Source organism: Lycium barbarum, chromosome 2, assembly GCF_019175385.1.
Source record: "Lycium barbarum isolate Lr01 chromosome 2, ASM1917538v2, whole genome shotgun sequence".
In the NCBI taxonomy this organism is placed as follows: domain Eukaryota; kingdom Viridiplantae; phylum Streptophyta; class Magnoliopsida; order Solanales; family Solanaceae; genus Lycium; species Lycium barbarum.
The window spans coordinates 17,694,379-17,755,326 of record NC_083338.1 but is presented as its reverse complement, the minus strand read 5'-3'; the positions used below and the strand labels follow the sequence as shown (position 1 = coordinate 17,755,326).

General features: G+C 38.2%; 1 protein-coding gene and 1 long non-coding RNA gene across 2 annotated transcripts; both read right to left on the bottom strand.

The window, feature by feature from the left end:
* Positions 1-6,706: 6,706 nt before the first annotated feature.
* LOC132628417 (uncharacterized) lies at positions 6,707-9,915 on the bottom strand. Its single transcript, XM_060344200.1, has 5 exons — positions 9,527-9,915; positions 9,302-9,422; positions 8,950-9,216; positions 8,735-8,854; positions 6,707-6,973 (listed from the first exon to the last, which is right to left on the bottom strand). The coding sequence occupies exons 1-5, from the start codon at positions 9,913-9,915 to the stop codon at positions 6,707-6,709; spliced, it is 1,164 nt and encodes a 387-aa protein (XP_060200183.1).
* A 46-nt stretch (positions 9,916-9,961) lies between these two features.
* LOC132629370 (uncharacterized) lies at positions 9,962-18,276 on the bottom strand. The gene is made up of 4 exons (XR_009578204.1): positions 18,112-18,276; positions 17,880-17,947; positions 13,600-13,687; positions 9,962-10,061 (listed from the first exon to the last, which is right to left on the bottom strand). It is a non-coding gene; the product is annotated as an uncharacterized LOC132629370 (long non-coding RNA).
* Positions 18,277-60,948: the final 42,672 nt, after the last annotated feature.

Below are 60,948 nucleotides of genomic sequence, written 5' to 3'. Positions count from 1 at the left end.
CTAGATCCTGTTTTTCTCAAGTCACGACTGCTTAAGTAAGTATACTATGTTGGGTCTTTTAAAGTCTAAACTTGTGATTTTCTATATGCTCTTTTGTTTGCTTGATTTTAAAAATGAAGGACCTGTTTTATTTTTATCTGGGATCTTGTTGGATTGGCTTAGTTATTAGTCTTTGATCTCTTATCTAAGAACCTAATAAAGAATGTTTTTTTTAAACTTTGAAGCTTGGTCTGTGACTTTGTTGAAGTTTATAAACCTGAGATGAGTTCTAATTTCCTAATGTTGTTGTAGTATGATGGTTTATCTAAACTGTTTGAGCTTGTTTTTCTGTTAAAAAGGATTTCAAATTAATAGAGATTTAGACGTTAGTCCATGATCCATTCCACTTGTCATTCTTTGTTTGGACACTGTTAGAATGATTATATTGGTTTTAGCTAAGGCAGCTTGGTTCTATTGTTTTAAAAAGAGAAAAATTTAGGTTCTTAATCTCATTTAGGCAATCTTGTTTGTCTTCATGAGTTGTTTGTACACTTATATTGTTTTACTCAGATTTTAAAGAGGAAGTTGGTCCTGTTTTGTATATGTCTGAATATCTTGTATCTTTAAGTCCTACCTGGTATTGTCCAAATCACTATTTTGCTACTTGAAACTGTCAATCATAGTTTGAGTTTCACATTTAATAATGAGAAAGCTTCACTGATCAAGTAGCAGTTTAGTCAAATCTTAAAAAAATAATAATCAATCCAGTACTTCTTTTGAATATGATCCAAGTTGAATACATGTACACTGTGTGGTCTGGTACTATATTCGAAGTAAAAATATATGGTTAACTATAAATGAACACTTTTTTCTTTTCTTGCTCTAGTTGTATCTTGAACAGCTAATTTCCTGTTAGTACAGGACTATATGGAACAAGTCACCTAGTATACACAGTCCTCTATTTTAAAAGAATCTACTTTGTCATGTTGAAAAGGTTTAGGTCAATTGGTCTTGACTAAAAGGATAGCTAATTACATTTTTTCTTTCACTGGAAATTCTAAATTTGTTCTTGTTTGGATTATTGTGCAAAAACTGAGTGTTAATTTCATGAAAACTTTACATTTATCTTATATGTGTTGTTTATGTTTGTGTCATGGGTTGAATGTATACAAAGTATACATGACTTGTGCACATTGAAAGTGTATACAAAGAAGTATATTTTGTATACTTTTGGATAAATATAAGACCTGCTTTTATTTGATTGGTCCATTTCTACCTCTTCTCTAAGTATAGCTATATGAGCTTGTATTAAAATCTACATTTTTGTTTATATTGGGCCTCATTTAATCATGGTCTATTTCTTTGTATTTTGGGCCATTGTTTACACTTATTATTACGGATTAAAATTTGGGTTCTGTCTGTATCATTTAGTTTAAATTAGGGACTGTTCGTTCTTTTATGCCTTGTTTGTTTGTACACACGAATTTTATATATTCAATTAGTTTTTGTACTTAGTATAAACAATCTCTAATCCTTATTATTTTTTATGACGCATGTAAAATGCCCTAAGCCATTTAGGCCTCTTTCTCCGCATTGAACCTTGTTGGCCTCACTCTTTCTTAATCGAGTCTGATGGTTGATAATGGAAGCTAATATATTGAAGGCCCCAGTCATAGGTAAAAATGGCATTAATGGGTTTGGGTAGACCCATTAGTTAAAATTTACTTTGTTTCTCCCTTCTCTTGCTTCATATATATTTTGCATGTGTATATTTGTATTGTATATGTAAACAAATATATAGCATATTGAAACCCTTATATGCTAGAACTTAGGAAAACGCATAGTATTTTAGGAAAGTCGCCTCAAAAAGTTTTCAAACTTGGTTCATTTTTAAAGTTGTATGAATCGGGTATTTAATGGTGTTAAAGCCAAAACTTAAAACTGGTTCAACTTTTCTTTTGCAAGTAAGATTAGGTGATTTTTTCAAATAATCAAGTAATAAATTTTGGACCTTTCGTCCTTATTAAAATCTAGTAAATGTTGTTAGGCCTTAAGCCCACAATAAAGAATAAACATTGCTTATTGTTTTTTCATTAAAATTGAATCTGGTTTGAAAATAAGTTGACTTCAAAATGTGTTTATATGATGGTAAAAGAACAACTTTCTAGACTTGGACCAATTGTTGAAATAAGAGGTTACCATATTTTCAGAGACTAAAAATTGATTCTGGACTTGTGAAATTTAAGAAAGTTGAGACTGATTGGGCCTAAAGCCAAGAAACCCGCGAGCTGAAATAAAGGAATACATTTGGGCCAGTTTGAGGAAAAATGGACTTTGGTTGGAATATAAAGTTGACTTATGAGCTTTAAAGTGTATAAAATGGGCTTGATAAAATACTTTCATTTTTCTTATGTATATACATATAAAAAAAGGGGAGATATACTCCATATTTTTGTATATTATATATAGTAAAACCCATAAGAACTAAACTCATTTTATTAGGACTAGAATAGTAGCGACTCTACTCGGGAGAAATCCCTGGCGTGTCCTAGTCCGGCAATAAAGTGAGTTGAACACTTACGCGGATTTTCAAACCCAAAAACTTCTTTTCTAAGGGGACTTTTTGCCAAATTTTTATTGAGTTTATGATAAAGAAATGAATGGCATTTTTCGGAAAGCTAAACATTTTTTAGCAAATAATACATTAATCACACATTTTCTCGTAAGTCAACCGTATTCTACAGATCTTTAATAATAGTGTGAGTAAAACCTTCCCTAAGGGATCACCAGAACCCTTACCTCGAACTTTGGTACCAAAGATTTCTCTCTTGCTTGAATAATCTTTTTACCCGGTTTTCCTAGTTTTTCCTAAATAAATTAGGTGGCGACTCTAAAATACTAAAATGCAATTAGAGCACCAACAACCTCTTAGTAGCTTTACGAGCCCGCGTAAGAGTGAACTGTAGCAATTGTAATATAATATTTGATAAGTTTCCATGATGGTTTGATAATTCATGCGAAAGTTGGATTGATTTATTGTACTTTTTGATCTCCATATTATATTCATTGGCACTGATTGCATTTGATTTCCTCATTATTGCATTCATACATTCATTCATGATGAACAAGTTTTGGAAATAGTTTGATGAGAAAATTATGGAAACGTTTTAAAAAGGAAAGAAAGAGAAAGATAAAAATTGTATCGTTAATGCTATCGATCTGAGGTATGTGCGGACGTATAGTGGCAGAGTCACGATCCGAGGTATGTGCAGAGTGGCTAGTACAAGGACGCCGGGGGTCCCCCATGGTCATGACTGTTGAAGCGACAAATGCTAACAGCATGTGTGTACAGGTTCGAGTTATTTGTCATTGCATTGCAATGCATTCATCTCATTGCATTGCATTCCTCATCATCACATCATACATTGACCCATTGGATTTATTGATTTGTACTCCTATTGTGGCTTATTTTGAGGAATTACAGAGGACTTGGCACACTTGCGGTATAGAAGCTTAAACTTAGGCTATGACTTGGTTTCGAGATATTTGTGACTCTTGATGGTTATTGTTTACTTATCTGTTTGACATGTTGATTTTGTGTTTCCATATGCGTGAACTAATCTTAGTTTGTTCATAGTGCTTAACGGTACGTGTGTGTATTGATACTACTCTTGTTATACTTTTTCTGAGTGCAAAGTTTGAGACGGGATCCACATCAAGGCCCCGATTCTAGCCTGGAGGCTATTTTGCTGAGATTCTGAGGGTAAGCCACCTGCCAGCCTGCAGCCCTAGATTCTTATCTTTTATTGTCCACTACTCTTTTTTCAGACTGATGTATTATTCCTAAAGTTGTTTTGGATTAGTTGTTCTTGTACTAGTGACTTCACGTCCTTGGGGAGACATATTTGACTTATTATCTGCACATTCCGTATTTATGATATGATTTAGACTTATTAATTATTGTTCGTATAATTGATGTTAATCTTTAAAGTGATTAAGTAATTTGATTAAGGGGATGGTTCGCCCACCGGAGGGTTGGTGTGGGTGCCATCATGATCCTTGATTTGGGTCGTGATACCCGTATAACCTGACCCCACCCATTTTTTTTTTCTTTTCATCATCTTCTTCTTCTCCTCTTTTGTGGCCGATAAAAATGGTATCTTCATTCTTATAAATTTTTATACTTCTTTTTGCAGTAGGTGACGTTAAAACAAGCCATACGAAATTAATATGATCAATTTCCAGAAACAAGTACGGAACTTAGCTTCATAACCATGGCTAAGATGCATGGAAATCTACCTGATATCTAAAAGAATGAACCCTAGACCAAAGTTCTTCACAAAGGTATCAAACGTCAAATAACTAGCTAGAAAAATGAATCAAAAATCAAATTCTAAACATCTCCAAACATAGCAGAGAAACAGATCAACTGATAAATGATAACAAAGAAAAAAGGGAAAACTCGAAATAACAAAGAAATCAAATGCAAATGAGAATGAAGCACAAGGTAGAGTAAAACAAAAACCTAGTCAATTGAAGAAGAAAAGAGCAGAATTTAGTCAAAGAAGAGTGTCAAATGAGTGTGTCCTTACTTTTATGGCAGCTGATGAGGACATGGAAAAGCAAGTATTCCAGCTAGGACTGACGTTCCAAATCAATCTTGAACTGCCACATTGAATAAAACACACATCTCTACCGCTATTTGGCTGTTTGAATTAGTTATGTATCTTTGTTTGTACATGAGATGAAACTACTAAATGCCAATACTACTTTGCTAGGTAAACAAAACACTGGTACTTACTCATTAAATTCATTTTTCCATTTCTTCATACTACAAATTCATTTCGCCTAGGAAGACTAACCCCAAGATTCTGAAAAGATAGATAAAGAAAATAGTTTTAAGCTATGTTGCTCGGACTCTTAAAAAGATCGGGAGATGTATGTCTGATCCCCTAAAAATTATGTATTTTTAGAAGGATCTAACACGAGAACGGCTATATTTTTGAAAGATGCGAGCAACATAGATTTTAAGAGAAAAATGGAAGATTAGGGTTATTCTTCATCTTCCTATCCAGTTAACTTCATGAACATATTTATATATAAAGTTATCATTGATGAACTCAGGATAATAACTTATAAACAAAAGAACCTTAATGAGTGGGTTACAAGTTTTAACTTTTTCATATTATTTATTCTGATGGAGTGTCTTTTTTTTTTTTCATTTTTTTTCTTCTAGCATCCTGAAGAAGATAGTCTCCTCAGAATAAATCAAGAAGCTATCTTGGACAATATAAAATGTTTATAGCTGATTTTCTTCAGAAAATAATGTTCCAATCATGGGAAAGATTTCTTTGTAGGTGGATTAGTTCTTCATTCAGAGCAAAATGAAATAGGGAGTCATTTTAGCTGTACTTCTACTCTATTACATGGCAAAACAAGTCATTGTTTGAACCATGACAATCGGGTGAGTTTCTTAAAAATATGGGTATTTAAAATTGGGAGTACGCCATTTGATTCTCAGTTTGATGAGAGTTACTCCATCAAAATTAAAGGAAAATTTGTGTCAAAGTATAATGGGAGGCGTATATTTCGACAAAAGTATGACGGAAGGAGTATATTTGGACCGAAACTCAAACAAGGGCTATCACTACTAAAAAAACAGGTTTTATCGACCTCAAAAAATGGCTATTTCCGACCTCATGAGGTCGGAAAAGAGTGGGTCGGTAATATAACCGACCTAACGAGGTCGCAAAAAAACGACCTCACGAGGTCGGTAAATTTTTTTACGTCGCATATTAATTATATAAATTACCGACCTCATTAGGTCGGTAATTATATTAATAATATAATGATATGGGTTTAACGACCTCATAAGGTCGGTAATTTATATGATTATGTAATATATGGTTTTAGATTTTCGTCATTGTGAGATCGGAATTTTACAATTTTTGCAAAATATTTACAGAAACCCGACCTCATGAGGTCGGTAATTTCTAATTTTTGGGAAAATTTTACAGAAAACCGACCTCATGTAATTTGTAGAGAATTTCGCATGATACCGACCTCATGAGATCGGTAATTTACAATTTTTGGGAAATTTTCCATAAAACCGACCTCATGAAGTCGTTAATTTTTAATTTTTTGAATTTTTGTTTTCAGAAACCCACCTTATGAGGTCGGTATTCTGGAAAAAAATTGGTAGAATCTAACTACCATTCCAGCTGCCCCCTGTCAAGATGAAAACAATGCAGTATTCAACTAAAACCAACTCAAATAGCAGCCAACAATTCATCAAACTACTACAAATACATAAAACATTAAGCTACTTCAACAAACACATATACTACAACCACCAATACATCAAATTGAATTCGAAACTACTTCAAAGTTGAATCAAAACGTCATTGAAACATTCAAAAGAGACATTAAACTACTTCAACCTTTACAAATATCCACAAAACATTAAACTAATCTACACTAAGTTAGTATACAACACTAGACTACTTCACCCGTCGCAAACATCCACAAAACACTTACACAATCCACAAATCCACCACAACATTAACATTCAAGCATGCCTTTGTGTGTTTGACACGTGAGTCCCATCATCATCCGCACCACTAGATTGAGTATGGGGGTTACGAGCATCATCGGCACATGAGGGAATCCCCCTCGAAGCAAGTAATGCGTCTAATTGGGCCCTCATACCGTCAAACTGCATATCCCTTCACCTCTCCCTTTCCTCTGAGGCCTGTAGTTGGCTAGATAGCTCAGCAATATTTTGCTCCATGGCCATGGCACTCACTCTATCAAACGACTCGATATTGGAAGAATGTAGGCCTTCCAGGGGAGACCGGTATTGACGAAATGCACGATGTGGCATTCCGTAAGCTGTGCCAAACCTAGTGGGACCACCAACATTCTCAAGCCTCCTTTCCTCCATTTGTTCTTCTGTCAGCTGTGTGTTGGGTGACTGAGTATGAAGAAACTCCGCCTTTGAATGTTGAAATTGATTATGAAATTAGAAAGTAAAATTAGCAACCAAGTTAAATCTCGAATTCAATAGAAAAAACTATCAAATGTTTAGTAAACAACCAAAATAGAACATGGTTGAAATCAATACTACTAACAATTCAACTAAAAGAATAGTTTAACCGAGTTCAATAAACTTAACCATCTAGCTTCAGGTGAGCTACAAATAGAATAGTTAGGGCTGTCATCCACATATGCAATTGGACCACTAGTAAAGAAGATCCCTTTTACTTGAGATGTTTGGCCAAATTTGGCCACATCACCAGTAGCATGTGACTTCTAATGTCCATCAGAGTGCATAAAAGGAACGTGGAGTTCTCTTTAGGCACCAAACTGTCATTCCCAATTTATGTCACAGGTTGATATATCACATAAGAATACCTACAAAGTACAACTTTTTCTCTATGGCTGAATGAAGTACATAAACAGACACAAGAAGATGAAGGCACCGAAAAAGAATACATGAACTACATGGTAAAACTAGACACAAACTGACAGTAGGAATAAAACAGAACTTCTAAGTCCAACTAGATGATATGACGGTGTTAATAGACATGCTGAAGCATAAAGTACCGTCACAAAAGGATCAACGGACGCTAAATTCATTTAGTTTTTATCCTAAAGAAAGACATTGATGATCCTATCAGTGTATCAGATTCCCAATGACCAAATTCATATGTTATTCTAGTGATCATTTCCTCTTTTTTACTTTTCTTTATCTTCTTACAGGTTTGTCTTTTCAAGTGATCTTGCTGCAAAGTTGCAGCAAAGCAAGAGAGGCAAAAGCTTCAGAAGCATTTAACCAATAATGCATCATCACTCACATAAGCTCATTTAACAGTACTACAGTAGTAATCCGAAAAGTAGTTTCAAGGAGAGACATAGCCTGCACAATCTTGGGTACAAGAAGCATTACATATTACCACCGATGATGAATTACTTTATAATGCTTCACAGGGTATCTTCAATTAACCTATCAACATGCACACATAAACTTAATAGTAATTAAAGTACCTTGTTCAGACATCAATTTTTTTATTCAAACGTGATAATAATTAAGGTAAGTTATCTAGCATGAGACCTAAAATTCTTCCTCTTAAATCTTGTGTGTCCTTCATTCCTCTCACTTGAGTCAATACATTCCCTACTTTCTGATAATCAGCATGAGGAAGGGAGTTATGCCTATCTTCTTAGCAATTAAATCCATTGGGGAATTCATGCTGGCAGCCAATCTCCTTATAGGACTCACTTCCACATTTCTTGACATCTTTCTCTACAGTACTAATTTAAAATAGAGCCAAACAGTTGGTGTCACATATTATCACAATTTTCTGCCACTAAAAACTCTCCAACCATTTTATTTTGTATAATATCAGCCTGAGATGAGCTCAAATTGAGCGACATGGACAACAAGAATCATATAGCTAGCCCCAACTTGTTTGACATTGAGACATATTAGCTGTTATAGAAAAAGGAATACGAAGGTAAGTTAATTTGATGTGGTATAATATATCAAGTTATATAAATGTTTATTGTGGCAGTGACTTTAAAAAAAAAAACAGGTTTAACTACTGATTTTACTCTTCACTTTGTTATCATGATTCCAGCCATTGTCAACACAAGCATATTTTCCTACTAAAATACTGTCAAGATGATGTGAACTAGTATTCAGTTTACTTCAATCCATATACAAACTAGATGAAGTAGATAAAAGGAAGCTTACGTAGGTCTGCTTAGCCCGTTCCTCACACCACTGGTCTGGATCATTAGTGTTTGCCTTCTTCTTCACGTGAGTGATCTTGAACGCCTCATCTTGAGGCACTGGCGTCCCCCGTTTTAGTTCCTGCAAAAGAATAAATTTATTAGACATAAAGAAAATAAAGTAAATTCACAATCCTACAAGTACACTTAAGGTAGACTTTCCAGCTTCCTCTTCACGGCCTCTTGGCTCATAGCCCCACTAGTGTGTAGGGAGCCACCTTTTGTCGAATTTCTAGCCTTCTTCCCTATGTCACTTAGTTGTAAGAATCTTTTATTAGTTGCCCAGTAATGAAGTAGCTTGGCATAGTTTTCAGGAAGGATCCACTTAGGCTTCGTATTAGATTCACGAACCTTTCCTAACATGTCACTTAGTAAGCGCTGAGCTTTCTTCTGGAAGTTTTGGGCTAGCTGCGTCTCATGTTTCGGGCACCAGACACATTTTTCCTGCAATGAAAAGTAAATGAGTTTATTAATAAGGAATCGATCAATATAACTGGATTGTACACTTAAAAATAATAAATGCATATACCTTAAATGCAAAATAGATCTGTCTTTGGCGATTTGGTGACATCTGGCCCCAAGTAGGTGAGTCTTTAAATAGTTTTTCTATCTCATTCGTAAGGAGTCTTAAAGCTTTGTCTGGTGACGAACTACCAAAAATATAAAAATTAACCACTTAGAATTGATTTAGTGCATAATCTTTTTATAAAGGCAACTGGTGATAGGAGCGCTTCTAGCAGAAGGAAACTCATACCCGTATCCTGCAGGCTCGATGATCAGTCGCCCTGATGAATCATAAGATTCCAGTTGTGAAGCACTTAAACCTCTACGTAAGTCATTCGCGGTAGGAGTGTGAGGCGCAGTACTACTTTCTGGAAGATCTGGACCCGTAATATTGTGCTGTTCAATAGATGATGAAGAATGATGTGATGCAGTCGGACTGGGAGTGGCCATCGGAGTACCACTAGACGTAGCCTGCTGAGATCCGGAAGTATACCGAGTGAAGCCCTGTGGGGTAGGATAACCTGGTGTGGACATCATCGAGGGGCTCTGGGGAGGCGCCTCAGTAAAGCTCTCGCGTGGAGCCATATAGGGACGACCAAAGCTATATGGAGGTGGAAGACTATATGCAATGCCGTTCATGAGGGGATCATGAGGCAATGGAGCACCGCGTGGTGGGAGATGTGGCGACGGGCTTCTATCTCTAATCACAAGGTTTTGTGGTGGCTCTGGGAAACCCCCATCTCCTTAGCCTTCTTTGTTTTCTTACCCTTTTTTTCACCTGCCATCTATATACAATAATATGTGTAAGTATCGCAAATATAAATTAATCGAAAAGCAATACATAGTAGTAGTAATACATGTTTGTTACTCTAATACACTTTATTAGATTTGGCTACCAAAAAAAAAACATGCTATAGTTCAAAATGCAAGCAAGTGGCAGATTCAAAAAATATGGTGAAGTGAATCAAAAGGTGCATAACTTGATGTTTGGAAAATTTGAAAAAAATAAAAAATAAACAGCAGGGGGTAAATTTAGACATTGTGACTACAAAAAATAAGACCTTGCGTGGTAATTCTACGCGGCAACTCTTTTTTACAAGAAAGTTGTCACTGATTCATTTTAGCACTTGCTGCTGTTGGAATGGAAAAAAGGGGGGGGGGGGGGGGGGGGAGGTGCAGACAATGGTTGGAGGTGTTTGATGGTTGCAGCAAGGAATAAACACCAGAAGTCATGGAGAAACAAGGATTTTTCCATGGAGGAAAATTTGGCAAGTTGTAAAACAGCAGCAACTCAGACCTGGTGCAGCTAAATGCAGCACTTGTTTTGCTGGGGGCAACCAGGAAGGGAACATAAAAAAAATAAAGGGGGGGGGGGGGGGGGGGGGGTGAAGATGCAGAGAAGGCTGGATGTTTACTACTGCAGTAGGTTGAATGCTGCTGCATCATAGCCTTGCCTCGGTCAACATCAGAGGAACAGCATGGAAAGGCTTCTGGTGACAAGAATCGGGCCTGTTTGCAACATGAAAGGCACAAGGTGCTCTTGCAGCCTTAGTTTGGTTGCTGTTGGTGCACAAGGTGCTGCTGGTGTGCACCAGGAGGGGAACACACAAAAAAAAATGATAATGTGCAGAGAAGGCTGGAGGTGGTTGTTGGCATGAACAACTTAAGGTGGCCAGGATGATCAGGAAGTTGATTACCAAATGATGTGCAACTGCACAGTAATGCTGGGCCATAACACTGCTGTGTACAGCAGCTAGGAAACACACATAATTTTACTGAGATAATGTGCAGCTGAAGGATTATAGCTAAAAACAACAAGAAGTGGGAGATGCATTAGCTGCTGGTTGCTGTACACACAGGCTGATGCTTCTTTGATTCTTTAGTTCCTCAGCTGAAGTGTACAACTGGAGGAAATTACAAGGAGGAACTAACAGCTATGGGAGTTACAATAGGGCAGCAACAGTATTTCTTCTACTCCTGGCCTCCTTCAGATATGCATTACAGGAGCTTTGCAGCCTTGGTTTGGGCTGTGCACAAGGTGCTTTGCTGTTGGTGTGCATAAATGCAGCATATTTGCTGCTGCTGTGCACCAGGAGGAGAAAAAAAAGGGGAGAATCCGCAGAGAAGGTTGGAGGTGTTCATGGAGGAACAAGGATTTTGTCTTGGAGATAAAATGCAGATTTGAAGGAATAGTGTGGAGGGCTGCAAGATGGCTGCATTATACATATAACAACTGAAGGGAACCACTGCAGCTTGAATTGCAAGTGGCAGCTTAGATGGTCTGGTGCCAGGATGAAAATGATGCTGATCTGGCAAGCCACTTCTGATCAGCACAAGATGGCCAGGAAATATAACTACATCACTGATCCTTACGAGGAAATGATGTGGTGTAGTTTTGTTTCATCTGCAACTGCAGGGAATCAGTTATGAAAAAGAGTAGCAATTTCTTGGTTGCTGGTGTAGTGCTATATTTTGCAGGTTAGCATGGACAATTAATGGACAGTAGCAAATGATTGGTGTAGCAGTCTACACTAATGCAATCTACACAAGATATTGGAAGAAATGAACAGATGCAACAAGAGGCAATATATGTTGTAGTTCATATGCAGATGGTAATTTGTTCTGCAGGCTCACAAAGATGCAGTTGATGATTACTACTGTTCCATTGATTCAATTCCTCTGAACTTGATATGGGACTTGGTTATGTAGTAATTGATACTAGAGTACACATGATGTGATGTAGTTCATTCATGATACTTGTTTGCTCAGTGGTGTCACAAGATGAACTGCATCACTGGAGCAAAAAGCAACAAAGGCTGCAAGGGCTATTTGCAGCAACTGCAAGGAAACAATACAGCTTGAAGATTGTGCAATACTGCTGGGAAGTATATTGCAGGTATATTGACAATCAAATGGACTACAAAACAAAAACATGATCATAGTAGTTGGGTGTCCATGTAGGAAAACTCAGTTTCAGCATTCTACACAAAGAGACCATACATTTAACTAACTAGGTCTAAAACCAAGCACATAGAGTAGGTACATGGGCTCAGACTCTCCAGTTCACCAAAACCAGCTTATGAAACCTCAAATAGACTCAACTGAAATGCAGCAGTAACAAACTAAATTGAACCAGCAATGCATAAATTGTGTGCAGCTTGTATTAATAAGTTAGTGTTCTATTTGCACATGAGAGTGTCATTTGAGAGACATGGTCCAGTCAAGGTAACAAACGTTCACTTAAAACTGACTTTCTCAGTGCTTTTAAGCCTTGACTGAGATCTAAGCATGTAAAATGAAAGCATAAGCTCAAACTCCCAAACTTACAGGGAAAAGCAGCACACTTGACTCAAGTAAGCTTGGATATGAACTTAGCCAAATAAGAAGGTTTAGCTAGAAGTACATTCTTATTTCATATTACTTCGCTGGCAACAAACTCAAGTAAACATAGCAGATGGATTGACCATAAGAAAAACCAGTACACACAGACATAGTATATCAAGCTAAATAAATTTAACTAGTATGAGTTTGGAGAATACACTAATCACAGGCCATAGTTATTTTAACATGAAGCTGATGGATAGCTAAGCTAATTCAAATAAGTCTAAACCAAATTTAACCTCATGTACCAATATTGTTAAAACAATCATAACTTAAGTTCATCTAAGGTGAAATGATAAAACCCCAATAATAATCAATTGAACTAAACCAGGCCAAGTGCAACAAAGGTTTCAAACTCTTCAGCAAAATATTGGCATCATTCAGGTGTTTGCAGTCAACATGTACTCAGACATCCAACTAAACTAATGCCTAATTCCCTTATCAAGATAAAAAAATGTAATTTATGTACTTAAATGAATTAGACTAATGCACAATCAAGTTATCTACACAGACCCAAAGTAATAGTGTGCAAACATCTACATAACAAAAATAATCAGCTACTATTACTGGTGTAGCTACCACAAATTAACCATCAGTCTGTTGGGCTGAAAATGTGATTCCAAACAATTTGTACAGTAAGGTCAAAGCTAAAGAATACAAAGATGGTGTTTTTTCTTAGTTCTCCTGCTGATTAAGCTTTCTGACTGAATTAGTCATCAAATCTTATTAAAATGTCACTTTTGGAATCATCAGATATCTTGATCAAGCAAATAAATGCACTTTTTGGTATTTCATACTTATGCTGTAGCCTAGTAAACTTACAGGCAAAAAAACAAGTTGGTCATGGTAACCATACTCTGTACTGTAAATTATCAAATGATAGTGCGAAAGAACACTACATTTTGTTATGAAGAAACATTATGAAAAAATCATAAAACGTACCACTACACCATCAAGATTGTCAAGTGCATTACCCCTCTTAGATCTCTAAAATGTCGAAATGGCTCAAAGAATGTCTTCGTTGAGGTATCTGAAAGGAAACAAAAGAGAAAGAAACAACATAAGGATGCTTTTAAGAGGCTAAGGAGGAAGAATAAAGACACACAAAAAATGTAATTTCATAAAAGTTGCTAATTTCAAAACACTGATAGTATTCGAAAATCGAGTAATAAAGCTAAAAAAAATACTTACTAATTGCTATTAATCCTCATCCCCATCTCCCTCTTCTGACCATTCTTCTTCATCAGTTGTTTCATTTCCATTATTACATTCGTTCACCTCTGCATTTATTTCTTCCAATATGTGTTCTGCATGCTCTAAATCATCTTCTAACTCATTGTCAACTGTTTTGTGAACAACTGATATGTCGTCATCCTGGAACGCAACAGGCAACACATTCTCCACTTCCACTCGACCCACAGGCTTGACTTTAATTACCACCCACCAAGCAGACTTATCTGGACGCAAGGGATAAGGAGCATAGTACACTTGTCTAACATTTTGTGCAATAATGAAAGGATCATAAGCCGCATACTCCCTCGTGTGATTTACTTCTATGATGTTATACTGCTTGAGTACCCTTGTACCTCTATTTGGGGTTGTATCAAACCACTTGCACCGAAAAAGTACAATTCTTTTTTTGCCACCACCAAAATATTCCAATTCTAGGATCTCCTTAATTACACCATAATAATCGACCCCGGCTTGGTTTCCATCGCCACCTTTAACCCAAACCCCGCTGTTGTTAGTTTTCGTATGCTTAGATAGTTCTTCGATAGTAAATTTAAAACCATTTGCCACATATTTGTCCATAGAATAGACCATACCGGGTCCCCAAGATATGTCCTTTAAAAGTTGGTCATGGTAACCATACTCTGTACTGTAAACCTATTAGTAGTTAAGAAATAGTAAGTTAGCAATAATATAATGCGCACTTTTTAAATTATATTAACTTTGTGAAAATGCTGTAACACTTACATAATTGTTAAACCACTTCCCAAACTGGTCGTACACTTTTTCAATGCCATTTAGATGCACAAAGTAGCTGTCCGACAAAATGGAGTTTGAGTTAGTTGTTATGCTTTGTACTTGGATATTTAGTGCAAAATAATAATAACTTACTCATAATATCGTTGAACTTCCGAGCAATTTAGCAAGACATGTATCGATGCAATTTTAGACTCCATATCATTAAATTGTCTTGTACGTTTTTTTGAACCTGAACCCAGTTGATTGAAGATTGATATTGGCTTTGCTAAAGCATCATTCTCACCTCCTTCATAATGTCGATTGGGTCTGTTTCGCAAGCATGGCACATCATTCCCAAAGTAGTAAGAACAGAAATGAGTTGTTTCCTTAGCAAGGTAGGCTTCGCAAATTGATCCTTCAACTCTATGTTGCTGCTTGATACCCCGTTTAGACTTGCCAATAGTTCTGGATAATATTATTTTAAGCGCTATTTTTTTTTTACAATAAATTAGTAGAGAGAAATAAATAAAAATTTACACATATTACCTCTCGAAGGGATACATCCAACGACAATGAACTGGGCCTCCGAGTCGAGCTTCCTCCGCAAGGTGAATTGGAAGATGTTCCATCACATCGAAGAACCCCGGTGGAAGAATTTTCTCCAACTTACTTGTTATTACAGGAATATTCTGATGCATCCGATCCAAGTTGTCTACCCTCAACGTACTGGAACACAAGTCTTTGAAAAACAAACTAATTTTTGTCATAGGCTTCCAGATTCAGGCAGGAAAGCTACTAAATGCATTGGGGAGTAAAGTTTCCATGAAAACATGACAATCATGGCTTTTCATCCCATGTAACTTTCCTTGCGCCATATCAACACGTTTTTCCAAATTTGATGCATAACCATCAGACATCTTCAAGTTCTTAACCCATTCATAAATCTTTCGCTTATGATCCATTGTGAATGAATAACTAGCCTTAGGCTTGAAGATCCCGTTCCCTTTGTCCTGCAACCATAACTCTTTACGCATACAATATTCCTGTAAGTCCAATCTTGCCTTTGGATTATCTTTTGTCTTGCCCTTGACATCCATTACTGTATTGAATAAATTATCAAAGTATTTTTTTTCAATGTGCATAACATCAAGATTATGCCGGAGAAGATTATCCTTCCAATATGGTAACTCCCAAAATATGCTCTGTTTGGTCCAGTTATGTGCAAGCCCATACCCATCGAACTTGTACGGTGGTTCTTCAGTAACTTTTGGAAAGTTCTCAACCCTCTCCCAAATTTCCACTCCCGAAAGTCTTGGAGGTGGATAGTTTCGTTCAATTTTGTTCTTCCTAAATGCATTTTTCATACTCCTAAACTCATGATCCATTGGCAAGAACTGACGGTGACAATCAAACCATGAATTTTTTTTGCCATGCTTTAAAGTGAACGATTTAATATTCTCCATGCAGTAAGGACAGGCTAACTTTCTAGCAGTCATCCACCCAGACAACATCCCGTAGGCAGGAAAATCACTAATAGTCCATATTAAAGTGACCCGCAAATTAAAATTCTGCTTAAGAGAAACGTCAAACGTCTCAACCCCTTCAACCCACAACATTTTCAACTCATCAATCAAAGGTTGCAAGTATACATCAATCAAAACTTTTGGATTACGTGGGCCAGGAATGATGCAAGTAAGGAATATATATGGACTAGTCATACACAACTCAGGTGGAAGATTATATGGTGTTAAAAAAACAGGCCAGCAAGAATATGGTGCGGCAGAAACAGAATGTGGAGTGAATCCATCAGAACATAAACCCAACCTAATGTTTCGTGGTTCAGCCGCAAAGTCTGGATATGTTGTGTCAAAATGTTTCCAAGCCTCTCCGTCTGATGGATGACACATAACACCAGGCGGCCTTCTATTTTCACTGTGCCATCTCATATGAAGAGCGGAGCTATTTGATGCGTACAACCTCTTTAACCTTGGTGTAAGAGGTAAGTAATGCATCGCCTTAACGACAACCCTCTTCCCGCTACGAGTTCGCTTAAAACGAGCTCTTCCACAAAACTTACAAGATTCTAGACCTTCGTCATCCTTATAGTATAACATGCATCCATTTTCACAACAATCAATTCTCATCGACGAGAGTCATAACTTAGACACTAGTTTTTTTGCCTTATAGTAATTTTCAGGTCTCTCTAAATTCGGGTCAACTAATTCATGTATAAGGCCAATCACAGCATCCATTGCACCTTGAGGAACATTCAAATCTGCTTTGATGCTTAATAATCTAACAGCAATAGACAATTGAGAGTGGGGACTCCCGTCATATAAAGGCTGACTAGCCTTTTTCAACTGTTCAAAAAAACGACTAGCTTCTTCATTTGGAGCTTCTTCACCATGGTTACCGGATTCAAAATCGGAATGCATCCCATAAGCATCTTGAACCATGTCATGCATTCTAGAATTTTGGACATTAGGTTCCACCGCCCTAGTACTTTCACCAACAACAAAGTCTGGAAAATCTACCAAAACTACTATTCATTTCTCCATGACTAGTCCACACTATATAATCTTTTTGAAAGCCGTCTTTATAGAGATGAAGCCTAACAATCTCTGGATTCTCGTAATTCCTACATTGACATTTCACACAAGGGCACCTAACCAAGCCATGACTTAGAAAAGTTTCAAGTGTCATTGCATAGCCAACAAAAGCATCGACACCATCTACAAATTCTTGCCTCATCCCCCCTCGGTTTTCGTTTGTCCTATTATACATCCAATTACGAGATTCCATCTACACAAATAACACCAAATTTGAAATTGTTAGGGAACAAATTCAATTTTTAATTTAATTCAATGTTCAAAACCCAAATCACCAGTTCCCCTAATTATCCTTCATTAATTATTTTCTTTTTATATTTATTTTTTTGTCAAAGTCCTACACGAACTTTACTAATATGACAAAATGGTCTACTATTTTGGCCAGTTAATGATGCCATCATGCCCCAAATAAAGTTGTACAAAACAATGGAAGACAAAAGACAACAACATAACAATTACGGTGTTTCTAATTCCAAATTACATGATAAAAGACAGCAACATAACAATTACGGTGTTTGTAATTCCAAATTACATGACGAAAGACAGCAAGATAACAGTTACAGTGTTTCTAATTCCAAATTATATTAAGCATCAATTCAATAATTAAAATAGAGAAAGCACATTTTGAGATAGGAAAATACACACCAGAAAGATTAAGGAGGTTGTCTACTAATCGTCAAAGCTGTCAATAGAGGCAGCAGCACAATGATCTCCTAAATCACTGAGAAAAGAAAAGGAAAAAAAATAAGGGAAAGACTGGGTCAGTTCCAGCCAAGGCTTTAACATTTTAGTAAGAGTAACAAAAAAAAGGGGAAGTAACTTTGGGAATTAAAATGAGAAAGGAAATTAGTGAATCAAAGGAGAAATTAGGGCTTACCTAGAAGATGGAAAATGAAGGTGGAGAGCATTGGAAGAAGAGAAGGGCGTGAGACATGGTTTCAAATGAAGTGAAGAAAGTTTGAGAGCGTAGAAAATGGGGGAGAGATCTGGAAGAAATAGTCTTTTTTCAGGTGGGTAGGGACGGCGGCGGCGTGGGGTGACCGGCCAACCCGTGGTGGTGACGTCACCGGAGTTAGGGTTAGAGTGAGAGGGGGAGAGAACAGTGAGAGGAGAGATGGGAACGAGTGTGTGTGTGTATTTTTGTTAGAGTGAGAGGAGAGATGGGAACGAGTCTGTGTGTGTATTTTTGTTAAGGATTATACCGACCTCACGAGGTCGGTATATTTAATAATTTTATTTTTTATTTAAAATAACATTATAATATTTATCATGAAATAAATTCCCGACCTAGTGAGGTCGGTATATTATTTTTTCAAATTTTGGTACAATATTACCGACCTCATGAGGTCGGTTTATTTTTAAAAAAATTAAAAAATAAATATTACGACTTTACCGACCTCATGAGGTCGGTTTTTTTCCGACCTCAACTGAAGTCGGTTTTTTGAGGTCGGGAAAACCTGTTTTCTTTAGTAGTGTATGTTTAAACTATTTTTGATAGTAATGGGTATATTTGGCCCTTTCCCATAAGGAAATCAACAACTATTAGTGAAACACCTCGTGCATTTGGGCTAAGGTTTGACTCGTAAGACAGGGTATAATGAAATCAATATGAGTAGTGTAGAAAGGGGGTTTAAAACCTAATCAAGTCAAAAGGAGAGTCTTAGGATGAAGTAAACGCGAAAGCTACCCTACGGAGCATGTTTCCAAGTGAGTTTGCACAAAGCCTCACTTTAATCAAGAATATGGCAAAATGTATAAGGAATTTGGGAAAACCTCCAACATGAAAGTTGCAGCCCTTTGAAATATCTTGCCATCGGTATATGGTGGAGGTCAAACGGACATACAAAAGGTTATGTACGATTTACTACATAGTGTTTTGCCGACTCCGATAGATAATTTTGCCGTAAAAATGTCCAAAAGATCCAGCACACTGTTATGGTTTCACGGTATGATTTGTGGGCCATAAAATAATTTACGGGCCATAAAATGGGCCTAAAGTGAGCGTAAAATGGGTCCGACAACAACATTAAAACTTCATTTTTTTGGCTTTTTGACTTCATTCTTCACATGCTCAAGCCCTAGAATGACCATTCTCTCTTCCCATCATCCTCCTACACCAAGGTAAGCCTCTTCCAAGTGTTTCTAACATCAACATATGAATTCTAAGTGAAAGTCCATTGTTCCTATCCTATGGTTTTCAAGAAAACCCATCTCAAGGTTCAAGATTCAAGCTTTTGGAGTTCTTCTTCAAAGATTCAGACTTTTCTCAAGTTTTTGGAGCACGTGTAAGAACATATTTGTTCTTCCCCATGCCGTGTTTGTGTCACGACCCAAATCATGGTCATGATGGTACCTACACTGACCCTCACTCCGGTGGGCAGACCATCCCCTCAAACATTACTTAGCCGATTTTATAAATAAGCGGAAATAAATAACACCAACAACAATAAGTCTTAAAACATACATAAACATAAGTTTGGAATACTAAGTCAAATACAAATACACCTCCCAAGGATTGAAGTCACAGTACAAGAACGACTAATCAAAATACATGTCTAGAAATATAATAATTGTCCAATCACAAGGGAATACTGTCTAAGGGATAAAGATAGACAATAAAAGAAGAGATTTAGGACTACAGGATGGCAGGTGGCTCACCCTCCAGTCTCGAGATAAGAAGCCTGGGGGCTAAACTCGGGGCCTCGATATAGAACCTGTCTCAAACTCTGCACTCAGAAAAATTAAAGCAAGAGTAGTATCAGTACAACACACGTACTGATAAGCATCATAGACCGACTAAGAATAAATAATGCATATGAAATACAAAAATCAACAGATAAACAGATAAGATAGCCAACAATAATCAACAGGCACAAAATATCCCGACATCATCGGGTCATAGCCTAGGTTAAGCTTCTATTCCACAAGTCTGCCAAGTTTTAAGAAATACCTCATCCATCGATCACAACACAAGTACAACACCAACAAAAATCGGATAACATAATATATGATGCGATAAATGCAATGACGTGCGATACAATGGCCAATATCTCAAATATGTACGCACATGCTATAACCATTTGTCGCTTCAATAGTCATGACCCATGGGGGACCCGCAAAGTCCATGTACAAGCAATTCCAGACGGACTAAAGGTCGTGGCTCTATCAACATATCCGGAACAAACTTTCGATCATAGCACTAATTACTTGTCACTTTCATCTTTATCTTTCTTTCCAATTCAAAACCGTTTCCATAACCATTTCATTATATATGAATGCAAGAGCAAGGGATCACATGTAACAATGCCAATGAATATGATATGGAGTTCAGGAAGCACCATAAAGTCAATTCAATCCTTGCACGAATGATCAAACTACCATGGAAACGTATCAAAAAATCAATCTCAATTACAATAAATAAAACCAACACATCCCGCATCACCACAACCACGTAATCAAGTGCACCACATGTCAACAATTGCGTAAAGAACGGCGACAAGCCCACATAATCAGAAATCATCCCAACAGAGTGGATTGAACACCACAACCATGCCCGAAGGCCTATCATGCTTTCCCTGTCAACAACTACATAACACATGCGATAGTCTAAGAAGATAAGCCGTAACCTACCTCGGAGCCGAACACGAGCCTTGAATCGAGAACTGAACCAATCACCATGCCAAGTCATGGAATCGACAGGATTTTCAAAAAGGTTTGTTTACCCAAAAGTCAACTATTGGTCAACGTTTTTTCACTCTAAGCCTCTAATTCCTTCAAACAAATTCAAATTTCCTAGGGAACCGTGCTACCCATCCCTACGATCAAACATGATCTAACGGAGCTAGGAAAAGGGTCAACATGGGTAAAATGGTCAAAAGGTCTAAATGAACAAACGGGTCGTTATATCAGATACCAATTAAATAATTGTTCGTCCTCAAACGGGAAAAAATAAACGAAGGGAAGGTACCTAACTCGGTAAACAGCTGGAGATATCTACTGCACATATCATCCTTGGTCTCCCATGTAGCCTCTTCAACTAGACGGTGCTTTCATTGAACCTTCACTGAAGCTATCTCCTTTGACCTCAACTATCGGACCTCCCTATCCAAAATGGCTATCGGCTCCTCCTTAAAAGATAGATTCTGATTGAATAGGACGAGTCCCACTAGATGATATAAGACCCGTCCGAATGATATTTCTTCAGCATGGACATATGAAACACCAGGTGAATACTCGACACGCAAATCTGAGATAACCCTACGATCTCTTAGTACATCGTGTCCTCATCGCTTCCTCTTAACTGGCTCACTACTCCGAACATGTCGGCGCAGAACCTCCAGCATCATTAAATACACCTTAACCGTCAACCTCTAATTGTAACCCCTCGAACGTCTCAAATCCTGAAAATCGAATCTCGCATTTCCGCACAATACCTCACCCAACTTCTCCCAAGTCTTAAATACCAAAATACCCACCCCTGTTATCAGTCGACCATGCTTTAACAAGATTTACCCGTATGATCACAGCCTTTCCTCGAACATGTATCCTTAACCCTCAAATTGAAGTGATTCTCATGATTCCCTCTTATTAACCCACTATAGACCCTTTATATAAGAATGTCGTAAGATTACCCTTGATACAATACAACTCACCTCCTCGTCAAACTTGCCACACACGTAGTCTAGAATATGCATCTTTTCCATCACTATCCGCAAAGTCCTTTAGCGCTCGTCGTACTCCGTGTCAAATTGTCTATATACTTTCTTGCTCAATCATACTTATTAATTTTACACCCTATCTGAACGACACAACATAATGTCGCCATAACCTGTACATGATTCAAGTAAACATGCTGCTATAATTCCAACTCCTTCCTTTTCTGAAGATGTACCTTAGTCCCTCTGTTTCAAGATCACCCATGACTTAACTTAATTCCTCACCTTCCATATCCCATTTCAAAGGTACAATCACCGCTATCGGCCGAACATCACTCAAACCCACTGTTATGTCCCGTGTTTTCGTATAATTGGAAATCGAGAAATAATTACGACTTGTGTGTTATAAGGACATAATTTGATTTTAGTCAATATGACTATGTTGGTTATGGAATTATTAATGTTAAGACCTCGGGGAAGGCCGAGAATAAATTTGGAATTTCGGAAATTAGTTTCGGGAATTACAAAAACGGGACTTTTCATGAATTGGGCCAAGGGAATATAACACAAAATTGAGGCCCAAGATTGTGGAGGTGGCCGGCCATTTGGCTAGGCCCAACCCTCTTCTTAATGGTCATGTGCCATGCACATGACCAATAATAGGATATATATCCATATGCTTCATGGAATTTTCAAGAAAACATAGATAAACATCAAAAGTTGAAGAACACCACATAAAAAGCACCTCTCGGCCGAGAATGGGAAAAGAGAAAAAAAAATTGTGCTAGCTTTGTTTAAGGTCCAAAAATCCTAATTTCTACATAGTTGTGAAGTACTCAAGGCCCTCTTCAACGGGGTATAATTAGTTTGGCACAAGAACCTCGTTTGCGACAAGTCGGGTTTTCAAGAAAAGGTAAGAATTTTGCCCCTTTAATGTTATAGAATTGATATGAATGTGTTAAGGATTGAGAATAGACGAGAATCCCGTAACTTGGATGTAAATAGAAAGCCGTGGGTGTGTGTGTATATTGTATGTTGGCCGTGAGTTATATGTAGTGCAAAGGTATGGGAATCTTATCTTGTTTAGTTGGTTTGTGGCGTCGTTATAACACTTAGGACGTAAATGATTGGTTAGTGAATTAAATTGGCGTTGGAAAATGATTTCGGACATTATCGGAAAGCGTATACCTTTGGTATCATTGTGTATATCATTGTATATTTAGGGTGTTAAAGACTTTAAATATGAATTTATAGTTGATGTTAATGAAGTCGGAATGAAACGACGCAAGTTAGAACTTTCGTTATAAGTTTTGATGTACTTGAAGGAATTAGGGAAAGTAATGAATTTTGGATAATTTTGTATATAGTTTGGAATATGTTTGGGATGTGTTTGAATAATCGCGAATGAGTAAATGAATATAATGATGTGGATATAGATTTGGAGTTTTGGAAGTTTGAATGAAAAGTTGCCAACTTAGGTAATAAGGTAGGACTTTGAAGGTAGAGTGGTTTGATTATGATTTGTGTTGTTTGTTGATGTGTGGGCTGTTGTTGTTGTTGTATTTTGAGCCGAGCTAAGTCTCGGGGATGTTAGATTTATAGGGGAAATGCTGCCGAAATTTCGGTAGGCAAAAATGAAGTTAAAGGCATTTTTAAGCCTAAGAATCTCAATTGGTAACTTTGACCATTTGCAGATTTTAGACGAAACGGGACTTGACTTTTGGGAGAGCATACGACGTCTGTAAGGTATGTAAAGCTTCCCACTCCTTCGTTTGGCATATCTTAGTATGATAGGCGAATATGAGAACTTCCGGAGCATTTCTGCTCCTCGAAACCCGATCCACAGAAAGGTTACTATTCATTCAATTCAATTGAAGCCTAAGGGCTCTATTATGGCTAGAATGCCACCACTCGTCCGAAACCTATCGAAATGTGGTCGGGTAACTTAGAAATGATTATGTATGACCCTTTGGCCTATAAATGTTCAGAAAATATGTTCGCCATCTCAATTTGACTCGAGGTGGGCCCGCTAACCCCGATACGCCCTATTTGCCTTATTGGGCTATCTTTGTGAATAAAGTTTGATATGATACTTTCGATTTTGGAATCCCCTCTTATGAGATATATTTGGAATATTATGATATGATAAGTTACGTTTTGAGCCATACGTACCATTTTGGAAACTTTTGTGAAACGGATCTTTGTATCGACTAAGTATTCGCTTATTTTGTGCTATGGAACGATTTGTAAAACTATTATGTTTTGAAAGACTATTTTGAAGTATGATTTGCATTTGTTTGCTCACGACTCCGCTCGTGCCTTATTATGACTTCGTTCACCGGTTCCCGGGCCGGTTATGATTCGTGCGCCTTATAATAATTCGGCCGTGTGCTGTGTTACGGTTCCCGAGGCTTCGCCATAGGGCCGGGTTCCATTTGGAGTTATGTTGTGATATGGCTCGTGATGCGATACGCTCACCTATGATTATGTTTGTGTTCGGGGATGTACGGAGATTTGAAACCTTCTGGTGTTATGCTGTGTGTGGCGCCAGCGTCGGAGTGGCGACCACGTTCCTAAGCGTTTGCATGATTTCGTTTGCATTATATATACGTATATGATTTTGATACGGATTTTGACATACCGATTTGTATTCCACTTTGTTGTCTGATTTGCTTTCAGTTTTTATCCATATTTCTGTACTCCGTGCTTTACATACTCAGTACATATTTCGTACTGACCCCCTTTCTTCGGGGGCTGCGTTTCATGCCCGCAGGTGCAGATATTGGCGATCCTCCACAGTAGGCTTCCCCCTTTGCTATTCCGGAGTACTCCTCTTTGATCTGGAGCCCATTTTTGGTACAGACTCCTTTTGCTTTGTATATATTCTGTACATTTGACTATTTGGGTACGGCGAGGCCCTGTCTCGCCATATGTCTTTGTTTTGAATTCGTAGAGGCCTGTAGTCATATATGTGGGGTGAGGGTCCTGTATATGTTGGTTTGATTTCGTTTTCTGGTCCTAAAGCGGTCTGCTTGTTATGATGGCCCCAAATGGCCCTTATGCTTATGTTTGCACTTTTGACCGGCGATGTCTATTCCGCCGCTCAGTTTGTATTTGATTGGTGCGACCGCTTAAGACATATTTTCATATAAATTATGTTTGATATGATTTCGTAAAATTCGGAAATAAGTTTGGACCTTATAATGAATGTGTGATTCGGTCTGGGCACCCAGGTAGGGTGCCAGTCGCGGCCCACGGGGCTGGGTCGTGACACCCACTCACGAGTGCATCGTAATATCATAAGTCTTGCAAAATAGCTAACCCAATCCTGGAAATAATCGTATACCGAACACTCAAACAACCGAGATTTCCCTTACCTCACTCGAGTTCAAAACTGAATTCTCCCCTAAATCCGACGCATCACTTATACAATTTCTTCAAGAAACCTCTCCGCTAGACATACCGACCAACTCTGGTTATCCAAAAAAGAAACGATCATCGTCGATGCAATACCCTAAACCACCATTGAATTGAACCGTAATCCACAAGTGATCTTTAATTACCGTACACATAACCTACTAACATCCTCATACAACTTCACCGAAGTACCCTTGCAAAAATCCATTAACGGAAGAACCCTTCTTCTGGCTTGCTTCCTGAGTTACTGATCCAACATCAATACTCAAATATTCTATAGCGAACTCACCTCTCCTAGTTTCAACCGATATTGCTGATCCTTGACTTAATTTTTGAAATGCTCCTTGCAACTTGAATTAGTTCAACCCATTACTGATCTACCAATTCAAATGTCCTTATAGACCGACTCCATACTCAAAGATCCTTAAATAATGCTAGCCTGCGAAAAAACACCCCTTGCCTTATTTTCCCGAACCAGAATTAGATTAAGGGCTTGTTTGCTTTCAAGATAGGAAATAATGTCACGACCCAATTTGGCAAAACCGTGCAGGCACTTACCTTTCCCATCTCGTTAAGCGCACCCTCAACCCAACGATAATAAAGGCATAAATAAATAAAGCAATTAAGCGGAAGAGAATAAATCACGTAAGTCTTACAATAATAGTATAGAAGAAAGAGCAGAAATAAGAAAATACACCCAGGGTCTAGTCTAAGCCATACAAGAGCATCTAGAGCCGAAATATACAAGTATGGAAATACAGTAATACATCAATCCGTATATGTCTCAAAATGGAAAGTAAGACATAAATAAGAAGAGTCTTCAAGGCAGCGGACATATCGTGCTCACCCTGTAGACTTAAAGCAATCCTGATAGTGACTATCAGCCACGGGAGATGGAAGAAGATCCAACCTAGAACTCTGCACTCATAAAAGAATGCAAAAAGTGCAGGTCAGTACAAAACCACAATACTGGTAGGTATCATAGGCCGACTAAGTATAGCTAACATAATTCAGACAATAAAGTAAGAGAAGCAGATAAATCAACAAGTATAACTCAACCACAATCAGAACCAAGTACACGTCATCGCCTAGGTTGTAGCATATAAACCCAAGTGTGCCAAGTCATAATATATCCAATCTGAATCCGATCCACACAAGTAAATCACCAGATCATCACAAAATAACCATAATGCAATGTAATGCAATAATGTATGAATGCAAATGCAATGCTATGTACACATGTACTCTGGACGGAAGTATCGATGTCTCGGTAGCACAACCCAAGGTGACTCGCGAAATCTAAGTGCTACTCGTCTTGAATCCTTGCCCAATAGACAAACGAGACTTCGAATCTTTGCCCACAGAGGATTTTCATCTGCACCACCCCGGGGGACCCGCGGAGTCCATGCACTCACTCAGTCCACGATTTCGGAACAAACATCGGATATCGAAATCTCACGTCGCTCTCATCCAAACCGAGCCCAGCTCATCACAGTGTTTCATCAAGTATCAATAATGTATCAATAGTATATCATGAAGGATGAGAATGCGTGCAATGATGTGTCAACATCAGTAATCAGATCAATATCATAAGTACCAAACATGGGTACGCCAACAATATCATGAAAGACTACACAAGTCATTGTTGACATCTAATTTTTGACCTCCCGAGATCTATTTTAAATGTTCAGAGTCCTTGAACAATAAATAAAATTAGTTGTGCACCCCTGATGGGGTCTAGGTATTTTTATAAAATTATTTGGGACAACATGTCGCCCTTTTGAGTTGATAAAGAAATATTTGAAGTATTTTAATTTTGTGGAGATTTATTTTGAAGAAATTGCAATTACTCAGAGGGGTAAGAAAACCCCTCTAATGATTATTCGTTCAATATTAAATCAGGGAAATTAGATTAATGAGCAATATTATTTCGGTTTTATTTTCCAAGGCATTTTGAGTAATTAAAAGGGATGACCATTTTATCCTTTTCTGCGCACTTGCGTAATCAACTTATTTTCTTAACTTATAGGTCGGTGTCTACAAATGATTTTCGCTTTTATTTTAAGGGTTGTTTTCTTAAACTTCTTAAGTCCTAATGGACTAACAATTGGATTTTTGTATTTTTTTAATTAGGTTTTAGCATGTTTCCCTACCCTCTGTATATATATGTATGTATATACACCATGTATATATCAATATACATGGTACATATACACACATGTATATGTATATATGGGACCAGGCCTTAAACAGGTAGGCCAGGACCAGTCCAACTGGACCACGACCCGACACAACTAACAATTAAAAGGAAGAGAGAGGGGGGGGGGGGGGGGGGGGTATTACACTCCATCCCTCCGCTCATTTTATTTTATTTTATTTTTCATAGAGGGGCCTCAGTTGTAAATTGGGGAGAGAAGAGGCGGCTACGGTAAAACCCTAGCGCCACTCTACCCTCCGCCACCTGCTTTCTATTGTTCCAATGTCGTGTCCCATCCATTTGGAGTGGGGAGGAGGCAAAGAATTCAATGCTTTTTCCTTCTCCCCCTAAATCCCGGCCAAACAAAACCTAAGGTATACCTACCCCTTTTATTTATTATATATCTATAGATTCGAATTTGAGCCTTTGATTTCATTCATATGTTAGATCTGAGCCGTTCAATTGGGGTTTGTGTGTGAGACTTGCACAAATTGCAAGTCCCACATCGAGAATTTGAGGCAGTTTCGACGTTTGAGGTTTCTATATATAGAAACCCCATTCACCAAGAAAGAGGTCGGCAAAGCTTTTGAAATATTAGTCTTTAAAAATTGAAGATTTGTTCTATGTTTTTTAAGATTCTTTCGATTTGCCTGAAAATCTAGTCCTAAATTTTATTTTATTTTTACTTTCTTTGGCATCTTGGGCTCGATTCTTGGAAGAGATTCGTCCAAATTTGTCTTTGGTTAAGGACGTGCCCACAAAAGGTAACACTTACTCTTGTTATTATTTTCATTTTAATTTCAGTCAATTTAATACTTGTTTTAGTTATGTTTTGTAGTTATGGTGATCTCTGATAACTAATCATGGTTACAAATAGTAGTTTGTTTAGGTTGGGAGCTGGTGCTAATTATTTAATGATATTTTTTAATTAGCTTCTGTTTTGTATCCCTGCAATTTAGTCTATGTTTGATACGATATGGTTGTTGGTAGAATTTGTTCGAGCTTAGACCGTTGTATTCCCTGGATTTGTCCTTGGTTCTCCTTCATAGATAAAAAAGGGATTTTTTGTGGAAAGTGAACCTGTTTTAAGTATTTGCCTTTCTTTTGAATTAGTGAACATGCAACTGTGTTGGAATTTAGTTTAAAAAGTAGGCTTATGAGGTTCCTTCTTATGATATTTGTTTGGTGCCCTTGTTTGGTTCTGCTTAACTGAGGCTTGCACTAGAGGTGTGTTTATGTTCTAACTTGATATTCTCATAGTCCTTACTCCTAGTTCTTTTTAAATGGTCCAGGGTAGGGTATTTTTGGTCATAGTCTAGCTTAATTGATAGTTGACCCCAGGGAATTGTTTTTTTTGTGTGTGGATTAGTCCTGGTTTGAGTTCACATGTGCTAAACTTGGCCCATGTGGTTGGTCATCTGTGATGCTATTAAGTTTCCTTGTTAAGTTTGGTGTCATATGATCAAAGTTAAGACTAGGAATGCCTAGTATAGGTGTTCCATTTTCCTTTCCTCTCTCTCTCAAAACTGCATTTACATGTGCTTGCTTTCCTTTTCCCTTTGAGTGTTGTCTGAGCATGATAGGATTCAGGCCTTTTTCTCTTGAATTTGTTTGACCATGCTGAGTGAACTTTGGGAGTTTATTTAGTGCAAATCTGTAACTGGAGCCCGTTTGGGTATGTTTGCATATTGACAAGCTTCTTTGTCTCCTTTGTTTGCTTAATTACTACATATTTTCCTGAATAACTTACTCAAGATTTGCTTAAATGTGTATGAGTTCATTTATGACTTATTTGGACTCTACTGAATGGTCTAGAATGTTTTACTTATAAAAGGTTGTTCTCCATGTTAATTTGTTCCACCTAGACATACTGTAAAGGGGAAACTAGGGAAGAAGGGTCAAACCCGTTTGTTTCCTTTTGAAGTGTTTACTGAGTGTTGAGGAGTTTTGGCAGAATTGGCATAAGTTTGGTACCTAATCTTTTATTTTCTTATTTTTGACGAAACAAGTAGTGTAATGGGATAAATGAGCTTTAAAATAGGAGGATCTTTGTTCACATGTGTTGTGGCCACTTAAGATAGATAATTCTCTTCAAAAGGATCAAGTTGTGTGTGGGGTTTGGGCTATTGTTCTGATGGTGTCATGCTTGTTCCCTCCCCCTAGTTTTGCCCAAATATGGATAAATCTGTCTATTTGGGACATAATCACTTAGTACACTGGAATCTGGGAACAACTTAGAACTAAATAGGGTTTTTGTGTCCTTTTGATTAATTTCCTTTTGTTGTGATCACTTAGTTAATACTATATGTTTAGGAGAATTGGTTCTTGTGCCTCGACTATTTCATTATCCATCCTTTGCCTCCCTTATGTGCCCTTTCATTTAGTTTGTATGCACAATATGACCAGGCTATTTAAGTCAAGATGTTGATTAAATCCGAAAATTACAAAAGAATAGTTTTTTCCTAGATGTTTGCTTTGCTACTGAATTTGTAAGAAAAAGTTGTTTCTTCAAACTCTTTTGGTTGATAGACGCTCCTGTGATGACTAAGTTCTTTAAACCCATCCATAGATTAATTTTAAATTGTGAGGTTGTTTTACTTTAGAATCCCTCTTAGGTAAACTTGATGATAAAATAAATAGGTCCTCACTGCCATAGGACTAGCTTAGGTTGTAAGCTTCTTTGTTTTTATGAAAACCGTTAAGTCTTGTAGCTTTGTGGTTTGGTGCAAGCTTTGTTTGTTCTATGAAGTTTAATGTCCTCCCCCCCCCCCCCCCCCCCCCTTTAATACTTGTTTAGCCTCACTGTTGTAACAAACTAGTCAACTAGGTTAAGGTTTTCTTATGGTTGACCTTGCTTGGAATTTGGTGAAGCTTTCATTGAGGTGTTTGTGTCTACACTTTAGGCTAGAAAGCCATTTAACCTTAGCAAAGGATGTGATAGTTCTTTTTTTAGAATAAAACTATATGTCTGGCTTGTGCTCTTCTTCCACTTTGCTTGTTTTCAGTCTAAATTTTCTTTTTGTGTTCCATGGACTTACCTTTCTTCAAAACTGAGAGTGCCCCCCCCCCCCTCCATGTTTTCTTGTTGGTTCAATTTGGGTTGAAGACTGATTAGTTTGATTTTGCCCACTTTGTGACTAAAAGAATCAGTGTGCTCAATGCTTATATTTGGATTTGATGTCAACAGTTTCCTAAAAACCTGAATCTAATCTATATGGACTAGTTAGTTTGACACTGCTTGATATGGCTTCTGAGAATTTTACCCCTCTAGCATTCACCACTACTTTTAATCACCAGGAGCCTGTAGACCTGGACCAAATGAGTTTGTTTAAGAAGAAAGATGTGACAAGGTTGAATGTGTATGTGAGCCTGCCTAAAGTCCCTAGTGTTGTCACTGGATGATTAGGGTGAGGACATTAAGATGGGGGAAAGGGTTTTAGGAGAGGAAAATGTGAGCCTGGGCATGAGCTGGAGGTAATGACCAGTGGAGCCCAAGATCCCTTTTTGCTGAAAGGAGACTCAAGAAAGGAGATGGGGATGTGATGACCCCACCCTATCTTGTTTCCCTTTTAGGATCCTGAAACTCTTACCTTCATAGTTAAATCACCCCCTCGTGATCTTGGTACTCACAGAGGCTTCAGGTAGGGAAGAGTGGTTTGGTTATGCCTTGAAGGGAAAGAGAAATGGCCTGCAATTTGAACTATTCAATCTGGTTGTTGTGTGATCCTTTTACTCTCTTTGACCTTTGGGTCTAAGGGCTCCTGGTGCTCTGTTTTCCTTGTTGAAATCTGTTTAAAGTGTTGTCTAAATCCCTACCTGTCCATTGTTTGTATGTGTTGCTCCATGGCTGCATCTTGCCTTGTCCCATTCCCCCCCCCCCCCCCCCCCCTTTTTTTTTTGCATTGAGTTAAAACTAGGCTGGCATAAGTCATTTGCCTGTTCTCAGCATGGTCCTACTGCTCCTGTAACTAAGTGACACTGAATTTTTTAAAACTTTCCTGTTTTACCTCTAAGGAGTAGACCTTTTTATCACATTGTGATTTTGTTTGGCTGCTGCATTTAGTGTGTATGATGCATGCCCCCAAGAATTGCATTCGTCTTATGTCTACTAATTTCCCTAGTGGCTTGGCTTTTGCCCTTTTCCATGTCCAGTGTCAAGAGTAGCCTCCCACGCCATTTTGTGCCACTAGCCCTCTCTGTGTTACATGACCTTCTTGTTTTACTGATTGCTTATGGTTGGAACTAGACGTCTTAGGACAACGGTTCTTACTCCGTTTAGTCGATTTTAGGTCTCCATGCGCGTTTTCAAAAAATCACGGACTTGGTAATTATTTTGTATAGCTGACTAAAATTGGCATTTAGCAAAACTGTTTTTTCTCCAAACAACAAACTAATTTTTTTAGAAAAAACTCAAATGGCCGTTACATTTGCAGCAAAAGTTGTTTTCAAAAATTAAGCTCTTATTTAACTCAATCAGTTGTTACCATAATTAATGGATTATTCATCTTAGCTTTTAATAAATGGGCCCATTGCCCAAACAACTTATACTTTTTTACCTAAAAACAATTGGTAAATTTTGACAAGAATGGGGTCGGTCTTAATTCAAAAAAATCAGGTGTTCCTTTTTATGAAAAATTACAAAGATATGTGTTTGCTTAAAAATATAAAAGGGGGGAATCCTAAAACATGATGTTGTTTTGGACTATAACAGGCCCAAATAAACGGGTATTTACAGATGAGATATACTCATTTTTAAGTATGAAAAACACCTTTACAAATGTATAAAACCATTTCGTAATACATAATTCCGGATAAGTCTGAACGTACCAATACGGACCAACCCGAGCTAAGTGTATGAGTATAAGGACTTAAATTACAAAACCAAGACTCGCTTTTACATTCTCTTTCTAAGCATATACTCCTTATACATAAAGGAGACTATTTTTTACACGGATGTTATAAATCCCGAACTACGATACCCTATATATAAAGGGAATATATTCAAATTTCTCCAAAAAAAAAATGATATGTATGACAGTTCTTTTTTTGAGGGAAAGTAAACATAAAAAAAAAACAGTTTAAACAAATACTCATACACTGGGATTCGAAGGTCAACTGTATAGTACAGATCCTTAATACTAGGTTTCCTAACACCTTCCCTAGAGGATTACAAGAACCCTTACCTAGAACTCTGGATTACGAAGGTTTTTTCACGGAGTTTGAATAAACCCTTCAAAATTGGTTTTCCTAATTTCCTAAAAATTAGGTGGCGACTCTTTTTCAAAACAAGTCCGAAAGAGTGTTAGCGAGTTCGTAGTAGCCTTCTTGCGCCTTAAACCCGCGCAAAAAAGTGAACCACAACAGTCATATAGAACTCTATCCTCATATCAACATCCACAAGTAAGGTACTACAATATCACAATCAAAATGTAACAACAGTTCCCAATATCTACTATCATCACGTGGCATCAAGCCAACAACAATAGAACAATTAAGTCACAACACAACGGGGTGGCTAACCCCAATCACACAAGAGGACCCAACCGAAGACAATATCCAACCCAACTTCATACCCAAAGGTTTACATGCAGTCTCCGACAATATCATCTAAATATATGCTTCGCTACACAAAGTCTCACCAAGGGTAAACCATAACCTACCTGGATGGCTATACATCAATACACCAACAATCACTCCTTAGCCTTCCCCTTCCGCTGAGCCTCAAGATCAAGAAAGTCTAGCCATATTAACAATCTAGGTTCGAAATCATGAAGATCGACATCTATATTGCTATCATTCAGATTAGGTCAAAATCCAACCCTAGAATTTGGGGAAACGGGACCTACAAGGTTAAAACGGGAAATTCGGAGGTAATATATCCAATTCAACACTAGGTGATCAAAACCCATCAACTAATTGCTAAATTAACTCAAGGATTCGCCCAATTTCAAAATTCAAGCAAAACCCCTAACTTTGGGTATAAACCCTAACTCTTAGATTCAAGAATTCGACACTAATAATGGAAGATATATAATTAACAACCGTAGATACATCATATTCTAGCATAAACTCAATTAATTTCATCATTAAAAAGCCTAGATAGAAAAATCCATCAAACTCACCTTTAATCTTCCATTACTAAGGAACTAATAAGGAAAGAGGGATTCTAAGATGATTAGGAATAATAAATTAGCAAGAAGGTTAAGAGGACTTACCACCAAGAATCTCCTCCAAGAATCCACTAGAATAGTTGTCAAGAGCACAATTTTCATAATGGTATTAAATGATAGACTAAGGGCTTTTAACACTTCATTTAATGAACTAACTGTCCATCACTCGCCTCCGCGACAGTACTACCGCTCCTACGGTGCTGCTCCTGTGGTCCCTTGACCGCTACAGTAGTCATGCCCAATTGGCAAAGACAACTTCAGCGGTAGGGTGACCGCTTCAGCAGTACCGTTGCCTCAGTGCTGACACCAGAAACTTTCCCAAGTTTCTCACTTCAACTCAAATTTTTGACTAATTCTCAAGGTCATCTGCTCACAAACCATATACGCAGACACACATAAAAACATGCTACAAATGCGCTCGTGTCCTTGGAATTCCCAACGGAGGTCTCGTTGACCGATTCAACCCCCGATACCTCAATTCCAACTTCCTAACCCAAGTCCCAAAATGCATCCGAGTGCATTGGGAACCGAACTAGATATACACACACGTTCTAAACCGTTACACCCCGCATTTTCAGAGCATGAGCATATCACGTACTTCACTGTTGTAATGGAGCATTGGAGACGACCATGAAGTTTGGAAGGTACAAGTCATGGGAAGTACGTGACAATAGAATAAACGATGAATCACGATCGCGTAAGTCGTAACCGGGAAGGATAACCTTGAAACCCGAGAACATGACCATTATCAAGTATAATAAATGATAAATAGCATGTAGGGGGAGTTCTAGAAGATTCCGGGATCTACCAAATCAAAGAATATAAGTTTGTTGAAAATTTGAAAAAAGTTGGCAGAATTAAAGACAGAATTTTGGGTCAACTTTGGAGGTGTATATCTCCAGGTATATGGGGAGTTTTAAGGTATTTTGAAAAGCCTAAAATAAAGTTCGTCGAGTCTACTTTCTAACGCAATAAACCGCTCCTCGATAGGACATCGAAATAGAGAATTATGACCGTTACAAATCAGGCTGACAGAGCAGAAATGCATGCTACAGTGAACCGGCCCAAATTTGACCCTTATAAAAAGGGTAAGAACCCTCTTTTTTCACCAGATTTGCCCAGAAAATTCTAGAAAATTTGAAGAGGGAGTGAGGGAATCAAAAAGCAAGCAATTTTCTAGTGACGGAGTATTAATCAAAGCTCGGATAAACGCATAAATGTGATTCTAGTATGGTTTTGCGGCGGAATCAAGGTGGATAGTGAAGATATCGCTATTTTAACAAAAATAAGGTATGAATCTCTCCTTATTAATATTAATTTTAGTTTATTTACGGAGATAAAGTTATTAAATAGTTGTATAATAAGTTGAATAGTTGAGAAACTTAGAAAACATCGTATGGAATGTTTTATGGAGCCTATTGGTGTTGATAATGTTGTTGTGATGTTGGTATTGTTGTTGTCATTGTTGGTTATTGGATTGTGATTTCGGGTTAGGCATATAAATAGGGGAGATTCTAAATGGATTTTAATTAAGGGTTTAAGATGAGCTTATGACGATGAGCCTAACAATAGTATGGATAGTCGTATATGTAGATTACGAGGCTACGAATGATCTTAAGGGAATTGCAAGACAGGAAGTAAGTTGGAAGTCGAGAAATTATCTTCCAGGTATGTTAAGGCTAATCCCTTTCTTCTAAAGGCATGATTCCTTTCTTATGAATCCAATAGGTGTTTTCCAAATGTCCGATGATCCCTTTCTTTAAATCCATAAATGTTTTCCAAGAATATTCTTATTCTCAAAAGCTAGAGATTCATGATCCATAGAGTTCTTATGATGCTAAAGATAAATATGTTTTATGATGACGATGGTCCTATTTCTAGAAACTCCTATGTTATAATTCCCTACATATGTTTCATAACCTCATTACTTTCAAAAGTTAGAGTTCATGATTCAAGGTATGACTTCTTTCTTGATAATCCATAAATGTTTTCCAAAATGTCCCTATTTTCCGAGTCAAAGATTTATGATTCTATAAGCTTTTATGACAACAACAACGGACAAGTTTTTACAATGTTAATGACGATGCTAAAGATGAGAATGTTTCTATGATGATTATGACGATGATGATGACTTCATATTTAAAAGTCCCAAGCTTATGATTTCAATGTAAATATGAGAATGTTGAGTTATTTTCGTGATTTTCTCAATTTTTATTCATTGTTGTTGATCTCGCCTTATAATAATTGTTCCTTCAAGGTGAGATAGAGCGATGATGATTATTCCATAATATAATCAGAGGTTACAGACCTTACGTCACTCCGATGTATTTATAGCTCTTATTTGGCTCTCATGCATGCTTTATATATATATATATATATATATATATATATATATATATATATATATATATATATATATATATATATATATATATATATATATATGTGTGTGTATGTATGTATGTATTATCTCACACCGCGCCGTGCTATAGTCGGCCGGGAAAGGCACGTAGATGTGCACACCACTGCAGTGGGCATGTTATGATATCGCCCCGGACGCGGGAGGCTCGGACGCGGGCTAATAATGATAACACCGAGCCTCAATGGCCGGGCATGATACTATATATATGACACCGAGCCTTAATGGCCAGGCATGATACTATATATATGACACCGAGCCTTAATGGTCGGGCATGGTACTATGTATATGTATAAAAATATATTTTTTTAAAGGCTAAGCATGCATGGCATCCGCCTTATGAGGCATCCAGATGTACAGGTTATCTCTTTTATTCCATGTTACCTTTCATGTCTATATTATGTTGTTATTCATGCCTTACATACTCAGTACATTATTCGCACTGACGTCCCTTCTTATGGACGCTGCGCTCATGCCCACAGGTAGGTAGGAAGACGGATCAGACCCGTAGGTGTTCTATCAACGGATTCTCAGGAGCACTGCACTTACTTCGGAGCTGCAGTCTATTTGGTATTGTCCTTACGATCATTTGTATTCTATGTAAAGGCTCGTAGACGTGTGTGTATAGTTAGATGTTTTATAGCTCCACCGGTTCATATTGTTGTATAATATTGGTGGCCTTGTCGGCCTTATTTCGAGCTCCTGATACTTTACTGTTAGCCTTGCCGACTTTATGATATACGTTGTGTTGTGGCGACCTTGTCGGTCTGCATATGTACATATGTGTTGATTGATCGGATATTCCTATGTTGGGCCTTTTCTGCGTGCAGGTGTTCTTTGAGTTGGTTTATAATGTTCAAAGTAACGGATAAGTCAGGTGGTTCCTGGCCTACGGGTTGGACCTCGTCATACTCCTGGTAGGGGTGTGACATAAACGACCATACAGACCTCTCGGAATCGACGGAGTTTCGAAAAAGGTCCGTCTACCCAAAAGTCAACTTTGAGGCTACTATTTTTCGCTTTAAGCCCAAATTTCACAAAAGGTCGCCCGAATTAAATCTAGACACCTTGGCAAGCGTGTCAACGGTCCCCTCTGGTCAAAAGTGAGCTAACCAAGCTCAGAAAGGGGTGAAAGTGCCGGAAAGACTATAACGACCAAACGGGTCGTTACATATAATTTTTTCCAAAAAGAAAAAACAATGTTTTAATTATGAAGCCAAACAACAACATTTGTTACATAGAAGATGCAATAATGTATGAAAATAAGAATACAATATATACTGATAGAAGTATGAAAAACTAAAGATTTAACAAGCACTAAAGATTTAACAAGCACGTATATATCACTAGCCAAGCACAAAACATGCACAACCAACAATCATATATCTCGTTTATGGATTACTGTCAAATTCGAAATAATTTAACATAAAATATAGTTGAGCATATCAAAGATAAAACACTCTTTTATAATTCCAAATAAGTGATATTTTGTATACTTCCATGATATTATTAAAAAGAATTCTATAAAAATATCTTGCCCTATTTTACTATAGTCATGATGGAATTTTTTAAAACTAATTAGGAAAATAAAAAGGCATACCTAGAAAATATGATGATATCGTATGGTATGATATGTAAAGGAATATGTTGACATAGGTGTAATAGACAATCCTCTCATTATGTCTCCTTCTAAGAGGAGCAGCAACAATAACAAGAAGCACGCAGATTAATTTTAGGATGCCCATATTTCTTTGATACTATTTTATGAGTTGTGAAAGTCTGGATATACAGTCCCTTTATATCAGGAATATTAAATATATTTAATCTTAGGTTATAATGTGGCAAAATAATTAAGTTTCCAAAGCATATTATATCGAAAGTAGTTGATATAAAACAATTCTATAAATCATGTATGAGATCCACCTATATTTGCTTTCAAGATAGGACATAAATTTTCCCAAAAAGAAAAAAACAATTGCTTTAAATATGAAGTCAAACACAAACTTATTTTATATAGAAGATGCAATAATGTTATAAAAAAGCACAATATATCACTAGCCAAGCACAAAACATGCACAATCAACAATCATATATCTCGTTATGGATTACTGTCAAATTCAGAATAATTTAGCATAAAAATACATTTGAAAATATCACAAATAAAACACTCTTTTATTGTTCCAAATACGTGATATTTTGTATACTTCCATGATATTATTAAAAAAAATTCTATAAAAATATCTTCACCTATTTTACTATAGTCATGATGGGATTTTGTTGAACCAAATAGGAAAATAAAAAGACATGCCTTGAAAAGATGATGATATTGTATGATATGTAAAGTGTTAGGTTTTTGCCCGGATTTTCTTACCATAATTGAATTTTACTTTTCTCTAAAAGAAAAGTTAAAGTATAACTATAATCGCTTTACTTTCCCGAAAGAAAAAACTAATTTTCTTCCATATTTGTCTAGTCCTTTTCTTGGAGGAAAAGGTTTTGGATCTCTATAAATTGAAGAATCCTTCTCATATAACACAACACAGTAGCAGCCACCATTCGATATTTTCTTTGTCGTCTGATTTATAGTCATTCAAGGTTCGCAATTATTAGCTTCCGCATGACGTTCTGATTGTTTGGACCCCAACATAAAGAAATATGTTGACACATTTTCTATCACTCCCTTTTTTGGTGTAGTAGACGATCCTCTCATTATGTTTCCTTCTAAGCGGAGCAGCAACAATAAGAAGAAGCATGCAGATTAATTTTAGGAAGCCCGTATTTCTTTAATACTATTTTATGAGTTGTGAAAGTTTGGATATACAGTCCCTTTATATATGGAGTATTTAATATATTTAATCTTAGGTTATAATGTGGAAAATAATTAAGTTTCCAAAGCATATTATATTGAAAGCAGTTGATATAAAACAATTCTATATATCATGTATGAGATCCACTTATACTTGCTTTCAAGATAGGACATAAATTTCCCAAAAAGAAAAAACAATTGTTTTAAATATGGACCCAAACAACAACTTTTTTTATATAGAAGATGAAATAATGTTAGAAAATCAGAATACAATATATACTGATATAAGTTCGAAAAACTAAAGATGTAACAAGCACATATATATCACTAGCCAAGCACAAAACATGCACAACCAACAATCATATATCTAGTTTATGTATTACTGTCAAATTCAGAATACATAAAAATATATTTGAACATATCACAGATAAAACACTTTTTTATAATTCAAAATAAGTGATACTTTGTATACTTCCATGATATTATTAAAATGATTTCTAGAAAAAGTATCTTAACCTATTTTACTATAGTCATGGTGGGATTTTTTTTAACTAAATAGGAAAATAAAAAGACATATCTTGAAAAAATGATGATATATTGTATGATTTGTAAAGAAATATGTTGACATTTTTGTTATCACTTTCTTTATTGGTGTAATAGACGATCCTCTCATTATGTCTCCTTCTAAGTGGAGCAGCAACAATAAGAAGAAGTAGGCAGACTAATTTTAGGAAGCCCATATTTTTTTGATACTATTTTATGAGTTGTGAAAGTCTGGATATACAGTCCCTTTATATCGGGATATTAAATATATTTAATCTTAGGTTATAATGTGGGAAAATAATTAAGTTTCCAAAGCATATTATATCGAAAGTAGTTGATATAAAACAATTCTATAGATCATGTATGAGATCCACCTATATTTGCTTCAAGATAGGACATAAATTTTCCACAAAAGAAAAAAAAACATCTTTTTCAAATATGAAGCCAAATGACAACTCTTTTTTTATTGAAGATGCAATAATGCTAGAAATCAGAATACAATATATACTGATAGAAGTATGAAAAACTAAATGTAGGAAATCAATCCGTGATCTGTATTGATGTATGAAAGTCATTATATACAAAGTAGGTATCTTACTATCAGAATGATACTAGGCTAAATTATAGGACCTAATTACTATACATGAGGAAGAGAATATTTACAATATTTACGTAGACTATTACATAGTCTATCACACCCCCGCAATTGAAGCGGGAGGTTGTCGTACGCTTAGACTGTCCCTGAAATCATCAAAGAGCACGCGCGGAAGACCTTTAGTGAAGATATCTGCGATCTGGTAACGGGACGGGACGTGAAGAACACGAACTTCTCCACGGGCAACTTTCTCACATACGAAATGTATGTCCATCTCAATATGTTTAGTGTGTTGGTGCTGAACTGGATTACTTGATAGGTATATGGCACTAACATTATCACAATAAACCAATGTAGCTGTCCGGATGGGACAACGGAGCTCCAAAAGAAGGTTGCGAAGCCAAAAGGACTCAGAGACGACATTAGCGACGCCACGGTATTCGGCCTCGGCACTCGACTTAGACATAGTAGGTTGCCGTTTGGATGACCATGAGAGGAGATTATCGCCAAGGAAAACACAGTAACCGGATGTGGATCGGCGAGTGTCTGGACAACCACCCCAATCTGCATCTGTATAAGAAACAAGAGAGGTAATGGAGGATTTGTACAGATGGAGACCAAACTCAATAGTACCTTAAATGTATCGGACTATGCGTTTAAGAGCATGCATATGTGCAACCTTTGGATCATGCATGTGAAGGCATACTTGTTGAATCGCATAGGAGATGTCTGGTCTTGTGATAGTAAGGTACTGCAATGCGCCGGCCAACTTATGATATTGGGTGGGATCATCGCAAGGAGGCCCGGCCGTGGCACCAAGTTTGGCTTTGGTGTCGACCGGTGTCTGACTTGGCTTACAAGCAGTCATGCCCGCACGCTCTATAATATCTGCAGCATAATTTTTCTGAGAGAGAAATATGCCGTGTGAAGTCCGGGTAACAGCGATACCCAGAAAATAGCTGAGAGGGCCCAAATCCTTCATAGCAAATTCGGCACTAAGCAGACACATGATGGATTTTCTGAGAGCATCTGAGGAAGCTGTGAGAATAATATCATCAACATATAGCAGAATGTAAGCAATGTCAAAACCTCGACAATAAATAAAGAGAGAGTGGTCAGATCGACTATGTGAAAAACCAATAGTGGAGACATAGTCTGCAAAGCGTTGGAACCATGCACGGGGAGCTTGCTTAAGTCTGCACAACGATTTCTTCAAGAGACAGACATGATGGGGATGCTTTGGATCCTTAAACCCAATAGGCTGATGCATATAAACAGTCTCATTAAGATTACCGTGTAGGAAAGAATTCTTGACGTCCAACTGATGAATGGGCCAAGAGTGTGCAAGTGCAATGCTCAAGACAGCGCGAATAGTAGCCGGTTTGACAACCGGACTGAAAGTCTCGTCGCAGTCAACTCCAACCTGTTGAGACCTGCCATCACAGACAAGACGGGCTTTGTGCCTCTCAAAAGAACCATCAGATTTCTTTTTATGACGAAAAATCCACATAGAACGAATAAGATTTACATCAGTGGGACGTGGAACCAACTCCTACGTCTTATTATTAATTAGAGCATTATATTCATCAACCATGGCAGCTTTCCAATTGTGGTCATTTAGAGCACTAACAGGATTTCGTGGGATAGGCGAGATTGAGGGAGTGCTGGAAGTATTTAAGTTTAACGGTTGTTTGGGATTAAAAATCCCATGTTGGCTTCTAGTGACCATGCAAGTGGGCTGCTGGGCAGTCACGGGTGGGGCAGTGGGGGGTAGGGGCTGTTGGGCAGTGACCGTAGGGTTGGACCGCTGGGTAGTGGGGGGAAGGGCTGCTGGGCAGTCACGGGTGGAGCAGTGGGGGGGAGGGGCTGCTGGGCAGTGGTCACAGGTGCAGCAGTGGGGGGGGAGGGGCTGGACCGAGGGAACGACGGGTGGAGTAGGCTGTGACAGAAAATGCAGGGTATAAGGAGAAATCCCATGGTCCAAAAAATCATAAGAAGTTGGGGTTGGTGAGTGCAATTTGGAGAAGGGAAATTGAGTTTCCTCAAAGATGACATGCCTTGAGATGATGATTTTGTTGGTGGATAAATCATAACATTTATATCCTCTATTGCGTTGGTGATTTATACCCAAGGACTTTGGTAGGAAGTACATTAAGGAGGTATGTGGCCATTTGGAGAGCATGATGCCAAAAAGAGGGGGACATGGAGGAGTGGACAAGAAGAGTGCGCACTATGTTGTTAATGAATTTAATTTTTATTTCCGCTTTGCCGTTTTGAGGAGAGGTATGGGGGCAAGAAAATCGGAAATTTAAACCATTGAGGCACAAAAAGATTGAAAATGCCCATTGGCGAACTCCCGCCCATTATCACATTGAATGTTTTTAATGTCTCTTTCAAATTGAGTCCGTATTAATGCCTTAAAAGATAGAAAAGTGGAATAGACTTGGGACTTGTTAGAGATTGGAAAAGTCCAAAGAAAATTACTATAATCATCAAGAAAGAAAACATAATAGCGGTGCCCATTAGAACTTAAAACAGGAGATGTCCATAAATCACTATGAATGATATCAAATGGCATAGTAGTAAATGACAATGAATCATAAAATGGAAATTTAACATTTTTCCCCAAAGGAAAAGAGGTACAAAAAGAAGTTCGGGCCCTATTACATTCAATTAAGGCATTACTACGAAGAGATAAGGATAGCATTTCCCGGATGGCCGAGTCGGGAATGCCACAAGCTAGGTGATGCGGCAATGAAGGTGGATGGTGGAGTGGTACATTTTGTGGAAATGATAGGATACAATTCCCCAATGCTCTCACATCTCATTAGGCAGCTCCCCGTCGGTAAATCCTTCACAGAAATCCCAAGAGGATCAAACTCAACAGAAACATTATTGTCCTTAGTGAATTTACGTACGGAAATAAGGTTTTTGATGAGTTTTGGAGCATGCAAGACATTTCAGAGACGTAATTGAGGATTAGGTGGGGGTAGGGATGTATGACCATAGCCTCGAATTGGAATAGTGCTACCATTACCAACAATGATTCCAGAATTATTGCTCAAATTAAAATAAGACGTGAGAGTACCTGAGTTGGCAGTCATGTGGAAAGTCGCTCCGGTGTCCATGTACCAATTATCATCCGATTGATGCATGGACAGGGTGTGCATAGCTGCTTCCACGTCTATCGGAGTATACCCAGAATAGGTCGGACCATGCATGGAATAGGCCTATTGAGGTCGTGGACCCGCACCGAGAATGCCGCTGCCGGGCCGCGGTGTGGTGGGACGCTGCTGCCACTATCTCGTCGGATACGGGCAGGGGGACATTGGCCACTGCTGGGGCGGCCAGGCAGGCTAGTAGTAGCCCCCTGCCGGTGGCTGTCCCGTCGGCCACTGGCCGTTGCTGGTCTGTCCGCCGCCGCCGGATTTCCCGCGGTTGTTGTTGTTGTTGTTGTTCCCCTTTCCCTTGTTCCTGTTAGAATTCTTGCCACGATTATTATCACGACGGTTATTTGAATTATTGTTGCCGCCAGGTGGCGGGGAGGGAGTGTCATTATCAGCAAGTAGAGCCGCGGGACTGGAATCGCGGGCACGTTCCTTGGTTGCTGCGTCTTCGAGCTTGAGTCTGGAGCACACTTCAGAGAAAGAAGGCAGCACATCCTTCTGCTGGATGGTGGTGACAAAGTGTGCATATGTCTCCGGTAAGCCTGCAAGGAGGCGCAAGACCATACGTTGGTCGGACACCGGCGACCCCACGTTGGCAAGCTGATCCGCGAGAGACTTGAGCCTATTATAATAGGCCATAACCGAGCCGAAGTCGGCTATTTTTGTGGTGGTGAATTCAGTTTCAAGGTATGCTGCCCTTGAGTGCTTGTTATCTTGGAAAAGTTGAGCAACTCGATTCCAAGCCTTCTCTGCAACATCATCCGCCACGAGAATAGAGGTAAGAATATCATGGGATACGGTGGCGTATATCCATTGAAGGACCACCGCATCTAGCCGTTTCCAGAGCGGAAGGTTAGCCGCCTTTGTTAGGACCTAATTACTATACATAAGGAAGAGAATATTTACAATATTTACGTAGACTATTACATAGTCTATCACTAAAGATTTAACAAGCACAATATATCACTAGTCAAGCACAAAACAGGCACAGCAAACAATCATATATCTCGTTTATGGATTACTGCCAAATTCAGAATAAATTAAACATAAAAATATATTATAACATATTATAGATAAAACACTCTTTTATAATTCCAAATAAGTGATATTTTGTATACTTCCATGTTATTATTAAAAAGATTTCTATAAATATATCTTGACCAATTTTACTATTGTCATGATAGGGTTTGTTAAAACTAAATAGCAAAATAAAAAACATACCTTGAAAAGATGATGATATTGTCTGATATGTAAAGAAATATGTTAACACATTTTTTGTCACTCTCTTCATTGGTATATTGTAAATTGGGTACCTTAGAATAAATTAACTTATAATTTGTTAAAGCGAAGAAATTGATGAAAAACTGAGAGATTTTTTTTTCTTATTAATGATTTTACAAAAAAAAAAAAATACATATATCGTGACATCGATTCTTAGTTAATTTTTGCATATATGATAATATTATGGCATGAAAATAAATTGTTAAAAACTTTATTGCTAAGTGATCATTATATTATCAGAGTTCACTTTAGATTATTAGAAAGGAAAAAAATATACCAAGCAATAACCATCCAACTTGCTAGAGACAAGTGAATGTTCTTCAGCGCCTTAACTCTAGGATGCTTCTGGCTAGGTTCAGATACCTAAAACATCAAAATGTAATTAAGAAAATATTATTGTTCATCATGTTAAAATAAAAATAGAATATTGATTAATGGAATATAACAAGGTAGAGTAAAGCAAAACCTAGTAAATTGAAGAAGAAAAGAGCAGTATTTACCTAGTAAAATTCGTTCAAAGAAGAGTACCAAATGAGTGTACCCTTAATTTTATAGCAGCTGACGAGGGCATGGGAAAACAAGTGTTTCAAAGAACGTTTCAAATCAACCTTGAAGTGCCATCTTGAACGAAAACACACATCTCTATCGAAAATACCATGTTTTCCGACCAAAAAAGAGGAAAAGAAGATGGGTTGAGTCGGGTTAAACGAGTGAGTTTCTAAAATAATTGGGTATTTAAAATTGAGGGTCGACCATTGGATTCTGAGTTTGACGAGTTTCTCTCTGTGAAAATTAAGAGCAAATTTTCGTCAAAGTATAACTGGAGGGATATATTTAAACCAAAAGTGTAAAGGAAGGAGTATATTTGGGCCGAAAATCAAACACGGTGTATAGTTAAACTATTTATGACAGTACATGGGTATATTTGGCCTTTTCCCATTAGGAAATTAATAAATATTAGATTGAGGGCTTGTTTGCTTTCAAGATAGGACATATATTCTCCCAAAAAGAAAAACACAATTGTTTTAAATATGAAGCCACACAACCATTTTTTTATATTAGAGATGCAATAATGTTAGAAAATCAAAATAGAACATATTTGATAGAAGTATGAAAAACTAAAGATTTAACAAACACATATATATATCACTAGCCAGCACAAAAAATGCACAACCAACAATCATACATCTTGTTTATGGATTACCTTCAAATTCAGAATGATTTAAACATAAAAATATATTTGAACATATCACAAATAAAACACTCATTTATAATTTCAACTAAATGATATTTTGTATGCTTCCATGATATTATTAAAAAGATATCTATAAAAATATTGTATAATACATAAACAGGCCCTCAAACTTAGCCTCAGCTGGGAACTTGACACTCCAACTTTGAGAATGTACATCTAGGCATCTTAACACGTCTCCACTGTGTCGGTTAAACACTCCAACTTACAAAATGATCATCTAGACACCTTCAAATTAATGTGTCACGTCATAAATGAGTGTCCATGAGACACAGTAGGGACAAGTTCAGGTGTCTATATGAGAGACTACATTTCACTTAATCTTGATTATATCATAAAAGATTTTATAAACAGCATATGTTATGCATTCACTAGTTTAGTGTAATTATCGAGTGTGAAATAGTTTTTTTAAAAAAAAAAATTATTCCGCACCTGATGTTTACACTAACCTACAGTTATTTATAGTGGTTAAATCATAAAATTGAAATAAGCATGTGTATCCATTAACCACGGCTAAAGGGTAACAATATTTCATGTAAATAAACATTTCACATTTTTATTGGGTTGTTATAAATATCAAGAATAAATTCTTAATTACCCAAGTATATTGTATTCACATAGAGATAGTGTGAGCAAAGCATGCAAATGACACACGTCATGCTATTACTCCTATTAATTAGGCTTAATGCATATGCAACATCCTGAACTCGTCTCTTTTTTCCATTTTGGCACCTTAACTAAGTGTTGTTCCTATTGAACCCCTGAACTCGTCCTCAAGTGTGTCTATCAAATACAATCTGACTTATATAGTATTCTATCTTCAATGTAGTAACATGTTAATATATATTCTAATTTAATTATGCCATCTTTTAGCTAAGATTAGCAGCAATCGAGAGGGAAAAAAAGAGTAAGTTCTTAATTAAGCTGGCAGTGGAAGAGCAGAACCAGCAGAAACCGATACATCCATGACCTGAAGAATAGCTTACCACATGTCTAAAATATTACTTCACCTTCATTACCACAATTTAATTTTTGCTTCTAATAAAAATCAGATTTAGAGGGTTTGATAGACACACTTGAAGATGAGTTTAAGGGTTCAATAGGAACAACACTTACTTGAGGTGTGAAAATGAAAAAAAAAAAAAAAAAGTACAAATTTAGGGATCTGCATATGCATTAAGCCTATTAATTACTATGCTTTAAAATTTGAGACCTACTTTATTGCCTTCAATTTTTTCTCGTGCATCTATTAGAACGAACTGATATCATACATGTTCTTTCATCGACTAGTGGAACTTCAACATATCTATTCTATTTTTAGTAAGGAAGCCTCTCGTTCACAAAACTCTGACCCAGTGTCACACATTTTTCGATTATTTGAAAAATTATAATAAACTAGAAAATCAGCTATGCATACCTTCTCTACTAAGGGGATTCTCCAAACAAGAGAGAAAATCTCAGAAAATTCAAAATAGAGATAGCCAAGGAGAAAGTCCTTGAGAGCTTAATTCTGGAATTCAATAAGCTGTTGCAGAAAGTCCTTGAGAGCTTGCCACTATCACTTCCATCACTCAAAAATCTAGATCAATTATATTATAACTATCCCCTGATAAGTTTCTGCATGAACTAAAAGAGTATTTATAATGACATATCAGTAATAGAGAAAGAGTTGATAGCATTTAATAAGTTTTTCCTAAAAAATAGCAAAAGTTGATAATAGTTATCCTTTTCAAATACTAATTTGTCTTCTTTTAGCAAGTAAAGAATGGGACAATGATGTTGACATATCAAAGCGATAGCTTCTAGTCGTAGTATATTGAGAAAAGACATGTTTTAACTTTTGAATTTGGCACGAAAACTCACTTTAGCAATTAAACTTAACTTTTATTTATTTACCTCCTTAACAACTTACGTTTCAATTATTTTCCACCCTAAAAAAATAATACCACTCTCACAATGGGAGGTGTATTACACTCGCGCCACGTCATTGCCACGTCAATGCCACATCATTGCCACGTCGTTGCCACATCATTGCCATGTCAAAATTACAAACACTTCATTTTTTTGTTTTTCTTTTATTATTTTTTCTCTTTCTCTTTCTTGTTCTTTCTACTCATCCTCACCCTACTTTTAACAACCACTACGCCGCTGCTACCGCCACCGCCGCTGCCACCGCCACCACCGCCTCCGCTGCCACCACCGCAAAAAAAAATCATTATTATTATCAATCCAAAAAAAAAAAAAACACCACCACCATCTTTAACCCACATCCACAACCACCACCATCATCTCCCCCAACAAATTTCATCCAACTCCTTCTCAAATTAGTCCCACTTACACTTCAATTCGTCCAAATTGGTTGTTTTGGTTGTTATTGTTGGCTATTATTAGCATTATTATTAGCAAACCCATTGCTTCCATAACTTTATTTTTGAAAGAAAATCAAAATCAAAATCAAGAACCACCATCTTTAACCCACATCCACAACCACCACCATCATCTCCCCCAACAAATTTCATCCAACTCCTTCTCAAATTAGTCCCACTTACACTTAAATTCGTCCAAATTGGTTGTTTTGGTTGTTATTGTTGGCCATTATTAGTATTATTATTAGCAAAATCCATTTCTTCCATAAATTTATTTTTGAAAGAAAATCAAAATCAAAATCAAAATCAAGAAACCAAAAAATGATGAAAATGAAGAGAAAAGAATGATGAGAATATGGAGAGAAAGAGGGATTTGTGACGGAGAAGAAGAAGCAGCACCGGGGGGGGGGGGGGGAGGGGGGGCTATGGATTGAAGAAGAAGAAGAAGAAGAAGAAGAAGAAGAAGAAGAAGAAGAAGAAAAAGAAGCAACTGGGGGCCCCGGAGGGGGGGGGGGGCTGTGGCGGGGGAGAGGACGGGGCAGTGGCGGGGGGGGACTGTGGCGGGGGGGGGGGGGGGGGCTGTGGCGGGGGGGCTAGCGGGGCTGTGGAGTGGGAAGAAGATGGTGGGTGGGGTTGTGAAGTGGGAGGGGATTGTGAAGAAGATGGTTTTTATTTTTATTTTATTTTTAATTGTATAATGTTTATTTTATATTTTAATTGTATAACCTTTATTTTATTTTTTAATTTATAATAATATATATATGAGCGGGTCCACTTTTTTATTTTTTCACTCTCTTAGTTATTAGTTTTTTGTTTTTTTTTTGCCACGTCAGCATTTGGGGTGGAAAATAATTGAAACGTAAGTTGTTAAGGGGGCTAAATAAATAAAAGTTAAGTTTAGTTGTTAAAGTGAATTTTCGTGTCAAATTCAGGGGTTAAAACATGTCTTTTCTCTAGTATATTTGAATACTGAAGCACCATCATAAAGGCTGCCACGTGTTAGTGCTAAAGCACTGTCCTATTGTGCCTGAAATGTTAGAAATTGATTTTATTACACACAATGTGTTTTTACATCTATCGATGGGTGGACGACATATAATAACTATCCTAACGCTATCATATCTCATGTTTCATTTCTTCTGGAACAATCAAAAAAGACTTTATGGATTCATATCAAGCAGAATGCTTCAATTGGAATATTTCTTTTGAGGGTAAAATATTAGGCTGATTAAGTGTTTACCCTTAAAATGGATAACAATTAAATTTGTACGTGGTGCGAAGGATATGCGGTTTGATTTAATACGAATGACTGTTAAACAATAAGTAGTAAAGCAAATGCGAGTAAAAATAAGCAACCCACAGCAAAAAACAACAATGAATCGTGGGAAGCGATCGATCCAAAGGCTCGGGTCCTGAGAACCGGGCTCGTGCTACAGTGATTAAGTAATGAACAATGATAGAACACTTAGAAAGATGGGTGAACACTTAGAATCAAATTGTGTTGCTCAGTATGTTTGTGCGTATGAAAAAGAACTGTCAAAGAAAGAGGGGGTCCTCCTCTTTATATAGTAGAGGAGTCCTAACCCTAGTATAAGTCTAAATAAGGTATAAAATCTTCAGTTAATGACGAGCGAGATCGGCGCCGACATATCCGGTTGATGGCGGATATTTCGGAACATCAGTTATCATGGTTAACCGCCTTCTCGCCTTGTCTCGGTATCTAGTTCCAATTGGACTCAAAGACATGGGACCATGTGTGCTCGGTCCTACTACGATCCAACGTTTGACTTTGACCCTGATTGGGACTCGTTCGACCCGGCGATTATCATCATGAGCTTAACTTCCATGTCTGGAAATCGAGGATACCCTTGCCCTCAATTTTGCCCGTATACGAATAGTACCCTAGTACTGGAGGCTGAGGTATGAGAGCTCGAGTACTATTAGTCCGATTTGGTTGCTTCCCCTGTAAGCTTCAGGCAAGTTGATAAGTCCAAATGTCGCATCAGTCACATCGTTCTGACACCGGACACGCATCAAGCCCTGATAGGCTACCTTGACAGTTTTAGAATGGAACGGTCTCGGATCCACTATATAAAAGTGCAAAATTTTCACTTTCACTTTTTTACTATTATTTTCAAGCTCTTCCAATTTACCATCGTAGTGCAATCCCTTCCCAAAACCTTCAGATCTTCATATCTTCATATATTCATTCTTTCTGCCCAGACTTTCTTCGCATCTTCATTTAGTCTCCCCCATATCTTCATATCTTCATCTTCCAATCTCCAATCCTTGTTATTTTCTAAAAAAATGGCGAAGACTTCAAAAAAAAATCCTCAAGATGTAGCTCCGGCCTCGGGTACCGAGGAAACTTCCTCGGCTACTAAATCGGAACCACCCATGTCAGATTTTATTCCCACCTGCTCCTACTCATCAGACAATGACTTTAAAGTTGAAAAACCCTCGACACAAAGAGACCGGGGTGAAGAAGAATGGAAATATCTTTGCACCATTACCCCGGACAAGCTCAAAGGGTCCGAAAAGATTGCGGCTGGAAAGGGAAAGATATCGTCATTCCCCGAGGAGGACATTACTACGTATGTGAAAGGGTAAATAAGTGTTTACACTTATCCTTTCATGTTTGGCCTCCTCGATTCGGTGGCCATAAAATTTTGCAAGAAGTATGACCTATGCCTCGGTCAAATTCACCCTTTCTTTTGGAGAATTGTAACACTTCTCCGCTACTTTACGGCCGAGGCGAAACAGCTTTTCACCGTCAATCATCTTGTCCGATTATACAGTCCTCGAGTATTTCGGGGTGGATTAATCAAGCTCACCCGGCGAGCCAGGAAGGCCCCATTTCCATGTATCGACGAAGATAGGGATCGAGAGTGGCAACACAGGTTCATCCGTCTGAGGACTGAGGACCTCATTCCCTCCGATCAGCTTCCATTTCCTGAGAGGTGGAACCCAAAGTGTAAGTGCAACTTTCCTCAAAGTAAATGAAAACCTTTCTGATACCGTGATTTTAAGACCGTAAATCTTGCTTTTATTTGCAACCAGCCCTCAAGTTCTTAATGCGGTTCCAAAATGGAACCTTTGGATTGAGAGCTTTTGTAGCCAGCTTACTTATTTCGAGCGCAAGTGGCGGCTAGTTTCAAAAACCCGATGGGAGGCTCTTCATCACGGTGAGTACATTAGGCCAATATCTCCCTTATTTTCCTACTCATTGTATCTTTACTAACCGGGCACCTCTTTCTTCTTTTTTCTCTATTTTTTTCTTCTTTTTTTTTACTATGCAGGCCTACTGAAAACCACCAGACTTCGGAGAAGAGCCGATGCTGAGGCATCGGGCTCATCTTTCGAGGGCTAAGCTGCTGCAGAAGAGGAAAAACTCATAAAGAGGAAAAGACAGTTTCCCGATCCTTTCGATGATCCAGCTGAGGGCAAAAAGAGGAGGAGGACGGTGATCAAGGTCAAAAGGTGCACCCTTCAAAAGACCGGTAGGCTCAAAGACGAGGACTTTATGTTATCCTCTGTAGTCCAACCATTAAGATTCTCGGAAGAGATCGATCCGGGCCTCCATGACTTGGAAAACACCAACCAAGAGCTGAAAAGATCGAAAGACCCTGCTCCACCGTCATTAATTATGAAAACTGTTGACCAAGGAACGGGAGTCCCCGACGACACTATTATCGTGCTCTCCCTGACTTGGGGCTTCGAATAATATTTTGTTGCTGTTATTCCGAAGGATGCCTTTCATACCCTGGCCCAATCCTCGTACGAGGAAGATTTACTGCACCCGACCGGGGATGTATCCATATCGGCCCGGGCAATGACACATAAATCGGAGTTGTCACCCCGCCAAACACCTGCCCATTCCGAAGATGTTGGTGCAGAAGAGAGACCGGCAGATCCATCCCAGTCTTTCGACTAAACCCTTGACCACCTGTTCGGCAGCGGGAAAGCCGGTGCTATAGGGTATTATTCTGGGATTGGGCACCTGACAATCCCAAGAAGGGCCGTTTTATTTAGGTTACCTTTGGACCTCCGCTAGAGAAGCAATTCCCTGCCCCGAGCGTGGATCCTAACTATGTGAAGAAGGTTACATTTCTGGTGCCGGCAAATGTGAACATGCTATCCCGTCCAGTCGGAGTGGCCAGTTACCAGTGCGTTTTGGTGTCCGAGGTGGACCAGCAGAAGATGAATGAGGTCGATGAATCGTGCCTCTTTAACGAGGCCCAGCGAGCTATTAACCGGGTATGCCTCGTCTTATTTCGATTTTTGTACTGAGTTCTTGTTTCTTCCTGATGATTGACTTCTTCTTTTACTCTAGGCCTCTGTGCTTCATCATGAAAGCTTCTTTCGATTGAGGATGGAGGTGGATCGTCTCGAGGTCAAACTCCGGGAGCAGACCCAACAGACGGAGTTGTACAAACAACTCTACGAGCAACAAGAGGAGTATATTAGGGACATGCCTGACCCTTCCATCCTTCAATCAGATTTGGAGAAGGCTCGAGAAGAGCGTAACCTCTTGACCGAGAAGGTAAGGATTTTCGAAGCTTACAACAATCAGGTAATAGCTGAAGCTAATGCCATTACTTCTTAGGCCCAGGAGAGATTAAATCGGATCGACCAGCTCCAGTCCGAGCTTGATGGACTCAAGGCTGAACTTGAAGCCTTCAAAAGCAGGACGGACGACCTTTCCTCGGAGAGAGATGTCCTTAAGAAGGATTTATCCTCGACCAAGGAGAAGCTTCGGGTACCAGAGAATAAGGCCGGTAGATGTTCTATGCTTAATAGTGAACTCCGGTCACAGCTTGCTTCGGTCGAGATAGAGCGTCACACTCTTGGCTGCGAAAAAGTCGACCTGAATCGCAAATTTGACCAGGACTCTGAGAAACTCTCTGATGTTGATGAGATGTTGGCTCAGTATAAGTCCTATGTTGAATTGACCGAGGATCGGAGCAGCGCCAGGGCTGAATATATACGATGCTTAATCCGGAGGGAGACACTAGAAGAGGTCCAAGTCGGGGGAGCAGACATAACAGCCATGGTCGAGGAGGCCAAGAGCCTCGAAAAAGAGGTGAAGGTTAAGTACCAGCATGAGGATTCGGGCAGTGATGCGGACTCGGTCGGAGGTTCTGGTGGCTCGGACGAAGAATAGGGTTAAAAGCCTTAGACTCCTCTTTTTGTTTATATGTAATTTTTAGGCCCTTTTAAGCTCAAGGCCATTTTTCTAGCTTTGTAAATATTTTGGATATATATACCTGAGTTTTGTTCGGCTTTATTCATTCATCCTGTCTACTTAGGATTTAGAACAATCAATCATTCGGTTTCGATTCAGACTGATGTGTAATGTTGTTGCCTCGGTAAAACGTTTTAGAAATAACTCTGAGATCGGCGGTCTCTTAGTTTTGACCGATGGCAGTTTATTGAATATGTATGAGCTCTTATTTTTATGTTTTCACACTCGCACGTCTTCGAGTTGCACTATGTGTTTAAATCAAAGGTCCCTAAGGCCTCAGATCTTGTTCGGCCATAGTCCGTGCTGTTTTATGTTGCAGTCTTTACTAATTTGGCTAATAATTTTGATCTTAGTCTATACTAATTTAGACCATAGTCTTAAATAATTTGGACTGTAGTCTTTAATACTTTAGGCCATATTCTTTAAGACTTTTTTATTTTAGCCATTAATGATTTGGGCTTTTGACCTTTGGTTTTAATATATCGGCCTCTTGGGGGTCCGATACAATGTAATTCTAATGCAAAAGGAATAGTAACAGCTAAAGTGATACTTTGAGAAATTTCCTTTATTGATTGAACCGAAGACAAGATTACAATAGTAGTTGCGGCGAGAATGAGCTAATCGGGCACGATTCAATCGATCGTTTAGCCCTTACAAAAGGAATACTATTGCTCAAGCCTTGGCTTTGAATAGGTGTCGATTTGCCCAGGGTATGATAGTCCCCTAGTACTAGAGTCCGAGTCTGAGGGCTCGAGTACTATTGATCTGACGTGGGCAGTCCCCAGTCCCCGGTTCTTGACTTGTCTTCTTAGTTTTAGTAGCACGCTGTGTGGTGCTGCCTCATTAAAAACCTTGCTGAAAAACCCATTCGGGACAAAACCGGTCGAAGGGAAAAAGAGTGCAGCACGTGCTTTTAATCCTAAGTCTATGACTTCTCGACTTCCATTGTGCTGTTTCTGATGTCCACTTCGACGTATGCCTGCATAGTTAGTCTAAAAAGAATGGAAAGGCAAAGATTGTTCATACCTTAGCAATAGTATCGCTGTAGGTGCGCCATATTCTAGTTAGTTGGAAGTTGTTTTCCATTTTCAGATTCGAGCTGATAGGAGCCTTTCCCGGTTATGTCAATGAATCTATACGGTCCTTCCCAATTCGGGCCCAATTTCCCATCATTGGAGTTCTTAGTATGGAGTGTGACCTTTCGCAGGACCAAGTCTCCAACCTGAAATGCCTAAGATTGGTCCTCTGGTTATAGTATCTTTACATCCTTTGCTTTTGACCTGCTAACCAGACATAGGCGGCTTCTCTTTTTTCATCTACTAGATTCAGACACGTGGCCATCGCTTCGTGGTTTGATGCTTATGTGGCGTGCTAAAATCTTAAGCTTGGTTCACTGACCTCGACGGGTATTAGTGCCTCAGCTCCGTACACTAGAGAGAACGGTGTTTCCCTAGTTCTAGATCTCACCATTGTACGATATGCCCATAAGACCTCGGGTAAAATCTCCTTCCACCTGTGCTTAGACCCGGTCAATCTCTTCTTCAGGTTTTGCAATATAATTTTGTTTGTTGATTCGGCCTGACCATTTGCACTTGGATGATACGGGGTCGACAAGATCTTTTTGATCTTGTATTCTTCAAAGAACTTGTTGGCTTTACTACCTATGAACTGTTTCCCGTTATCGCATGCAATTTCTGCTGGTATCCCGAACTGACAGATTATATGGTCATATATGAAGTCGATGAATTCCTTTTGTCTAACCTTCTCAAATGATTGTGCTTCAACCCACTTAGAGAAATAATAAGTCATAAGTAACATATAGTGTGCCTTACCCGTAGCCCAGGTCAAAGGCCCTACTATGTCCATTCCCCATTTCATGAATGGCCATGGAGAAAGGACCGGATAAAGTTCCTCTCCCGGCTGAGGTATCGAAGGAGCGGGTCTTTGGCACTCGTTACATTTTTGAACGAAGGGTTTTGTGTCTTTCTCTATCTCGTTCAAATAGTAATCGGGTCTTAGCAGCTTGCGTACCAGCGAATTGGCTCCCGAGTGGTTTCCACAAGTCCTCTAGTGAACCTCTCTCATGGCGTAGTCGGTTTCTCCTGGCCCCAAACACCTTGCCATGAGACCGTAAAATGACCTTCGGTATAATTGTCCATTGACCAAGCAAAATCTAGCTGCCTTGGCTCGAAGGGCCCTCGATTCTTTGGGATCGAACGACAGCTTCCCCGTCTCAAGATAATCTATATACTTGTTTCTCCAATCCCAAGTTAAGCTTGTCGAGTTTATTTTAGCGTAACCGGTTTCTATTACCGAACTCATCATCTGCACCTCTGCTCCGGAATTGAATCCTTCAGGTTCTACCGATGAGCCTAAGTTTGCCAAGGCTTCGGCCTTATTATTCTGTTCTCGAGGTATGTGCTCCAGTGTCCACTCTTTGAATCGATGCAGTACCACCTATAATTTTTCTAAGTATCTTCACATCCGGTCGTCCTTGACTTCAAACGTACCGTTTACTTGATTGAGGAGGGAATCACACTTGGCCTCAATGATTTCGACCCCCAAGCTTTTAGCTAGTTCAATACCTGCAATCATAGCCTCGTACTCGGCTTCGTTATTAGTCAAATTAACAAATCTAATAGATTGCCTTATTACATCACCAGTGGGTGGTTTAACGATGATCCCCAATCCATACCCCTTCACATTGGAAGCTTCATCTGTGAATAAGTTCCAAACCCCTGAACTAGTCCTCGAGGTAAGGAGTAATTCTTTATCGACCTCGGGGATCATGGCCTGTGTAAAGTCGGCCACGAAGTCTGCTAGTATTTGGGATTTGATAGCAGTTCGGGGTTTATATTCAATATCGCACTCGCTAATCTCGATAGCCCATTTTGCTAACCGGCCTGAGAGTTCGGGTTTATGCATAACATTTCTTCAGGGGTATGATGTTACGACACATATGGGATGACACTGAAAGTACGGTTTTAATTTCCTAGATGCACTCAATAAGGCAAGTGCTAGTTTTTCTAATTGTGGTTACCTGGTTTCAGCGTCACCTAAAGTCCTGCTCACATAATAAATCGAGTATTGCGTACCTTCCTCTTCTCGAACTAGGATGCCGCTTACCACTATTTGGAACACTGCCAAGTATAGGTACAACTGCTCGTTTGCCTTTGGTGTGTGCAACAAAAGTGGGCTCGATAAATACATTTTGAGCTCTCCCAAAGCCTTCTGGCACTCGAAGGTCCAGGCGAAGTCGGTCTTTTTCTTCAGCAATGAGAAAAATCGATGTCATTTATCTGAGGACCTGGAGATGAAGCGGCTTAGTGTAACTATCCGCCCGGTCAATCTTTGCACCCCTTTGATGTCGTCTATAACGGTGATATCTTCTATTGCTTTTATCTTGTCCGAATTGATCTCGATCCCTCGGTTCGATACCACGAACCCGAGAAACTTACACGATCCTATGCCGAAGGCACATTTTTCCAGGTTCAGCTTCATGTTGTATTTCCTCAATACATCGAAAGTTTCCTGCAAATATTTTAAATGGTCCTTTGCTCGCAGGACTTAACAACCATGTCATCTATATAAATATCCATTGATTTTCCTATTTGTTGCTCAAACATGTGGTTGACTAGCGTTGATAAGTGGCACCAGCATTTTTTAAGCCAAAAGACATTACATTATAATAATATGTGCCAAACCTAGTCACACAAGAAGTTTTTTCTCGGTCCTCCGAGTCCATCTGTATCTGGTTATACCCGGAGTAGGCATCGAGAAAACTTAGCATCTTGTGCCCTGTTGTGGCGTCGATCATTCGATCGATGCTGGGCAAAGGAAACGAATCCTTCGAGCATGCCTTATTTAAATATTTATAATCTATGTACATTCTAAACTTGTTTCCCTTTTTAGGTACAACCACTACATTAGCTAACCAATCTGGTACTTAACTTCCCGAATGGATCCTAATTTTAAGGAGTTTAGATACCTCGTCTTTGATGAATGCATGTTTGACCTCGGGTCGTGGCCTTCTTTTTTGTTTAACTGGAGGAAAATTTGAGTCCAGACTCAGCTTGTGAGTTCTCACCTCCGATGGGATACCTGTCATATCCAAATGGGACCAAGCAAAGCAATCGGCGTTAATTTTAAGAAATTCAATAAAAAATTTCCTAAGAGTTAACCCTGTGCCCAGGTATACCTTCGTGTCTGGTAGATGAATGAACAGTATAACTTGCTCAAGTTCTTCAATCGTTGACTTGGTGGCGTCTGAATCATCAGGTACCACGAATGATCTCGGGACTCCATAGTCGATTTCTTCATCAGGTGCCTTCTTTTCCCGATCTTCTAAGGACACCGGGACCGGGACCTGTGATTGCCATTTGGTATCTTCCCCTTTGCTCAACTACCCATATATCGGCTCCCTATCTTTCAGTATCAGAGGTTTAGAGACAGGGGGCATTTCCTCGACCGCGAACATCTGTTTCGCAGCCTATTGCTCACTGTGGACCGTCTTAATTCCCTCTGCGGTCAGGAATTTCAACACTTAGTGCATAGTTGAGGGTACTGCCCTCATGTTATGTATCCACGGTCTCCCAAACAAGGCGTTGTACCTCATGTCACCTTCAATTACGTAGAACTTTGTAATAACTCATTTTTTTTAAATAAGGGTTTGTTTGGTAATTTTTGCTAAAAGGAATTAAAAAGAAAATTTGAAAAGAAGGAATTTAGTGGGCCAAGCCCAAAAACGAAAAGGAAAAGAAAAAAAAAGTTAAAGACTTCAAAAGTCTGATGGTCATCAGACGTGGAGGTTTAATTGTGGACAGCTGAAAGGAAATAAAAGAGACCAAGCAACAGAGGCAGAAAAACCAGTGGAAAAAAGAAAAGAAAAGAAAAGGAGAAAAAGAAAGGAAAAAAGGGGATAAAAATAAGAACTTTCATCTCAAATCATCAAGGTAATGATTCTAATCTTTTATTTAAGTTTATTACATAATTATGGGTGAATCTTTATGGTGAAAACATGGGGATATTTTGAGGAATTGAGAAAGTTTAGCTCGAGGGTTCTTCAACCAAAATCATTGATTTGAAAGGGAAAATAGCGTCGGATTTTAGACGTCTATATATCGTTGAAATCCTCTCGTTAAGGCCTTTCCGAAAACATAAGTCTTGTTGGGTTTTGAACACATTGACCAGAGGGCGTTTTCGTCCTTTAAAATTTGACTTTAACCGTTTAAGCCTCTAAAAATATAGAAGTGGTTTACCCTAAGGGTTTTGACCAGTCTAAATCCGTTTTTGTGTAGTTTGAGGCAATCCGAAGACTCGAGAATGCAGTTTTGATTTATTGGGAAGTGTGCTTGAATTGTGAATTTGAGGTAAGTGAGACTTTAAGCTTTGGGTACTTGCTTTTCAAAACTCGTTTTAAAAATATGTTTTGTCTGCCAGGTCCATGTGATGGGGCGAGCGTGTGCTTTCGCATTTTTATCATTAATAACGTTGTTGGACCTGCACTTATTTTCTTTTAGTGCCTTTGTAAATGATTAAGAGTATGATATATGGTTCGCCTGGCGGGTGGTGTTTGCTGGGTGCCAATCACGTCTAGCGGGTATTTTGGGACGTGACAAAGTTGGTATCAGAGCCTAGGCTTTAAGTCCCGGGTCATGGAGCAGTGTTTAGTAGAATCTTGTTCATGGGTATGTAAGTGCCCATACTTATGACCTTGAGGCTACTGAACATCTAGGATGGTTCCCCTTCTTTCATTCCTTATTCGTGTGTTGAGTTGAATCTAGTCTAATTATTGTAATACTTATTCCGCAGACGGCTAGGACATGCATATCCTCCTCTGCTAGATGTCACGGTTGATTCGAAAGTTTTGTTTTAACGTCATATGTGCAACTGAGAGTGATACTGAGTACATGGAATGTTGTGTGCGTTGATAGTTGAGATTAGACCGGTGTACACTTTGGGATAGTTATATTTACAAAGAAAATTCTGCCAAATATTTTTTTGAATGTTTAAGAGTTAGTGAAAATTTTGAACGTTAAGAAATCGTTGAATGAAAGGGTAGCGTCTGCGGGTTCCCTAGTCATAAAAAAAATGGTCAAATGATATAAAAAAAATTGTGTAAGAGAGACCATCCAAATCTGGGGTTGTTGGTATAACTTTATATTATGAGTCTTATCGGTAAAGAGAAAGAGGGTATCGGGAAAGTAAGAAGTGTAATTGCATACCCATGCCTAAGTTGTTGGGCTTTATGGTGAAAGATATTTTGAGAAAAGTGCTTAAATGGCTCTAAGATTAATGCCTGTTAAAGCGATTCACTATTATTAGTAACGTCGTGATGGTGATGTCATAAGTGTGACTGTGGCGTAATATTACATATCTTAAGTGTATTAAGTATGAGCATGATAATGGCCCTATGAGATGCACAACTTGTTCGTGGAGTAGGTCCCTGGGTGAATTCCATATTGTGAGCGAGAATAAGACTTAAGTATAAGAATTATTGAAACAAGATAGTAAGATGTTTAGCATGAAACTCAGTGTATAGTGGCTTGATTAGTTGTTGAAGGGAAAGACGTGGAATATTAAAGACTATCACGCACCAAGAAAATAAATGAACCATAAAAGAAGTTAGAGTAAATAAGAAATGACATGATTGCCACAAATAACCAGTTCACACAGTTTTGTTAATATACGTTGTTTTTGATAAAGCACAAGCTTAAGGAAGATGAGAAACACGTTAATGAGATGATAGTATAGATGAGGATAAAGAGAAAAGTTGATACTTAGATGTACCCTTTGTGATTTCGCGGTGGAGTCTACTATTATTGGCCGGTCTATCGAACATGTGTGGACACAGTTCAGAGTCATGATACGTTTATGTGCTGGGAAAAAAAACATGGCGTTATTGACCTTGAGGTTATCTTTGATTCATATTGAATAACTTCGTCTTGCCTTAAGCTTCATTGCCATAAAAAGACCGTTTCCATTTCGATAGAGTCTAATATTGAGTTTGTAATGAGTTTAAAGGATTCAATTGGTATGTCCACAAACAAAGCAACCTCGTCGATAATATAGGTCGTATCTAACTTTAACGCGAGGCACCTGAATTGAATAACTAACTAGTGGGTTAGTGTGAGTTGTTAATAAATTTTTGAATATGAGTTGGTAATAAGTTTTTGACTATTCATTCAGCGAACCTACTAATTATACCATATAATGGGGAGGTCGACTAAAACTTGGTATTGATATGCTGTCATTAATCTGGTATATTTTTATTTTTAATTATAGAATGACTGCAAAGTCAAAGGAAGTAAATTATAAGTTACAAGATTTCGTAATTGAGAGGTCACTATACCAAGTATAGAGCCCGGAGGTGCTTAATTTCTGTTTGTTGGGGAGAACATTAAATCTATGCAGATTTTTTCACTCAGAGAAAAATGACTTAATTTTTATCATATGATGGGCAAGTATCTTTTTGTCTTTTCCTAAATTACATGATATGTGGCTTCAGTTACAGGGTGTTATATGCTATTCTAAGATAGACTTGTGATCAGGATACGCTGAGTAGTAGGAGAAAAGGTTGGATAATCTGAAGACATGTACCA

Bases quoted from the DNA above. Each gene is read 5' to 3' on its own strand.
- LOC132628417 (XM_060344200.1), bottom strand. From the start codon at position 9,915: ATGAACGGCATTGCATATAGTCTTCCACCTCCATATAGCTTTGGTCGT. The intron at 9,217-9,301 runs GTATATGCATTT...TTTTCATTGCAG, and splicing joins AGATCTATTTTGCATTTAAG to GAAAAATGTGTCTGGTGCCC. The intron at 6,974-8,734 runs GTAAGCTTCCTT...CAACATTCAAAG, and splicing joins AACGGGCTAAGCAGACCTAC to GCGGAGTTTCTTCATACTCA.